Below are 72,089 nucleotides of genomic sequence, written 5' to 3'. Positions count from 1 at the left end.
CCTACTCTGTACTCACAAAAATTAACAATAAAAAAAATTAAAGAAGAAACAACTTCAACATACCACAAGTAGGGTAACTTCAAAGATATCTTTGTGGAGACACATTACAGTGAAGGTGTTGAAAGCTAAATACAAAGAAAGAAAAAAAAGGAGCAAGAGAGAAGTGACTTGTCATGCAAAGGGATTCTCAATAAGATTAATGGCTAATTTCTTATCAGAAACCATGGTGACCCAAAGGCAGTGGAATGACATATTCAAAGTTATGAAAGAAAAAAACTGTCAACCAAAAATTCTATAATCCTGAAGAAATGGAAGAAGTAGAAAGAGCCCAGTGTCCGTAAACTGATGAATGGATTTAACAAATGAGGTATATCCATACAGTGGAACATTATTCAGCCATAAAAAGGAATGAAGTACTGATAACATGCTACAATGAAGATGAACTTTGAAAACATTATGCCAAATGAAATATACTAGATGAAAAGTCCCACATATTGTATAATTACATTTATATGAAATATCAAGATAGGCAAATACATGGTGACAGAAATCAGACAGTACTTATCAGGGCCTGGGGTGAGGGGAGAGGAAATGGAAAGCAACTGCATAAAGGGTATGATATTTTTTTCTGGAGTGATGAAAATGTTCTAGAATTAGATAGCAGTGATGATTGTACAACATTGTGAATGTGATCCACCCGCTGTGGCCTTCCAAAGTGCTGGGATTGTAGGCTTGAGCCATTGCGCCCAGCGAGAATATTATTTTTAAAAGCAGAAAATAATATATCTTTCATGGTAGCTTTTTAAGACACTGTATTACTTTGAATTAACTCTAGCAACAGGGTTTTTCTAATCTCAATTCTTACCACATGGCTGCCTTTCCCATATAAAGTTAAGGGCTTGTACTTTAAAATGATTAAAATGGTACATTTTGTGTTATGTGAATTTTACCTTGTTCAGTAAAATAAATAATGATAATACTGGATTATAACTAAAAGAATAAAATAAATATCTCTGGGTCTATATAGGAGAAATCCTACTAAAAGCATTGCAATTCATAAATGCAGAAGAAATGAGAACATAGAAATCACCACAGTAGGCTATGCGTGATGACTTACACCTGTAATCCCAGCACTTTGGGAGGCTGAGGCGGGTGAATTTCTTGAGCCCAGGAGTTCGAGACCAGGCTCTGCAACATGACGAAACCCCATCTCTAAAAAAAAGGCAAAAAATTTGCCATCCGTGGTGGTGCATACCTTTAGTCTCAGCTACCCAGGAGGCTGAGGTGGGAGGATCGCTTGAGTCTGGGAGGCTGAGGTTGCAGTGAGCCATCATGGCACCACTGCACTCCAGTCTGGGTGACAGAGTGAGACTTTGTCTCAAACAACAACAATATACAAAGAAAAAACCCACCATAATAATAATTGTTGCACGTGAAGCCCATCTTTTCATATGCTTATTTTTGTTAACTGTGTATCTTTGCTGAAGATCTGTTCAGACTTTTTGCTTGTTTTTTTTTCCCCCCCAACTGGGTTGCTCATATTTTTATTAGAGTTACAAGGTTTTTTTTTTTTTTTCTTTCTGAGATGGAGTCTCGCTCTGTTGCCAGGCTGGAGTGCAGTGGCACGATCTCAGCTCACTGCAACTTCCACCTCCTGAGTTCAAGCAATTCTCCTGCCTCAGCATCCCGAGCAGCTGGGACTACAGGAGCGCGCCACCACACCCAGCTAATTTTTCTATTTTTTTAGTTGAGGTGGATTTCACCATGTTGGCCGGGATGGTCTCGATCTCTTGACCTTGTGATCCGCCCTCCTCAGCCTCCAAAAGTGCTGGGATTACGGGCGTGAGCCACCTCACCTGGCCAGAGTTACAAGTTTTTAATTGGATATATGATTTGCAAATATTTTCTTCAAAGCTTGTCTTTTCATGTTTTTTTTTAACAATGTCTTTCACAGAACAAAGTTTTAAATTTTTGATAAAGTTAAGTTTCAGATTTTTCTTTCATGGATCATGCTTTTGGTGTCATTTCTCAAAACTCATATTTAAATGGAAAACATATAGAGATTTTCTTATACTTTTTTCTCCTAGAAACATAGTTTAATATTTTGTATTTAGGTCTATATTTTATATTTAGATCTTTCCTTATTTTGAGTTAATTTTTGTATGAGGTGTTATATATGTGTCAAGAATATTATTATTTCTTTTTTTGGATAAGAATGTGCAATTTTTCCAGCACTGTTTGATGAAGTGATACTTTTTCTTTTGAATTCCCTTTGAACTTTCATCAAAAATCAGTTAAATCTACTTCTGTGGATCTATTTCTGGGCTTTATTCTCTTTCACTGATCTATGTGTCTATTCTCTTGCAAATACCATATTATCTTGACTACTGTAGTTTTATAGGAAGCCTTGAAGTCAGCTAGTGTAAATCCTTCAACTCTGTTCTTCTTTTTCAGATTTGTTGTTGTTGTCATTCTAGTCTTTTGAATTTCTGTATAAATCAGAATTGTCCTCTGACATTCTATCGAAAAACCTGCTAGAGTTTTGATTGGGATTTTGTCAAATTTACGGATTAATTTTGGCACAATTACTGTCTTAACATTATTGATTCTGTGGTAGAATTGTCCAGAAAAAAAATCATTAAGTCTTCTGATTCATAGACATGATATATTTTTCCATTAATTTACATATTTAATTAATCTCAGCAGTGTTTTGTCTTCTTTAGTGTGTAATTTTTAAACACTTGTCATATTATCCCAAAACATTTCATATTTTTGAGGTTATTATAAATGTTATTTTAAAAAAGAAATCAGTTTCCAGTTGTATACTTGGATATAGAAATAAAATGGAGTAACTTTTCTGGAGATTGCTGTTATATATTCAACCTCGGTAAACTCATATTAGTTTTAGTAGTTTTTTTTGGAATCAGTTGGATTTTTTTTTTTTTTTTTACATAGGTTATCATGTAATCTGCAAACAAAGACAGTTTAACACTTCTTTCCAATCTGGATGGCTTTTTTATTTTTTATTTTTTATCTTATTACACCGCTAGAATCTCCAGTAGAATGCTGAATAAAGGGCGAAGTTTGTTTTGAATTACAGAATCTACCATTACTATAAATGAAAGTCTATACTGATGTTTTTAGAAATCTTCCAGGTGGTTTTTATCTTCAGCCATTATTGAGATCTATTAACTTACAAAAAATTTGATTATTTCTGAGATGTCCAACTCATCTACTTTCACTCTCTTCTTACACACTTGGCTTTAGTTCCTTGAATACACCACACTTATAACCATTTTAGAAAGAAGGGTAATGTTTGACTTGGGGAACCACAGATGAGCAGGAATCACTCTCCGTTTCTGCTTTTGTTTTTCTCATCATGTCGGTGTTGATCTCTCAGACTGACTTTCTCCATAAGGCAGGAACCTTGACTACTGATGTTTCCAGACTCACATATTCCCAGTCTGAGGAAAAGAGCATATGTCTCCCATTTCAGTTTAAAAACATCTGGTGAGGGTCTGTGGTTGCATTGGCTTAGGCCACGTGCTTGCCCTCTGAACTAATCTCTATGGTCAAGGTGTTAGAGTTCTATGACTAGCATGTCCAGAGATAGTTGTTTCCTCTAGCAAGGGAGTCAAGGTCCTAAAGCACCAACCAAGGCTGCGTGTTGGGGCTGGTGACTCCCACCTGTAATCCCAGCAGTGTTGGAGACCAAGGTGGGTGTATTTCCTGAGGCTAGGAATTCAAGATCAACCTGGCCAACATGGCAAAACCTGTCCCTACTAAAAATACAAATTAGCCAGGCATGGTGGTGTGTGCCTGTAGTCCCAGCTATTCAGGAGGCTGAGGCATGAGAATTGCTTGAACACAGGTGCTGAGGTTTTGTAGCAGGACGAGCCACAGACAAAACCTCTCAGACATCGACTTGTAGAAGGAAGGGCTTTATTCAGCTGGGAGCATCGGCAAGCTACTGCCTTAAAATCCGAGCTCTCCAAGTGCACAATTTCTGTCCCTTTTAAGGGCTCACAACACTAAAGATTTCACATGAAAGGGTCGTGATTGATTTGAGCAAGCAAGGAATACGTGACAGGGGTTGCATGCACCAGTGGTCAGAGAGAAACAAAACAGGGCTGGGAGTTTCACTATGTTGTTTTATACAGTGTCTGGAATCTATGAATAATATCGGTTTCTAAGTTACGAGTTGATTTTAACTACTGGGTTTAGACCAGGCAGGCCCAGGCCTGGTTTTGGGCCTGGCACTGGGCTGCCTGTCTTTGGTTTTACTTCCTTGTTTTTTTTCTTAAAACAGGTACCGAGTATAAAACAATATAAAACAATATGAGAGGGTCTCTCTCTCCCCTCAATTTAAGTAAGCTGAATCATGCCACTGCACTCCAGCCTGGGCGACAGAGTTAGACTCTATCTCAAAAAAACAATAACAACAAAAAGCTGCAGTTAGAGTTGGAAATGAAGCAAGGGAAGCAATTGTGACCCACAAGAAAGGTGGGAGGTGGCAAAGGGGTGAATTGCTGGGAGCTCAGGAATTGCCCTGGGTTGTGTCTTCTACAGCTTTACACCCACACAAGAACTTACTGCTTTCCAGCCTAGCCTAACAGTTGGTCCTGTTCTCTTATTCAGGGACTTTTTCATGATATGTTTCTAGCTCTTGATTTAAATATATGAAGTGAAGATCAGAAGAAGCATTATTCTGCTAAGCACTGCCATATTTCTTGGGGCTCAGCCACGCCCACCTCTTCACAGAGCCTTTCTCATTTCCTTAACCCACACTCATTGCCCTAGTGCAGTGATTCTGCAAGGCCTCTACTGAGGTTCCTGCTTTTAGCATCTTGTATACGTTTCCATTACTCCAGGGAAAACCCTCCCATGACTGCCGTCTCCCTGCCCTTCCCAGCCCACCACATCACACAGATGTGAACTGATCATTTTCTTTCCTTAGTCATTGAAGCTTGTGGTAAACCAAAAAGTATCTAAGACAGATCTCAATCAATTTAAAGGTTTATCTGGCCAAGCCTAAGGGCATGGCTGGAAGAAAAAAGCACAGAATCAAGGCAACAATCTGTGGTCTGTGCCTTTCTCCAGAGATAATTTTGAGGGCTTCAATATTCAGAAGGAAAAAGCTGACTGAAGGGGAAAGAGGGAGGGTCTGGTAACCTACATGATACAAGGGAAAACAGGCAGGTACTGGAATAGTCGATTATGTATTCATCTCACAGGCTGTAAATCAGCAGTTTACCTAACATAAGAAAACAGCACTTAACATCAGATAAGAGCAGCTCCCCATGGAGATATTTAACATTTTATCTGTAGCTATCTGCTTAGGAACAAATGGAAAGGCAGTTTCTTGCATGACTCAGCTTTCAGCTTAATTTTTTTTTTGTTTTGGTAGAGTGAATTGGGGTCCTGAGTTTTTACCAAATAGATATAGCTCATCCAAGGAGAATACTTCGATACGTTACGTTAAGTTTGTTCTCATAGACAAATATGAGATTGCTAAGAACTTTGTTTCCATGCAAGGAACATTTAAACATTATTTCTGAGGACATGCATACGATAGCCACTCAATACATATTTGCCTTATTGAATTAAATCTGAAGAAATGAATTTACTGATGGGAAGTACACATGGTAGAAGGAAAGAGGAAGTCTAAGTGTTATGCCCAGACCGTTTATTCCCCGAAGAAGACCACCAGAGTCCAGAGTCAAAGCTAAGCAGCAAGGATCTTTATTACAGGTTCGAACCTGGAACTCTCCCTCGCTCGCGAAACGAGACGGGCAGGAGAGCTCCCCCACTGAGCTCCGAGCAGTGTTATATAGTCTAAGAAAAGTGGGCATAGAGTTATTATACAAATCAGATATATGATTGGCTAGTGTTTGAACAAGGCGATTTGGCTAACTATGATTGGTTCCCGCCATTTCTGATATTTCGGTTCAACCTTTGAGGCGGGAGAGCAGGTTTATGGCAGCAAGAGTTTATCTTACTTAAACACGTCTTGTGACCTTGCCTCAGAACTTACAAAATCTCTGGTATGTGCAAAACAAAATCTCTGGTACGTGCAGAAAAACAGGTGCTCACAGAACTTACGAAATCTCTGGTATATGCAAAAATTAGAGAGCAGAACAAAGGTGTAGCGGGGGGCGGGTACACATCTATCTTTATGTCCTTTCATAAGGTAAGCCAGAAGGAAGTTTATACAAGCAGGTAAGCCTGAAAACAGTGTTTCAAAAATGCCTGCAAGTAAATGGCTGATTTACACCTGCATAAGCCTGAGAGAAATTTTCTATGACCATAGCCAAATGAAGGGTTTACTAATGGGTATAGTTTGGATATATGGCCCTGCCAAATCTCATAGGCCGTGATTGTCATCCCCAACGTTGTTGTGGGGGGGTGCCTGGTGGGAGGTGACTGGGTCATGTGGGTGGATCCCCCATGGCTTGATGCTGTCCTCACAATACTGAGTTCTCATGAGATCTGGTTATTAAACATATGTGGCACCTCCTTGCCCCCTTGCTTCCACTCCTGCCATGTGACATGCCTGCTCCCACTTCACTTTCTGCCATGATTGTAACCTTCCTGAGGCTTCCTAGAAGCAGATGTCAGTGCTATGCATCCTGTAAGGCCTGCAGAACTGAGAGCCAATTAAACCTCTCTTCTCATAAATTACCTAGTCTCAGATATTTCTTTGTAGCAACATAAGAATGGCTTAATATAGCAAGTTGGTCCCAAGGAGGTGGGTCTTGCTATAAAGATACCTGAAAATGTTAAAGGGATTTTGGAATGGGATACCGGGCAGAGGGTGGAAGAGTTTGGAGTGCTCAGATGAAGACAGGAAGACAAGGGAAACTTTGGAACTTCTTAGAGACTAGTTAAATGGTGGTTGACCAAAATGCTGATGGTGAGAGAGTCAGGGAAGTCCAGGCTGATGAAGTCTCAGATGAAAATGAGAAACTTACTGGGAACTGGAGCAAAGGTCACCCATATGAAGCCTTAGCAAAGAACTTAGTTGCATTGTGTTTATGCCCTGGGGATGTGTGGAAGTTTAAGCTTAATTGTTATGACTTAGGGTGTCCTAGTGGGAGAAATTTCTAACCAGCAAAACATTCAGGCTGTGGCCTGGCTGCTTCTAACAGCCTATGGTTAGATGGGAGAGCAAAGAAAGGGCTTAAAGTTGAAACCTAAAGTTTTTTTTTTTTTTTTTTTTTTTTTTTGAGACAGTCTTGCTGTGTTGCCCAGGCTGGAGTGCAGTGGCTTAATCTGGGCTCACTGCAACTTCTGCCTCCCGGGTTCAAGCAATTCTCCTGCCTTAGCCTCCCAAGTAGCTGGGACTAGAGGTGCCAAACAACATGCCTGGCTAATTTTTTTTTCTGTATTTTAGTAGAGACAGGGTTTCACCATGTTGCCCAGGCTGGTCTCAAACTCCTGAGGTCAGGCAATCTGCATGCCTCAGCCTCCCAAAGTGCTAGGATCACAGGTGTGAGACACCGCGCCTGGCCAAAACTTATATTTAAGAGGGAAGCAGAGCATGTAAGTTTGGAAAATTTGCAGCCTAGCCATGTGCTAGAAAAGAGAAGCCCATTTTCAGGGGAGGAATTCAAGCAGGCTGTGAAGCATCCACTTGCTAGAGAAATTTGCATAACTAAAAAGGAGCCAAGTGCTAATAGCCAAGACAATGGGAAAAAGGCCTGGAAGACATTTCAGAGATATCTGAGGGAGCCTCTCCCATCACAGGCCCAGGGGTCCAAAAGAACTGAATGGTTTCAGGGGACAGACCAGGGATACCACTACCCTGTGCCACTCCAGGAGGCTGTACCTCACATCATGGCTGTTCCAACTGAGGCCATGGCTCAAAGGCACCCAGGTACAGCTTCGGCTACCACTACAAAGAGTGCAAACCATAATCCTTCACAGCTTCCATGTGGTTTTAAGGCTGTAGGTGCACAGAATGCAAGAGTGAAGGAAGCTTGGAGGCTTCCACCTAGAATTCAAAGAATGTATGAGAAAGCCTGGGTGCTCAGCCAGAAATCTGCTGCATAAGCCTGAGAGACATTTTCTATGACCTGTCATTTTCTATGAGAGGTCATAGAAAGTTTTCTATGACAATTTTCTCTGAGAGGTCCTCACAGAGAAGCTATACTAGGGCAGTACAGAGGGGAAATGTGGGCTCGAAGGCTCCACATAGTGTCCCCACTCTGTAACTGCCCAATGGCTTCACCTTGACTGCTGCCTGGACAGAACCAATTCATCAAGGCAAGTGAATTGCAATCAAGAAAGAGTAATTCAGGCAAAGCTGGCTGTGTAGGAGTCCGGAGTTTTATTATTACTCAAGTCAGTCTCCCCAAGCATTTGGGGGGCAGAGCTTTTTAGGACAACTTGGTGGATGGGTGAAAGCCAGTGAGCCAGCAATGCTGATTGGTCACAGAAGAAATAATATGGAGTTTAAGCTATCTTCTTGCACTGAATCAGCTCCTGGGTGGGGTCCACGAGATTAGATGAGCCTGTATCAATCCGGGTGGTACCAGCTGATCCATCAAATGCAGGGTCTGCAAAATAGGTCAAGTACATGGTCTCAGGGGCAGTTTAGGTAGGTCAGAATCTTGTGTCCTCCAGCTGCATGACTACTAAACCGTAATTTCTAATCTTGTGGCTAATGTTGGTCCTACAAAGGCAATCTAGTCCCCAGGCAGGATGGAGGTCTGCTTTGTGAAAGGACTGTTATCGTGTTTGTTTTAACCTATAAACTGTAAACTAATTTTCTCCCAAAGTTAGTTCAGCCTACACCCAAGAATGAACAAGAACAGCTTGGAGGTTAGAAGCATGATGGAGTTGATTAAATTAGATCTCTTTCAGTGTCTCAGTCATAATTTTGCAAAGGCAGTTTCAATCAAAGCATTGCCTAGTGGAGCTGTGGAAAGGGGACCACTACCTTGTAGACCCTAGAATGGTACAGCCACCAGCAACTTACATCCTGAGCCTGGAAAAGCCACAAAGCAAAGCTGCCCAAAGCCTTGGTAGCCCACCTCTACCAGCAGTGTGTCTTGCATAAGGGACATGGAGTCAAAGGAGATTATTTTGGAACTTTAAGATTTAATGACTGCCCTGCTGGGTTTCACACTTGTGTGAGGCTTGTAGCCCCTTTTGTTTGGCCAGTTAGTCCCTTTAGGAACAGGAATGTTTCTCCAATACTTGTATCCCCATTGTATCATGGAAGTAAATAACTTGTTTTGATTTTACAGGCTCATAGGTAGAAGGAATTCATTTCCAGACGAGACTTTGGACTTGGACTTGGAACTTTTGAATTAATTCTGGAATGAGTTAGGTCTTTGGGGGACTATTGGGAAAGCATGATTGTAGTTTGCAGTGTGAGAAGGACATGAGCTTTGGGGAGACAGGAGTGAAATGATATAGTTTGGATATACATCCCTGCCAAATCTCATGTTGAAATGTAATCCCCAGAGTTGGAGGTGGAGCCTGGTGGGAGCTGATTGAGTCATGGGGGCAGATCCTGCATGGCTTGGTGCTGTGTTCATGGTAGTGAGTGAGTTCTCATGAGATCTGGTGAAAGTGTGTGGCACTTCCCTGCCTTCTTGCTCCCACTCCTGCCATGTGATATGCCTACTCCCCACTGCCTTCTCTCATGATTGTAAGCTTCCTGAGGTCTCCCAAGAAGTAGACGTTGGTGTTATGCTTCCTGTACAGCCTGCAGAACTGTGAGCCAATTGAACCTCTTTTCTTATAAATTACTCAGTCCCAGCTATTTCTTTATAGCAATGCAAGAATGGCCTAACACATTATAATTTCCTTTTTATTGGGTTACATTCTATTTGCCAAGAATGCAACCTTATAGTGAACTACAGTAATGAACCATTTACCATTCAGACTTTGGAAATGTGAATATTGCTATAACAAAATAGTCATCAACAGACATTCACCCCTTTCTGAAAACCAAGAAGGATAAAAACTACATATGAACAATAGAACACAAATGACAGATGGGGCTGAGGCAGGATTAGGATGTCACTGAGATGTGTAAATGGGCCAATTTCCCAAAACAAATTAAAGCAAATACACCTAACTTTTGCATTCCCTGTACCTAGCACTGCATTGACAGAGTTAAAAGTCAGCTCAATTCGTAGTGAAACCTTCTTCCTTCCTCTTACAATCAATTGCAATTAATTAATCTTTCTTCTCCTCAATTCAAGATTATACATTCTTTGAGGGCAGGAATCACATTTGCCTCATGTACCCTCATGGCTCAGGACCTAGTGCACATAGTAGATACTCAGCAAATGTTGTTGATATGGAAATTAAACGATAGGAAGTCAGGAAAGAATGAAGGAATGATTGAACTCTTACTATTGAGCTGCCAGGTATTTTGATAGATGCTTGTACATTACAGTAGCTACTTCACATTATTCTGCATGGCAACTCTGAAAAAAAGTATTATCATAATTTTACAGTTAGGAAGACTGGGAAGGATAACTTATGCTTTTATTTACTATTTGCTCAGTCATATGCTAGGAAATTATATATGTTATCTATATGTTGACCCTTGAAATACCATGAAATGAGTGTTTTTTTCCTTACTTTACAAATTTAAAGAAAAAGCTGGCATACAGTTAATAAGCATTGCTTGTAAGATTTAAATACATGCCTTCTGATTACACATTGAATGCAAATAATGAAATTTTCACTGAATGAATTCATGGATCAATGATTATCAATTCATTTATTGATACATATTTATTTTTCTATAAAACTATTACAAAAAGCAACTTTGCCAGTAGCACTTATCCAAACAACTTTAAATCTTCACCTGAAAAATTAAAATTTATACTTGAAAAATTAAAAACACCCTCATTTTAGCTTCCACTTATAACTTGATTCACATTTAAATCATATCAGATTTAATTTTTCAATCACAATCTCAGAAAATTTTTCATATGATCTCTAAGTAATACATTCTGGTATTTAAGAGGCTTCATTCTCATACATACATCCTCATTAAAACCCATTTTCTCTCTTAATTGAGAATAAATGCAATGATAATAAATTTTAAAAATCTTATTCTTTATTTTGCAGAATATAATCTTACCTCTATGTTCAATGCCATTTGTAAATAAAACTGAACTTTAAAAAACTTATTTTAATAGCAACAATACTATTTGTAAATTTTGTTTGTTTCATGCTCTTAGGAAAACATTCTAATAATTCCACATTCTCATTTCCTGGTCCCAAGCTCCAAAGCCTTCCTCATTTTTTATTTGTCACACCAGTCTGTCACTTCACTGACATTTACTGACACCTCGTTCCTTTTCCTACCTCTGTTCGAGGTCTTTCTTTTCACAGTTCTCTGTTAGAAGGTCTTCCTTTTCAATGGAGTTCACGGTGTTAGAAAGTGTGGGCACAAAAATGCTTGCATGGTCCTTTGGATGAGCTAAATCAAAAGGGCAAAGTGACACATTTGAGTCAGATTGCTCTCTAATCCGTACTTTATTTTCTAAGTTAAAGAAAATGAATAATTACATTTTTGATCACAGAATGTATTCTGTGTATATGTAAACACTTGAAGCTTTTCTAATAATTATGTATACAAGATCTAATTTAATCTCAAGAATTAATGTCAGATTCAGAACAGAATTTTAAAATGTTGCTGATCCATTTTAAAGTCTGAATGAATTAGTCATTAGCAGAATGCAAATTAGAATCACAAGATGCCGCTACACATTCATTAAGAAACCTCAGTAAAATGGACAATTCTCTAGGCAAATACAAATTATCAAAATGGAACCAGTCATTGGAAACCTGAATAGATTGAGGATTAACTTTTGCTCAACCAATCAATAAAAAAGATGAATACTTCACTTAAAAGATGAATCAAACATAAATGGTCATTCATATAAACAAAAACAGCCAATAAACATATGGAAAACCACACATTCATTAGTAAGTAAAGAAGTTAAAATAAAAAGAGCAATGAAATATCATATTTTAAATTATTGAGTGACACAAATTTTAAAAGGACAGTAGTATCCACATTTGCTGAAGAAATTTAGGAGGCAAATACTGGCACATACAGTTGATAATAAGATGAATTGTTAAAACTTTCTTGTTAATAAGCTGTCAATATGAATTTAAAAACTTGAATAAAGTTTTTTGCTATAAGAATGTTCATCATAGAGAACACTATTTTAAAAGAGTAAAGAATTGATGTGAATCTAAATTTCCTTATATAAATTTTGTTATATATATGTGTATTAAAATGAATTTATATTTTAATATGTTAATGAGTATTGAACTTTAAAAGTTGTACACTACTGTAATGAGAATCAACAAAATGCCACTACACACAGCAATGTGGATGAATCTCATATACATATTTGAGTAAACAAAGCCAATCACCAATGAATATGTACTACATGATTCCACCTCTCTGAAGTGTGTAAACAGGCAAAAACAATCTCTGCTGTTAAGAACCAAGATAACTTGACTTTTAACTTGCCATTATCTCTTATGGGAGATGATAATTGGAAGAGAGTAGAAAGGCAGCATCTGGGATTCTGGTAATGTTCTTTTCTTGAGATCAACTTTGGTTACATGATTGTGTTTGGTTTCTGAAAATTCACCTAGCAAATGACAGAAGCCAAGGTTTGCATGTATGAAGCTCTAGAGAAAAGATAGAAAGTGATATAAACAAGTTAGTATATAACAAATAGTTTAAATAACTCTCCTTGGCCTGATTCTATGCCTCCATATAAGACAGCATGGATAAAATATTTAGTTTATTCTTCCATTATCTTTTCATTTATTCAACAGTTATTAACTGCAAATTTATTATAGCCTGATCTAGTTCTAGTTCATGAAGTGAGCAAAACTAACAGGTCACTGCTCTTATGGAACGCATATTCCAGTGGGAAAGATAAACAATACACATTCTAACATTCCATTAAAACTTAAAATATCAGCTAGTGTTAAATGCTCTACAGAGAATTTGATTTTTAAAAATATGGTGGTGACTGAGTTGTTGCTTAAGATTAGGTTGACAGAGAAGGTCTCTCTGAAGAAATAAATGAATATCTGACAAAAGAGTGTCAGCAATTAATAATCAAGTGGAGGGAACATCAATTTCAAAGAAAAAATGACTTCTGGGTTTGAATGCAGGCACCTGGTAGATCAGTGCTGATGTTTAGGTAGCAGTATAGGAAGAGTGACTGGCTGATGTAGCCCAATAGGAAAAGGCTGCATTTCTCAAGTGTGAACTAAGTTTTTAAGTGCATTTGAATGAGTCTGGCCATGATATCTTTGAAACTGATTTGAAAGGCTAATGTCCTTGGCAGATATAATCAAAGTCATTGGAGGAATTGGTGTTGAAGGAACCTATTAGGCAGAAGAAAATTCATGTAAAATTTGAATTGACCTAAATAGGGGCTGAAAGCTGATTGGGAGATTAAGAGGAAATGTGAAACCAAAGTTTGTTATTGCAGTAACAATGAGGATATAGTTCAGGATACTTTTGCCTTAATTTAAGTGGAACGACCCAGCATTCCTGTCTATAGGTATAATGTTTTCCTGCTTAAGCTCATACAGTAAAGTTGTTAGTGGTTCCTTTTTGTGGTCCTTTTGTCAGCTCTGTGATTGATTCATTAAAACTGATGCTTGGGAAAACACAGATTCCATGTTTTAATTTGACAAGCATTTATTGAGCTTGGTGATGGGCACTGGCGAGATGATGATGAGTAAGAGCTTGTCTCCTGCCCTCAAGCATCTCACCCTCTGGAGGGAAATAATGACAAGTAAGTGGGCAGTTACATGACACAGAGTTAACGTGAAACTCAGGGGTGAGAATTAGGGAAGGGAAGAGGAGCTTAACCCTCTGGGGCAAGAGGTTGGAGGAATTAGGGGATGCTTCACAGAAGGAATGACTCCAAAGACCTGAGAATGAGTATGAGTTATTCAGTGACTGCTGGATGTGGAAGTGGAGGGATAGTGGAGAAGAGGGCATTCATAGAGAATGAAAAGCACCTCATAGCCTTGGAATGAGAGATCCTATAATGTATTCAAAGAACTAGAAGTGGTCCACGGTGGATGGAGCCCAGTATGTAATGTGAGAAGTTGTGAGACATGAAACTGGAGAAGTAAGCTGGATGTGGAAGACGAAAAGCATCATTAATCATACCACAGGGGTTGGACCTCACTGGAATCAAGCAATGGTTTTGTGGCCTGATGCTCACAGAAGCTAATACTGTGTCACTGGCTTTTGAGAAAAGTAAAGAAAAAAGCCTTATTGAGAATCAACTGGTAAGGAGACAGGAGGCAAGTTCAAATCCATCTCCCTAAGTCGGGGTCTGGGGGCAGGTTTTATAGCCTGAGACTAACAATGGGAAGGGTAGGAAAATGCACTGAGGAGTGAGCTGGCTGGGTCATGCAAAGGGTAGTGATGGACCTTTGGCTTTTAAGTCTGCAATGCAACAAAAGAGGGTACTAATAACTTCTTAATTACATCCCTGTTCCTTGATTCAAGTACTTAGGTTGGCTTTTTTATTCCACTGGCTCTGGGGTCTCGAATCAGACATACTTGGTTCATCTGGACCTCTTCACGTTACATGATATGCAACCTGCGGGTCCATTGCACTGCAAAGCAACTCGTCCTTTTGTTACTAACAAAGTGAAACCACACCGAATTGGGGTCTGTGGTTACATCACCTTGAGTGCAAAGGAAAGTCATTACAAGGTTTTAAATAGGAGTGCGAGAGGATCATATTTGTACTTTAGAAAGACTTCGGCTGCAAAGTGAATACTGGTTGGAAACAGGCTTGCATTACTAGCATATATGTCTTGTGTGAATTAGAAAAACAACTTATAAATTAGAAAAACATGCCACCTCTGGGCAGACTAATGATCCAGTAGTGCCCCCTGCAGCCCTGATTCTGGGAGCTGAGGCTGGACTATATTTCAGGCCTCACTCACTCCTGCCCTGCATGGCTGAGTGTCTTCAGGCAGGGCTCAACCTTCACGATGGTTCACAATGACTGTTTGGAAGAGGGTTTTGTAGGGAATATAGGTTAGAGATGCTGGGGGCATGAACTAGGGATAGAGACAGGTGGAACACTTTTTGAGACATTAAGAATTGACAAGACTTGGTGACTGACTGGATATAGAGAGTAAAGAAGCAAGAATAGGGATGTCTTGTATTTGTGTGTGTGTATTAGAATATGCAGCACTCCATCCTTCCTCTTCTCTCTTTTTTACTCTGTGTCCCCAGAATGTAGTCCCATTTTCCAAAGTGTTCACTGTAAAATTGAGAGGGATTAGGAGTTAGGGCTCGTGTCAGATAGTGAACAAATAACTGCATTTGGGTGTCAGAATTCTGTATGAAGAAAGGGACACAAATGGGGGAGTGTTCTATTCTGTCTGAGTGTGAGGGAGGGAAGCAGGAGAGGCAGTAGAAATGGGATTTTGAAAAAGGGGAATGTGATTAGGGGGCAGAAAGGGAGGCTGAAGAAGGTGGGGTTAGAAGTAAAGAAGGAATGGTAAAGTATGGCATTTCTGACAAAGGCCCAGAAATATAAAACTGTGTGCACTTCTGGGGAAACTGAAAGTCTTTGACTGATTACAGCTGGGAGATTAGTGGGGATGGTGTAATAAGAGATGTGGAAGTCGAAGCTAGGGCCAAATGATGATGAGCCTTGCAGTCATTCATTTGACAAATATTTGCCATCATGCAAGGTGCCTGGCAAGAAGTGATGAATAAAGCAGGCAAAGTCTCTGCCTTTGTGACATTTATACCTTATCTTGAAAGCAGTGTGGGAACTATTGTGATTTTGTTCAAGTTAATCTGTGGGGAACATGGATTGGGAAGGATTGACGGAAAAGAAAGACCTATTGGGACCATCTTTTTCAGAAGAAGATGATGGAGGCTGACTGAGGCAGTCACTGAAGAGGAATGGAGAAGAGATAAGGGTTAAGGAGATTTCACAGACAAGACTCATTCACTGATTTGACATAAACGGTGGAGAAATTGGAGAGTCAAGAGATGGCCTCCTGGTCTCTGGTTTGAATAACTGGATGGTGAGATACTTTTCTTTCACTGAGATAGGACATTTTGGAAGAAGGTATAGGTGAAGAGAATGAATTTAGTTTTATAGAATTATACTGTTTCCCGACCCAAATTGACAAACCTATACCCAAACAGTGCTATGAACCACCTACATTTCCCTACTTGGCTCAAACTGTGTGTGTGTGTGTGTGTGTGTGAGAGAGAGAGAGAGAAAGAGAGAGAGAGAAAGAGAAGGTTCATGGTGGTGGAGCCCAAGTTGAAGGAGCAACAGATAATAGTGGGCTTTCTTCCTCTCCTCAAATAGCATTGTCTCCTGACACTGAGCTCTCTGGGATCTGGAGAGTCCTGGTTTGCTCAATGAAGGAAGCCTAATTAAGGTTCTAAACACATTTGAGAGGTTGTACATAGATGCATGTTTGCAGAAAAGCAAAAGGTTTTGATTGTTTTTAGTTCCAAGCCCAGACAGAACTTCAAATGATTAAGTAAGTGATGGTTCTACGTTCATGTCACCAAACTCCTACTGTTCAGTCTTTTCCATATGCCTCTAAAACAACTTCCTATTTCCTAAACACCACATGATGACAGACAGCAGGACATAAAATATGTAGCACTTTGCTTACATTCCTCACAGGGTCAAATGCATCAGGAACTAATTTGCTGATCATCACATAGATTATTAAAGAAAACAGGGTATTGGGGTCATAAATCAAATAATTAATTAGCAACAAATATGATCTGAACAGGTATATTTACTAAAATGCTATTACGGATGCTAAGGCTTTAAAATAACTTCCTGTTTCATGGAACAATATAGAATCATTTATGAAAAATACTTATTTTTTCATGTGTCAGCTCTAAGAGTAGAACTACCACATGAGGATGCAGACGCTGTGCTTTGTGAAACTCCAGGGGTACCACTCATAGAAGGTATGATTTGCACGGATCCCTTTAAAGTTCTGTAATATGGTAGCCCTAGATAATATTCATGGTTATGTGAAGGAAAAAGACAGAACTATAGGGAAATCAGGCTTATCTAAGGCATCAGTGATCAAGTAATGCTGGGCACCAGAAAAGTAGAAGGTGATGGTAAGAGGAACAGGATTGGAGAGAAAGACAAGGACTTGCCAAAAAGTTCAGCATAGGAAATGACTAGACATTTGCTGGAAGGAGGGAGAAAGAATGATGGTATGGTGAGCAAAAGTGTTCTCTGTAAGAGGGAAGGAAGTGGAAAGACAAATTAGGAATTTGGTGCCTAGAGAGTAGATCTGTATAGCAGTGGATTTGTCATTGTTTGTTATTTTTCAAAACTTACGAAGTTTTGGCAGTGATGACATTGAGTATAATTGCTGTGAAAGCAGCTTATTGAACAGTCTCAATTCACTAGGATATAAACATGAAAAAACAATTTTTGAGCTGTTGTAACAAACTGTGTTCTATTGAATTCCTCTATTTCACTGGGTAGCAATTACTAATATCAGAGCCCAATTCTATTAGTATTGTCACTGTCAATTTGTAAAAATCACAGTATCTGTGAAACACAATAAAGTGAAATCCAGTAAAACATGGTATGTCTGTATATGTATACACTGTGGAATGGATAAATCAAGCTATTTAATTAATGCATTAGCGCATACAATTTTTTTTTGGTTAGATCAGTTAAAATCTATTCTTGTTGTGAGTTTCAATTATGGAGTACATTGTTATTAACTATAATCACCATGACGTACAGTAGATCTCTTAAACTTATTTTTTTCCTCCCACCCCAGCCTCTGGTAACCACCATTCTACTCTGCTTCTATGTGTACAATGTTTTTAGATTTCACATACAAATGAGAACATATGGTATTTGTCTTTTTGTGTCTGGCTTATTTCACTTAATATAATAGTGGCTTTGCTGAGGCAAGTTGGATAAATTGGAACTACATCTCTCAGAAACCATATGATTCTGGATTAAAGTTGGTCAAAAATAATTTGCATGAAATGTGGAAGGCAGAAGTAAAACAGCAGCCATAACTGCCTGCAGGAGAAGTGATAAGAAGTGGTGGGAAACAGGTGCAGATGGGCCGGCATCCTTGCTCCTCTCTACTCCATTTCTGACTCTTCTTTCTGAATGCTGACATTGCTGACTGACAGTGATCCTAGGTCCACCACAAGACTCTTGGCAACAAACCCACAGAGGTTTTTTTATGCACAGGTAACAGTCTTCCACAGACTTCCACAGTAGCCCCCTTCACGATCCCATTCCAGTTCCTGGACATGCCTGGATACCAACATGAAACACCCAACACAAACTTCAGCACTTCAGATAGGCTTGTTAGATTTTTTTCTGATCTCCCATTTCCTTTCTTTAGTACTTTACTTCCTCATCCTAATTCTTATAATAAATAATTTCTCTACTCTGTAATACTCATGGTGGTCTGTTTCCCTGACTGAACACTGACCAATACAGTTATTGGTTATCTAGGTAATCTAGCACTGTGGACCAAACCATCCCAAAACTTAGTGGCTCAAAACATCAATCATCTTCTTTTTTCCATGATTCTATTGGTTGTCTGGGCTTAAATGTGAGGTTCTTTTGCTGGTTAGGCTTAGAGTCTGGTGACTGTAAATGGAATCATCTAGAGGCTGGGAAACAGGGAGAGTTAATTAGTCCTCTTTTTATTCTCCATGTATTCTTGGAACCTCTCCAGTGGTCTCTCCATTAGCATAGCTGTATTTTAACATGGTAGGTCAGGGTTCCCAAGAACACTAAAATGGAAACAGCTATCATTTTTGCTATATTATGTTAATTAAGGCACATCATTCACCCAGCTCAGATCCAATGTGAGAAAGAACTACATAAGGCTACAAATAATTGGAATTGTGGATCATTGGAAACTTTTCTGGGGATTAGCTACCATACTTTTCTGTTTGGCTTCAATGGGCCTGGATCACTTCAGTGTTGCTTTGAGTTGAACTCCTCTTAGTCCTATTTTATGCTGGTGTGAATGTTCATCAGGCACTGTGGTTTGGGCCCCTACACTTACACATGCTCTACTGGGGCACTCTGGCCTGTGACAGCAGCCATCTCAGTGGCATGAATGGAAGCATGGAAAGGTAGTTCTCTCAGTCCTAGCTGAGCAGCTGCGACTATGAATGCATACCATCTCTCTGTGCTAGAGCTTGGGCAGCCCCTGGGGTAGGTGTTTAGCTTGTGACACTGTAGACTTCCCACCCCAAGGAGTAACACTGACTTGGATAGCTAGTGATACAGGTTTTTTTCTATTCAGGAACCCTGTAGACATTCGAGTCTCTGAGGTCCATAGAGGGTTCATCCTCTCCCATACAGGGCTCCCTCTCTTCTTTAATGGAATATCTTAGATGTATTTTCTGTTGCCAGATTCCCTGCAAGAGGAGATGAGCCTAAACTTAGCTTCCCAAATGTGGTACTTTTTCATGATTAACTAAATCAACTACTAGACCGTGAATGCTGCTAGGTAGTTGTAATGGACAGCGCACACAGAGGCTTCATACTGTAGGTACCATCGCTAGTTTATCCTGGAGTGCAGTCAGGGCTGGTTTTGTGGACATACCATCTATGCTGTTGCTTGGAGCTCTGCTTAGAAGGGCCCTGAACTTGGTTTAACATTTAGCTGTTGGTGTCTTGAAATTCTTACTAATTTTAAGGCAAAGGCATCTTATTTTCATTTTGCAGTGAGCAGCATAAATTATGTAGCCTGTACTGACTACAACAATGGTAACGATTTAGTTATCTTTCTGATTCTTAAGAATTCACAAATAACTACTTGATGCAGAGCTGGGAATAGAATGAAATTAGAGCTTGACCTGGGAGGGGACAGCCCACCACTGGGATCCACCTGAGCCTAGTTGTTGCACTAGAACCTCAGAGAGGGAAGTAACCAGACTGGTAGGCTTTGCCTCCAGAGTAATGGGGTGAATGGGTGGAAGGGATATACAGAAAATCTGACTGTTACATGATATTTCTGGTGCCAACATAGAATTTCAGGCCTTCATTCCCCTCTTGGTAAAGGGCAGGTGCTCTACCCTTAATGCTTTTCGTGCATATGCTCCTGTACATCCCTAGCCATTAGCACTGGCCAAACAGATGCCAGTCTGCTAGAGGAGCTAACAGTGCCAATAGACCTTTTACCTCAACAACTTAGTCTCCAAATGCCCTAGTGTGCCGCTCATTTTCCTCTGCACATTTTCTTCTGCATGCTTTCAGAGGAAGTCAAACCATTCTTGAGTCAGGAGTCTCCCACTTACTTCCTCTTCCTTTGCTCCTTTACTACTTCCAACTTAAACTACAAGGCCCTTTTTGTCAGCCCTTCTAATCACACCAAATTCTTTATGCCAGGTCAAGATCTATGTTTGAAGATTGTTAAAAGTGACCCCTGGACTCAGCTTATATGGCTTTTGTTTTCATTTACTTCCAAAGAGCAAAGAATTCCCGCCAATGCTACATGAGATAAGAATGCAAATGAGTGGATGCTGTTCTGCAGGTCCTCTTTAGTTCCTCAGGATGCTGAGTTATAGTAATAAAAATTCCTGTGCAAAATGAGAAAACCACCCGTTGGTAGAACAAGGAAACTGTATGCTTGTAAACTTGGACTCCAAGTCTACCTACTCCTATGAGGGGAAGTTCTTTCTGCACCATCTTACACCATTGTTACATGCTCTGTGTTCCATTTTGTTTCCATCATTAGGGTCTCTGGCTGACCTGGCTATGGTCTGCCATATAAAACTGTTCCTTTCAACCTACATTTTCTCCTTAAGTGATCTCATTAGTCAATATGGTTGTGACCCTGAGAGATGAATGAAAATATTATGTTTAAAAAATATTTAGTTTTCTTTATCTGAAAACAAGGGCAATAGATAGTTGCTTCAGTAATTCGTTCCTATGATAAAACAAAAAGTACGCAGATGAGTATGGCTTTTTAAATGAAAAGAGATAGATATATGTTTATATCAAAATAAAATCAGGAAAAATTATAGTTTGACAGGTGGTAATTGATTTTTTTTTTTCTGGTATCCTCCATATCCATGAATTGTAGTAAACATAACCTTGGCAATTGTAGGGTATAGTTGGAGGCTTTGGAGGAATACGACATCATCAATTTATACTTAATAGTACCAACACCAAATTCATTTTTTTCAAATGTTGTTTATTTGCTCTCCTTGTATTTTGACTACTCAAATAGATAATTTTAATTTCTTGATGAAATTTGAAATATCATTTCAGAAAAATGTTGTATCAAATAATAAACAACCAGGTAACAATATGAAAAAGGATCTCTGTTCATCACTATGTCTTACAAATAAAATAACAAAAAATAAAACTATTAAATTTTAATCTTGACAGTTTTTACATCTCCATGAGTGTTTTTATTTAATCAAAGTATCCTTTTCAGACATCTTAAAATTATTTTTATGAGTTTATGATCACACATAGGGTGAATTTTAAGATCCAGAAATATCCTTTACTTACATTGTTTTGTTTTCTAAAACTCTCTTCTAGGTCTACTTGAAGATTATTTTCTTCATTAAGGTTCAAATGGTGGTACTTAAAATAATGTTAACAATTACAACAGACCCAATCACAGACAATACCAGAGTAGAAATATTAACTCCAGAATTATGACTTTTATCAGGAGTAGGAGTAGGAGTAGGAATAGGAGTAGGAGTAGGGGTAGGAGTAGGAGAAATGTCATCAGGATTTGCTTGAGGGATAAACAAAGCTACTTGTGCAATGTTGGATACTTTTGATATCAAATTGCTTTTATCTATGCTTTTAATGGCAATAAATATGTGAGTTGCATTTTCTTCTGAGATATTCCCTGGTTTAAATGCAAAGATTTCCTTGGAGTTGGCCTCCTTTGGTGACAGATCAGTAGTATTTACTTGAAGAGCATCATCAAAACTGTCTCTTAGATCAAGAATACTTCCACTTATTTTTATGATATAATGTTGAGCTGAGGAAAAAAGTTACATGTAGTTTAGAGGCTGGAGCATAGCATATTCATTCCTTTTTTTAATTCTCAAAAATGTCTAGTTATACAAAGTAGATACTCAGATCAAAAACCTTACTCATTTTTTAATAAAAGCTGAATTCTGATCTTAAGCTCTGCAAACTGCTACCTTCTTTGTATGAAAAGTAGGACCACGTTAAAATGTGTCATTTGATTGGTTAAAAAATAACAGATTATGAAATTAATACTTTGCTAGGCTGTCAATATAAAACCATTCTCCCCTCGCCCGCCCTTACACCCTTGTTTTTGCAATTAGCACCTTTCACTTAAGCCAAAATCATGTGACACTTCGTCCTTACCTTTCCCAACATCAAAATTATCTCCTGGTGCTGTCCATGTAAGAATAATCTCATCGTCCTGAAGTGTGGCATCAAGGTCTGTGATTTGACTTGGTGGATGTAGGTCATCCAAGAGATATTCTGGATGTGGGACTTGTGACACCACAAATGCACCTCCAGACACTGTTCGGCTGAAATCCTCCAAGGTGGTCTGAGTATCCTCATCAATTTCAGGTCTTGGTGGGTTTGCTTCAATTTCCCCTGCATTAAACATTTCCTGGTTTATAATGGGCAAAACTGCTGGTACTTTTTATAATTCAGGGAATCACCTTCTTCACCCCACTTGTCTTTTCCTTTTAATAAATATATATACAGTCACATTTTTACTAAGTTTTGTGACAATCATAAGCATCCAATTGGTGAGAGAATTCTTTCTTTGGTAGGATATTGTAGGACAGAGTCAGATAACACATTGCTTTAGAATTAAGCCTACACTGGATGAGAGAAATATTATATAATTCAATATGTGCCTTTTTAAAAAAGGAATTGCTTTACCTCTTGAATTATCAGCACTCTGGGAATATATCTGGGGAAATCATTGCCAGTTCTCCTCCACCCACTTGTGCTAGGTCCCTCCCTCCATGCTGCAAGTGCTAAGGAATAATTCTTCTGTTGTATCCCAATTGCTAGTAGAAAGCCCCTAAAAGTCACAAGGGACCAGATAAAAGAAAGCTAGCAAAGAATGCATTCTTAATTCTTACATCACTTTACTATACACATTGTTTTTTTTTTCTTTTTGACTTATTAAAATTCCAAATGAATGTTTACTCTTACAGCATATGTAATCTGAAGGATAAATTCTGCACTGGCTTGTGCTTAGGTTCATAAACTGACCTGTTTCCTTCATCTTGAGCTGAAAGTTGGGCATATTATTGCTGATATACATAAGATGTTCCAAACTAACACAGTAATAACTGATGTTTTTGAGTGAGATCATGTCTTTTGCAGGAACATGGATGGAGCTGGAGGCCATTATTCTCAGCAAACTAATGCAGGAACAGAAAACCAAAATACTGCATGTTCTCACTTATAAGTGGGAGCTAAATGATGAGAATTCATGGACACAAAGAGGGTAACAACAGACACTGAGTCCTACTTGAGGGTGGAGGTTGGGAGGAGGGAGAGGAGCAGAAAAAATAACTATTGGATACTAGGTTAGTACCCGGGTGACAAAATAATCTGTACAACAAACCCTCATGACACGAGTTTACCTATATAACAAACCTGCACATGTACCCCCAAACCTAAATTGAAAGTTTAAAAAACAATAATAACTGACCTTTTTTGAGTGCTTGAGTGCTTACTAGGTGCCAGACATTGTACCAAAGCTTAATTTACAGGCAAATCCTAGTATGACTGAGAACTTTATTCCGTAAATGGAAAAAGCTATATTTTGAGTTGTGATCAAGCTGTTTGAAGTCTCAATTATATAAAATCACCAATATTATTCAAACTATCACTGGATTATAAATATCATGAGTTACTCACCGTTCACTACCCAGCCTGGTATATACGCGGCTCTATTCAGTGGAGGCTGTAAGCTTAGCCTGGCAGTGTTTGCTCCTCCATGAGCCCTTACTTTTAAGCTGTAGCTGCCATTTTCTGTATATGCTGTAAAATACCTGGAGTAGACCCCATCATTCTTGAAAGAATCAGCGCCTTGTTATAGAAATGAAGGAATAAAGTATTGTAAAGAGAAACGTATGCATTTTCAAAGACAAACAATTGGCTTCTACAAGGATATCCTCTAGATTGGGCTTAATATTTTGAGATTGACCCTTTGGAGAATATTTTCATTATATTCTGCCAAAACAATATATTGTAGAATTGATACCTTTGAGTTATTTTGATATCTACTAGGTCTATATAACATACATACGCACACATTGATATTTATGTATGCATAATAAATGCCTAAATACTTCACCTTCCCATCCTTATTAATTCATATACAGAATATTACACATAGTACTCTTACAATTTCTCCACCACTGTTTGCTTTCAGCTTGCTTTCTCTAACTCTAAACACATTAATTATGTCATTTCTCTTTTTAAATCAAAAGGGTCTCTACTAAGGAAAAATCCTATCTTTGTGTAGGATTTAATTCTCACAAGAGTCAACTAAAATTACTAAATTTGGTGATTTTTAGAGATACACATTTCCCAGATTTCCTAGGGAAAAGGTCCCAGCATTCTGTGTTCTTACAAGCCCTCGAGATAACTCCTTTGCACACTAAAGTTTGTCTGCAAACTAAAGACATTTGCAGACTAAAGAATGTCTGCTCTATGTCATTGTTAATCACCAATACCATCTCAGGTAAAGGCACTCCAAATTAGCAAATTTCCCCAATTACCTAAATGGTCATCTAGCAAAATGTTGAGAAGGGAAACATGGTGCATATAAGTTTTAATGTAGTATAGATTTGTAGAAAGGGGAAAAAGAGGCAAGGAATAGTTGTGGAAATATTGATATATCTGAAGAAGACATTGAGGTACACAAAAGAACAATTTCAGCTTCTCAGTTTTTCTCAGGGGCAACTCTAGTTGAAGATATGATTATAAAATGATTGAATAAGTTACATTGCAAAATACACTGATGGAAAATTTTGTTAATTCGAGTGCCTATCAATATAGTTATTTCCTTGCTTATTAACCTCTTAACAGAAGCTTCTGTTCCTAGAACAATCCAGAATCTAGGGAAAGGGTCTTTAGGTATCACCCATCTGTGCAGACCATGGAGATAGAGAATGGCCAACATTGCATCTTGATTCCTACCAGCCAGACCTGGTATCTGATGCCCCAGTGATGAATCTTCCTCTCTCGTGGCAGTGCTAGCTGCCCCTGGGTCCCAGTTCTCAGGACTATATTTATACTGTGTTCCAGCTGTTGAGGATTACTCCTACTTTATTTTCCTGCCAGAGACCCAAGTTCTGCCACTTAATCGCATCTAGTTTGCTTGTGCTTCATCCTCTCTAGCCAGACTTTCTTGATGCTGTCCTCAGTCTCCTGAATGAGACCTTTCTAATTGGTGACAGACATTGGTTGCCTGGATGATAAACAATAATGATGACAAAAAATTACATGTATGACCAGGCATGGTGGCTCGCTTCTGTAATCCCAGCACTTTGGGAGGCTGGGGTGGGAGGATACCTTAAGCCTAGGAGTTTGAGACCAGCTGAGGCAAGATAGTGAGACCTTTTCTCTTTTGCAGACCTTTTCTTTACAAAAAAAATGTAAAGATTAGCTGAGCATGGTGGCACACACCTATATCCCAGCTACTTGGGATGCTGAGATGGGAGGACTGCTGGAGCCTAGGAGGCAGAGGCTTCAGTGAGCTGAAATGGTGCTACTGAACTCCATCCAGCCTATGTGACAGAGTGAGACCTCATCTCAAAAAAACAAAAAGCAAACAAAAAAATCCAACAAGCAAAAACTTTTTTATTTTTATTTATTTATCGGGTATTTTTGTTGTTACTGAGACAGAGTCTCTCTCTGTTGCCCAGGCTAGAATGCAGTGTTATGATCTTGGTTCACTGCAACCTCCACCTCACAGGTTCAAGTGATCCTCCGGCCTCAGCCTCCCAAGTAGCTGGGTTTACAAGTGTGTGCCACCACACCTGGCTAATTTTTTGTACTTTTAGTAGAAAAGAGGTTTCACCATGTTTGCCAGACTGGTCTCGAACTTCTGACCTCAAGTGATCTGCCAACTTTGGCCTCCCAAAGTGCTAGGATTACATACCTGAGCCACTGTGCTCAGCCCCAAAACATTGATTGAGTGTTTACCACATGCAAGACATTTGCTAGGCACTCTGTAGGTTTTACCTATATAAAATTTCCTGCTGGTCCTGCTGTTCCTCCTTAATCTGCATCAATTCTGTTGTCTGTCGTACTGCCCCACAATGCCACAGGGACTCACAACATGCTGAATTAGGAAAATATTGGCTTATTCATAAAAACCTGTGAATTACCTGCACCATTATCCAAAAGTTCCAAAACTTCTGTATGTCCACTCTGTGATTCAATGACAGCAGTCACATTGGCTCCAAGAACAGGTAAAAACCCTTGTAGAATTTCTGCATAAACAATCACTGGGCTGGGGAAACTGTTTATGTCCTTATTCATTTTAGCATTCAATGTGATTGGAGGCACAGAAGAATTTGCTGCTCGAGAGGTTACTGTAATAGTTAATGTTTCTGGGTTTGCTTTGGCTTGAAGACTGTATGCCCAAGTGCCCACCTAAAAATTTCAACCAAAATATAGTAAGTATCCAAAGTCAAGCTGCTTTCTATATTTCCATTATGTAATTCTAAATAAATTATATAATGGGGAGTAGAATAAAGAGGTTTTTAAGGATGTTGAGGATAAACGGGCAAGGGCTGAGGCAGTTCAGACAGGGCATGCCAAGTGGTATCATTGATGATGTGTACACCTTGCTACATCTCAACTGGAAAAAAATAAATTTTAGAGGGTTTGCCTTGGTTTTGACCTTAGAGTCCACAGATTCATCAATCCTGGTAGGGTGAAAAAGGAAGGACCCTGTAGCTCTCTACCCACCAATTTGCATAGACTCTTCCTACATTTCCTTCTTAAAATTCTTCTCAGACTGTCTTGACTACCTTTTCTTCCTTCTTCTTGATACGTAAGTTCTTTTTTCCTTTTTCCTACCATCATAATTTTAAGGACACAGGCATAGAAATTACATACTATTTTATCTTAATTTTAAAGTTGATACAACCTTTGGTACTCACATTTATGACATTAAACAATTTATGTTCAGTTTTTTAAAAATATTGACAGGAAGTCTAAAAGCTGATTGCTTACCTTTGCAGTTCCTGGAATACTGAGATAGGCCATTTTGGAAGTTTCATCCACTGTGAAATTTTCCATGATTGTTCCACTGGGATCCCAGAGAGAAATACTGGGAGGCAGTCTGTTCCATGTGATGAGAAAGAATGTGTCCTTTCCCACTGTACTGTCAATGATGACAGTGTCGTTCATCCAGGGATTACTGTTCAGTGTTAATCCCTTACTTTCAAGCTGTTTAAATAGATTTCAAAATTAATTGAAAAGACAGTAATTTTATGCTTTTTAAAGACGGTTTTTAATTTCTGGCCTGAGAACAAGCTTATAAATGGCAAACCACCTTAGACTTGTGATCTCTCTGCAAGCTGGTGATGATATGACAGTTATCAATTAAAAAGTGAGGAAGTAAGAGACTTAGAGCAGAAGCATGGGTTTTACAGTCATGAATATGACCTTACTGTTTTTTTCCCGGTTGTCTTGGCAAGCATTCATGGATATTTTCCTGATACGGAATTTTGAAATAATTTTTTCACACAGATAGAGGGAGTAGCACTGGACAGTAAATATATTCAACAGAGTGCAAACTGATACAAAAAGGTTGGAATCCTGAGAAGAGAGGAAATTGAAGATAGAACCTTTTTTTGAGAGGAGCTTTAAAGAAAGCTTTTCAACTTTTTGTTGATAGCTCTTAGTCCAGGAGAGCCAACCATTTTTATTTAGTTACTTATTTTTTAAAGTGACAAAGAAATATACATATATTGTGGAATGGCTAAATCAAGTGGATTAACATATGCATTACCTCACATACTCATTTCTTTTTTTGTGGTGAGAATGCAGAAAATGCACTTAGTGATTTTCAAATATACAATATATTGTCGTTAACTACAGTTGCTATACTGTATAGCGGGTTTCTTGGTGTTCCTACCATCCATTTAAAATAAACAGAACACAAAATAGTATCTTCAGAATCAGTTCTCTCTCCTTGTCAATTTCAGTCACTGTAATCATCATTTTCTCAGTCAACGACCATGGCAACCTCAGAAATGACCTTTATTATCCTTCAGCTTATTCTCTACACAGTAGCAGGCTATATCTCACACCAATTTTTAACTTGTTTGCAGGATATATCTGTAGACCAGATGTGCAAACCAATCTGCACATACTCTAAGCTCACATCCTATAACTTCTGTTCCTTTCATTGTTGAGAAGTAGAGGAAAATAGGTTTGTTTAGGGATCATGGCAAGTTTTAATATAGAGTTGATGAGCTGGAAAACACAAGACAGAAATCTTGATATAAAGTGGCGTGACATAGACATGTAGGAATGAAGACAAAAATTTTTGTAAAATGTATTTTGAGAGAAACTGGCTATGTTCACATGGGACATGAAGAAAGAAGAATCAAAGTTTACTCACAGTTTTTGAATCTAAGTAACAGAAAATGGTGGTGCTATTAAGACCCAGATGAGCAAAAGTGTTAAGTTCAGAAGACAGGTGAATAAAACAAAAAGCCACTGAAAAAAGTGGTTGAAGAGGTGACAGAAGCCCTATGTTTGTAGCTAGACAATGACTATTCACGCCTTCTTTCTCCTGCTTAATTTATTTCCAAGATACACTCCTTCCATTTCCCAACCAGGTTCTTGAGTTCATGTGTCTAAATCTATTTCATAGAAGTTTAGTATGGGGAAAGCTTCAAGCACGAGCTTTTAAAATGCATTCATTGAAAAATGGGTGCTTTATTTTGGAAAAGGTCCATTTTTGGTGAAATATTTGACATTATTACATTGTAATGTCATTTCTTAACCAGGACTGTGGCAATAGGAAAAGAAACAGTATGTCTGCTATTTCACCATTTATTTTACTTTTGTTTTACCAATTAATTTGGCTATAGCTAAAGGGTAATTTCTATTTAAGATTAAAGTTTAGATTTTAATTAAAAATTTACTTTGAGAAAAATATGGAACTCAAAACTTATAACCACCAAATTGTTTTTTCTTTGTTATGGCAAAGGTGAACATGAAAACCCAAGGAATGAGAACTCTGACCTGAAGGGACTTCTGGGAGAGTTCAGTATTTCCTGATGTAAGGTCCCCAAAAGCATCAATGAGGCCATTGTTCTGGGCTTTATCTGAAGCATAAAAATGATGTCCTCCTAAAATGTAAATACATTAATTAGACTGCTTTCTAGAAAATAAATATGTATGTTTTAGTGATTATTAAGGTAATAGTTAAAACAAAATCATAGTTTCAGTATGTGTTATTAAAATAGACCAAAAGCACATAGTTGTACAGATTAATTCTGAAATGCTCATTTTAAAATGTCATAATAGGGAATGAAAGCTACCATAATACCTCATTATCAAAATCTTAGCTAGCTAAAATGCATGATAATTATAGAATATGAAAGATGTTACAATTCCATGTATTAAAGCTCACAAACTTTACACAGCCCTTTTAGAGAATCTTTTATTTCTAACAAAATTGACTTTCAGATATTTCAGCCAGTGTAGGTTTGTGAAATCTTTTGTTAAAAGATTGTTAATCTTTTATTTTAGTTCTAACAAAGTTAACTTTCAGATATTTCAGCCAGCGTAGACCAAAATCAGAAAATTAGAAAGATGAAAGAGCTGCTATATTTAGGTATCCTCACAATAATTGGCAATGAGCAGATAGAAAAATGGAAAGCAAGAGTGATAAATCCAAAAAAGTACTACTTTTAAGGAGCTACTTGGAATAGAAATAAATTTTACAATGGCCATGAAAGGACTTTGAAATGATGTGATTTTGCATAACTAAGCATTAAAAAGCAAGCATATATTTAGTACCGTTAGAAGTCAATTCAACAGAATTTATACTCATGTCATAAATCATATATTCTCTACTAAGTTTAAGAAGGTATTGGAAACACGTAATCCATTTTCATCACGTCTGTGTGTCTGAAATAACAGCTACCATAGTTAATGTTTACATAAAAACTTTGTTATTTAGATCTTTTCAGCCTGAGTTTCTGTTAATCACATACACCCACCCCACAGCTTATGCTCTGGTCTCACGGAGTTTTCACCATTCCCTCCATGTGCCTTGCACTGTCACCCCAACATGATGTTTTTTGCTCACGACTTGATCAACTTTTCTTAGCCCCTTTTTCTTCCCAGAGAAATTCAACACCTTGTTCAAAGCCCAGCTCAGAATTCAGCTAGTTTCTCATGCTTCCTTTCCCTGGCTCTATACAACTCTAATAAAGCTAATGGCTTCCTCTGCTCACATAGAACTTTTTATTTTTCTATATTCCTCCTGTTATGAAGGAATGTTATCTGATTATGTTATTTCATTAGCAGTTTTATTTGTCTCTCCAGCCAACTGAACTCCAAGTGCCATGAGAACAGAGATTGGGTCTGGTCCCCAGCTTCAGTACCTTCAGGGCAGAAACTCAAGAGAAGTTGTTGAACTGTCAGCCTTTACATGTATGCATTGCTATTGAAGGGCTGGAATAAATGGAACATGTTTTACCTGTTATCTTGCTCATCTCTATTACTGCTTTATCAGCAGCTGTTCCCAAAGCAATAAAATGAACAATGGCTCCACTTCGTTTCACTTCATCAATACAAGAACTTGCAGTGTAGTCCTCCCCATCAGTCAGCAGCACTACTTCAGATCCATCGAGGTGGGGGCTTAGCTCTCCAATGACCTGAAAACATAATTCAGAGCACAGTTACCAACAGGCGTTCCTAGATCAAATAGACAAATGGGAAATCAGAAAAAAATTACAGAGAGAATAAACGCAAGTTATGCAGAATAGAAGAGATAGCCTCTATTTTAAAATAAAGAATTTTCAATCAACAATCCTTGGGGGATGTTAAACATGAAAATTTTTTTAAACTCCCAGCTGCAGGGAGTATTTATTCAAATGAATTCAGTGGGACCAGGCTTTGGAAAATCATCTAGACTAAATGACAATAATATCTCAACCTGGGAAACTCAGGTCAACCAGATACCAAAGGTATAATCACAGTATATGACATTAAATAGTGTTCTGGTTTCTTTGACTGGACTACCTTCTGACAGACAAGCCTTCAGTTTATGAGGTCTCTTGCACTTAAAGCTAGATGCATTAAGAATCCACTTCAACATTTTAAAAAGTCAGTGATTACAAATTAGTAAACCCTCAGTATGCTTATAAAGAAAAAATATAGAAAGTTCTAAGCATGCGGCCTTGTTATGCAACTTTCATTTACTTCTGATAATAACTGGCACAGAACTAAGCATATTGGTGATGCTCAAAGAATATATTAAAATTATATTTATTACGTTCAATTTGTAGCTTGAATCCTTTTCCTAAATGCCAAACAGTTTGAAACTAGATGCCTGTAAAAGAGGATAAAGAGAACTTAGCCCAGGATGACAACTATATTTCATTTTCTTTGACAGTTTTAATTGGTGGTGGCATCTTGGAGCACCATTTTGAGACCTTGAGTCCAGGCCAAGAGGTGAAAAATAACAGATTATGAGTGGTTTTCTTTGGCAGGGAGTGGAGGTGTGTGTGCAGATTTGCAGAAGAGGGTTCGGAATGTAGAAATCCCTTGAAAGTTGGTATCAGGGAACAAATTGACCACCCTTATTTCAATTTTGCATGTTTTGAAGCAAAGAGTGACTAATACACATATTGCAATATATGGGAAATATTCTCTGACATGCATTGAAACCAAACGGAAAGATAGGAAAATGCTTTTATACATTTATGGCATTGGTAGCATCTCTATCACACTTCTCCCATGCATTTAAGTATAAAATGAAGATCCAAAGATGAAACAGAGTTCTCTCTTTCACCTCTTCTTTTCTTGCATGAGATTATTTACCAAGTATTTACAATGTGCCAGTCACTGTGCGGGGGATTCAGTAGCAACTACATTCCTACATTCATATATTAATAAATAATTGGGTTCAATGTAACAATGTTTATGAAGCTCTGTGTCAGAGACTGAGGAGATCTAGAGATGAACAACAAAGACAAAACTAATATGTATTTACCACAGAATATTCTATAGTTCAAGAGAAATAACAATGTACTGTTACAGTTTACTGAACATTTGCTATGTATTAACCATGTTTTATACATTGTATAATTTGATCCAACTCCAGGCTCCCAAAATGTCTTCCTATTACCACTTTTACTGCCTACAATTTATTTTATTCAGGGCAATTGTAATCATCTTCCTGGAACATAAATTGATTATCAAATTCTGATACTTTAAACTCTTCAAGAGCTTTTTGTTGTGCTTAAAACAAAATACAAGCCTCATATTTTTTGAAGTTTTCTAAGATCTGTCATTGTCTACCTCTCCAACCACATTTCATACCCCCTCATTTGCCAAACTCCAGTGCCACTAGCTTCTATAATTTCTTAGAATAATCTAGTTTTTTCTCACCTTTTTCTAAGGAACTTTTGCACTTTCTTTTCTATCTGAACCACTGGCTTCTTCTCATCCTTCAAATCAGAGCTTAAATGTTACTTTTTAGAGAAGGCTCATTGGCCTCCCACCCAAAGTAATTCTCCTTTCCCTGTTACTCTGTCCCATTGCCCTGTTTCATTTATTCACAACACTGTCTACATAATCTGCAATTCTTGTTTTTATCTATTTATTATCTGTTCCCCACTTATATATACGTACCACAAGAGTCAAAAAGCTTTGCTTGGTGAGTAAATTAAAGCATGTTCATATTTTGAATAAATTAAAACAAGAGCAACCCTATGTATCCTATTTTACTGATGAGGTAATTGAGGACTAGAGGGGATAAGAATCATGTTTAGGGTCACAGAGCTGATAAGTGACAATTGTGATTTGAATGTAGGACTTCATGTTACAAACCTAAACTAAAATGTCATGCAATCCATGGAAGAGACACATTCAGTTGGGTTGGGAGTAAAAGGGAAGTTACATGAAGGAGAAAGGATTTTGGAGGATTGGTAGAATTTTAACATGCAGAGATGGGAGAACAGGAAGCATTTTAAGTAGAGGAACTTGCATGGTGCAAAGGTTTTGAGGCTGTTAGTATACAGGCGACTTGGAGAACAATGTGTGTAGTAAGTTGGTTGGAGGATAGAGCATCGAGAGGGGAGAATGGAGTAAATAAGGCAGGAAAGATAAATGATGGCAATTTTACTGGGTGGGGGAGACTTTTTAGTAATATCAGACTGAGAAATTGAAACAATTTTGTAGACTGTGAAGAGACAGTGAAGATTTCTAAACAGTAAAATGACATAATTTATATTAATTGTGAGCTCAAGATGACCATTTGACTAAAAATAATGTTCATAATAATTATACATATATTTACTAATCATTATAAATATATACTTATAATAAATTATATATTTAGTATATATATGAAGTAGATATTTGCTACATAATATAGTAAATATTGTTCTAAGTATGTAAATGTATCATTTCATGTAATCCTTATACTCTATGAGGTAGGCATTCCTATTTCCCATATTGTATAGATAAGACACTGAGAGTCCAAAGGGACTGAAAGGTTAGCCTAAAATTATGTGGTTAGTAAGTAGCACATACAGTACTCTGATGTCAAAGTTCATGCTCTAACTCATATGGCTTACCCTAAATATGACTCTCAGTCTTGCTACATCTGCTGTAAGAGGTATAATAAATAGTTTGCCCTAGCTGAATGTTACAGAAACTCAAATGAGGACTAGCTTAAAGTGGAATAATACTATACCACCTGTGTCATTGCCCCAAAAGTTGATGACTTTTGCATCCAAGCACACTTATTTAACTAACATTTACTGAGCACTGACTACTGCATGGTAACAAGACAGCAAAGTCCATGACTTCCTTGGGCTTGTAAGTGAGTGGCAAATTGATAGTCATTTATTCACCCATGGGTTGTTCATTCACTGATCCATTAAAACATCAAGAGAACTTTTTTCTATTTGTTTAGTCCTGTGCTTCTTAGGATTAATTATGTTAAAATAAGACAGCAAGTATGTGCATAGCACTTAACATGAAAATGTCCTGAAAAGAAACAAAAACCAAAATATATTTGCAGTACAATTTTCACCTGAAATGCGGATTTAATTCCAGAGCAGATGGAAGTTCCTCCCCAAGCGTATGTAGGTAACGTTGCCAAGAGTGTGTTTCTTTCATCACTGCTTATTATTTGGATTGGCTTATTTACAATAGTGGCAGTACTATCAAAGTGAACCATCCCCACCCAGGATCCATTTTCAACAATCTGCAGCAGGAAATATTTTGCTGCTTGATTCATTTGATTTAGGCGGTCATAACTCTAGATCAAAAAGACAAGAAAAACAAACAAGTGATTTTTACTGGAAAATAATAGACAATCACATAAAATGAATGGACAGAATTTATTGGTAACACTTTCTATGAATAGTAATCCATGTTGTTAAAAGAAGCAATTATCAAATTTTTAATTGATAAAATTTAAAAAATGGTAGTATGTATTATGGGACACATATTGTGTAGTAAGGAGCACAGGTTTTTATTTTCAGTTGATTCTTGACTGCTAAGTATCCAAGTGAGGGGTGGAAGGTAGGGTGGGGATTGAGTTGAAATTGGGGTGAGGATACACATCTGAGAGACTGTCTAATTACTCTTGGGAGCTCCTGTGCTTGTTGTCTTCAGATAAAACCATACCCCCAAGCCTATAAATCAAACCAGACTATTGTAGACTCCAACCAGAGACTGGAATCACTCCATCCACTGGAAACTAGACTGCCCAAACGGTAATACTTACTCAAGCTTCATTTTAAGTTTGGAGAGGCCAAGGCCCTATCTTCCCATTTTCTCCTTCTGTTCCTAACCTCTCGCTGCCGCCTTTCCACCAATGGGTTAATTGAATTGGCTCTTTGGTAACCCTCAGGACCCAGCCATTTTTCCGAGGTGATTGTCTAGGATATAAGCTTCTTCATGCATTTGTCTTCTCCAGTCCTTATCACTATACTGATCGGTATTACTCCCCGCCAACTTATGCCCAAATTTCCTTCTGAACTCCCTGAACCAAATCACAATGAGAAACTTCTACATCTTCATTTTACGTGCTCTCTCCACTACCTGCATTGTTGTGGCTCAGTTCCTTCCACTCTATCATTATCTGCCCTTTTTAATACCTCCCTCATTTGCTGAAGACCTTATTCCTGTTCTTCAGCAGGCTTTGCTCTGCCTTAAATGTGCCATTCTTCTGGTTTCTTATCACATTGCACCCACTTGTTTGCTGTCCATTCATTTCAACAATTATTTATTGATTACCCCTATGTGATTAACTTTATTCTAGGAAATGGGGATAAAGATGAATACGACATGGTTCTAAGTCCTAGAGGATCTCCTAGGCTAGTGGAAGAGAAATGTGTAACGTAAATATAATATGCAGTAATAGAGGTATGCACAGAGCATTGTTGGGAAACAGTAAAAGGGCTTTAACCAGCCTAGAAGTCCAGCCCATTTTCTGGAGGAATCCAAGGAGGAAGTGACCCTTGGATTAGGTATTTTTAATTATATTTGCATCTTTCTTTTACTATGGTATTTTGCTGCAGTATCTTGAAGTCATGATCATGGGCAATGATGGTACTTTATGCCACCATGCAATTTAGAACAATCTAGGTGCAGACAGAGTTCAGTGTGTTCTCAGATCTTCAAATATCCCACATCCCTATATCCAGAAAGAGTGAACCTACCGCCATGCTTTCAGACTTATCAAGAACTAAGCACACAATTCTTTGATTGATCTTCAGCAATGAGAAGACAGGTGGAGGAGGTGGTGTCACCATGGGTATGGTGTTATTAAAATCCTCAGAACTGCTAATCACCTCCCATGTACTTCTAAAATTGCACTTTTTGTTTTGTAGGCTTGGAGCTTCTTGATTATGGGTTTTTTCATTACAGAATTCAACAACCTAAACGGTTAATAAAATAAAAAATAATTTTAATATACCATGCATTTAAAAATCAAACTACAAACCTGAAAAAATTTTAAATGCCTTCTGCAGATATGTTGTTTGTTGAATGAAATATCATTTACTGAGCATCAATATTACAATAAGGTAGATTTACCATAATAAGAATAATGGTAACAGTAATAATAGATAACACTAGATAGCACTAGTTCAGCACATACTATGTGTCGGCCAGTGTTCAAAGAACTCTATATCAATATATGTAATCCTCAGGTCACCTGAACAGATACTTTAAAAACATGATAATATGTCATTTGATTATAAATTCTGGAAGCAATTATCAGCATACTTACAGAATCAATACTTTGCGTAAACATTATGGATGCTTTCTCTGTTTGCACCTTATCAGGAAAGAATTGACAATCTTTTTCATACAGTTTTGTTTTAGAATCAATTCTGCATGTTTTAGTAATACAGCTGCCTCCTTGACACTTATAAACTCTATTTATACCAGAGATACCTGTGGAACACCTGAAAATACATGACAGTTAATCTCTGAGGCAACCGAATCATTAACACTTACAGAAATCTTAAGTGGTTGTATTCATGATGACCTTTATATCAAGATGTTTATTCTATGTGTACCATGTACTTCCTATCCTGGCTGTAGAGTTTAAGGGTTCCAATCAAAGTAATTATCTATTTTTTAAGAAATTCTAGAGGGAAATTTTAAGTGGGGCCTCCAGATAAACATAATGGTTGAGTTCTCTCCTTGTATTAAAGCTGCTGATCTCTTGCTCAGACATCTCTCCTGCTGGTCTTTTGGTGGTAAATATGCTATAGGGACCTGGATAAGAGAACTTTTGAGACAATTTACTCTGAGTACCACTTTAGCTTGAAGTTCTTTGTAGATTTCTTCCCAAAGAAGATATTCCCAAAAGAAAGGTACATGGGATAGACACAAGTCTTATTACTCAAAGAGCATTTTTATCCAAAGGGAAATGTGATTGGAAGCAAAGATGAGGTACTGCCAAGAATCCCATGATAGAATAAAAAATGTTGGAGACATTTTAGACATATGTTTTGTGGCATGTAATTGACCACAGGTGGCAATGATTACAACAAATACGCTGAGATGTGAACATATTTTGCCTTTTCATTAGGCTTTCAGTTCAAATTCAGGAAATGATGAATAGTTTTTATTCTGTTATTTAGGGAGTCTCATAAATATGTCAATGCTTCTATTGCTCCCAAACTAGGTCAACATGATGAAACTATCTATGTGGAAAATCATGATGAATATTCTGCAGCAGCTGTTATACATCTAAGGGGAATATGACATAAAAAAATACAATAAATGTAATACTCTCTAAAAGGTGTGCCTGAAAATTGGTGCAATGGGGCAGAGGAAGGATCTTGACCGAACTCATATACCTTTCAGTTCTCACATTAGTGTCAAGTCCCGAGCCCCAGCAGGACATCTACACTGATGAGGCGATAGCACCAATTTTAATTTTAAACCGATTCTTCCCAACCATTTGATCATAGAATCAAAAGGAGATTCTATTATTAACTGTGATGCTAGATGGTATTATAAAATAACCTTTATAAATCTCCAAGAAGTTCCTGCTTGGCTCCTTGAAGCTGCCTCATTTCTTACTCAGTCCACATTTAGCACTACTTAACCATGTTTGTGCATTCTCGTGTAATGTGAATAACTTTGATCTTATCCCAGCATATTGTAAATCCATTTACATGCCCAACTTCAATGCAAGTGAGTTCTGGAAGCTATGGTAGAGAAGTATAAAATATGTCAAATTGTCAACCGAATGCTTGCCATTTAAATTATGTATGTTTTAAATAGCAATTGACTACTTAAAGATACACTTTCTAAAAAAAACAAAACAAAAGCATTGTTTCATGACATCTTGTCGGCATTAAGAATGATTTTGAAAGATATCAAAGTGAGGAAAATAAGAACGGATAAAAGTCTGAAGTCAGTTTAGAAAATTTAAGTAGCCATGCCTTGTTGCTTCGATTTTTTTTGACTTAGCACGGTAGAAAGGCTGATCTTCATTGTACTCGTCAAACACTCCCCACCGGAGGTGAGCCCACTCATGGACAAACAGTCTGCCTGTGGGAAAGCATTTCAAATACATGATCATAATTCAAGTGACACATTTTGTATCAAAATATTTTAATAAGCTTCTGTTTCAATTATAAAATATATTTAGATTTCAGTTTTCAACAACTATCAACATTTATATTTCAGTGTATAAAAAAGCCTATTGCATTAAATCACATTATATTATGCTATATTATGTAATATATTATATTCTTATTCCACAACATGTTAAATCAATGAAACAATAAGGGAGGATATGCTATGAACCGAGTGGACTGGGATTTGTGTTTTGGTTCTTGGGGGTAAAAAGTCTTAGTACAATGGTTTATGGTTCTCCAAATTATAACCAACATAATCAGATATACAGTACATCTCTTGCACCAAAATACCATGTGAATACAATTAGAAAAAAAAGTCTAAAAATGCTCCCTATCATGATTTAAAAAAAAATTGGGAAACACTATTATGGGCCAAATACAATTCTGGGGATGTTAAAATGAAGGAATTCATTTATGGTACTTAAGACATGTTAGCATTAATTATATGAAACAATTACTAATTATATATACATTCAATGCAATACTAGGTATTAAAAAAATAAAGATGTGTGAGATTTAGTACTTCACTTGGGGAAGTTTTGAGAGAGGGAGTTCAAATAAAAATTTTTTAAATAAGAATTTTGCAATAAATGAAGGAATAAAAGTAAATTCACAGCTTGAGATGCTGAAAGAAGGAAAGTGGAACTTTCATTTTAGCAATGTTGAGAAAAACTTCAGAGGAAACAGAGATGGAGAAGGAGAGATTGGAAGTAAAGTCTCTTCTGCTACAATGTGTGTTTCTGTAGCTCAAACGACCTCATGAATCTGAAAATAGGAGGAAAATACACCATAGTACCATAGTATGAAGAAGTCATCTTTCTTTCTTTCTTTCTTTCTTTCTTTCTTTCTTTCTTTCTTTCTTTCTTTCTTTCTTTCTTTCTTTCTTTCTTTCTTTCTTTCTTTCTTTCTCTTTCTTTCTTTCTTTCTTTCTTTCTTTCTTTCTTTCTTTCTCTTTCTTTCTTTCTTTCTTTCTTCCTTCTTCCTTTCTTTCCTTTCTCTTTCTCTTTCTCTCTTTCTTTCTTTCTTTCCTTCCTCCCTCCCTCTCTCCCTCCCTTCCTTCCTTCTTTTTCTTCTTTCTTCCTTTCTTTCTTTCTCTTCTCTCTCTCTCTCTCTCTTCTTTTTATGAGACGGAGTCTTGCACTGTCGCCTGGACTGGAGTGCAATGGCGCCATCTCGGCTCACTGCAACCTCTGCCTCCTGGGTTCAAGTGATTCTCTTGCCTCAGCCTCCCGAATAGCTGAGATTACAGGCACCCGCCACCACGCTCAGCTGATTTTTTGTATTTTTAGTAGAGATGGGCTTTCATCACGTTGGCCAGGCTGGTCTTGAACTCCTGACCTCGTGATCCACCCACCTCGGTCTCCCGCAAGTGCTGGGATTACAGGCGTGAGTCACCGTGCCCAGCCGTCATGTTTCTTTTTTAAGTCTTTGCTATTCAAACTGTGGTTCTGGACCACATCCATCAGCATCACCTGGGAGCTTTTTAGAAATGCAGAATCTTCAGCCCACCCTTTGCTTACAGAATCAGAAGCTGCATATTAACAAGGTCCCTAAGTTACTCTTCTACATAATGCACTTTAAAAACACTGGTTTCAGGTTTCCTAGGCAAGTGGAACCAGGTTCGTGGGAGCAGAATTAGAACTTTCAGTAGGAAAGGAAAAAGCCCTCATATCAGCTACTGTAATAGGAATCTGGTGCATGTTAAGAAAAATTTAAAACTCCCTATACCTGGCTGTCTTCTCAGAGAGTTCACTCAGACTCGATTCCTTCTCAGGTTTCCCTGCCTCCCATGCCCACCTTAAAAGCAACCCTTTTGACTTAGAATTCCATTCCTGTCTACATCATTGTCTCATTTCCAGCTATCTCTGTTCCTGTTTCTGGTAACATTTCTCTCTCCCCCTCCTCACACTGTGTGTGTGTGTGTGTCGTGTGTCGTGTGTTGTGTATCGTGTGTGTGTGTGTGTGTGTGTACTTTTAATATGCGCTAGGGCAGCCTCTAGCCTTACTGCATTGCTTGCCTGGGTGATCTAAATGATCTATTGTGATTGTTGGTGTTGTTATCATATTTATTACAAAATTGCATAGATTTTGAGAGCTCTCTTACTAATCTTATTTGTCCAAAAACCTTATTGCTTTTTAGGACATTAAGGAATGTGAGTTTTTCACATAAATGCACATATCATATTATGCATTTGTGAAAAGGAAGAAAGATCTGTCTAAGAAGAAGGGGAGACCTGTCAGTAATAGAATAGGGTTTAGGTGTGGGATATGGGAAAAATCAATAACTGATATGGGGACACTGAACTTACAAATTGGAGGAGCCTTTCTGTTCTAAGAAAGGTGCAGGTAGAGAAGATGTAGGTGGTAATAAGTTTGGAAATAGAGAGGAAGAATGTAGAGACCTCTGTTTTATCAATCAGGACATTAATTGATGGGATTGAGAAGAGTACCTAGAGATCTTGAGAAAAATGGTAGAAGTTTTAGAACAGCTGCTATAGGAATTGAGAAAGAGAATGGAGAAGAGCTGCATAAAAATATTGTTGAGTAGTTTTGAGTGCTTCACTGAGCTTGGAAAGTGCATTTTTATAATCATGTCATAGTTTTATAATTTTCTTCAACATTCTTGAAAACATGACAGGATCCAAGAATAAAGTAGATGGATAATTCAGAAGATTTAGTAAATTGAATGAAACATAAGAGTGGTGAGAGAATTGAGCTATTTATACTTGTAGTCAAAATGACTCACTTTGCTGTACATGCCAGGTGGTAAGAAAGTATAACTAAAAGGGCACAAAGGATTAGAGGTGTCAAGGAAAACAAACATGGTCAGGATAATGTATAGGGAAGAAGTAAGATTGGGACATAAGGAGATGATGAAACTTTCAAGACTGGAGAGGGGAACTGGTCCAGGTAATGAATAGGACCAGATCTAGCTGAATGTTTGGCAGAGACCAGAGACTTAACGAGTGTTCAATGAACAGGAATAGAAGAGGGTAATTCTGGGGTATGGGGATTCAGTAAGGTTCCCATTTAATAGTGATACATGTGTAGAGCCCTCCTTTAATAATGATTTGCATTGTTGTCTGTAAAATGCACTTTTGTTGTTTTGACAAATTATTTTAACATTTAGATTGAACTAGATGACATAGCCATTTTTATAGGTCAAAATGATCAATTACAGACAATGTCATCTGTTTCAATGAAATAGATTGATATTATCAGCAACTGATAGCCTAGGAGTGTTTTCTCTTGACCAGTAACTGGCAACATGACTCTTTCCAGCTTACTATACATCTGGCTTTCATGTAGCTTACCTGTGATTTGTTAATAACCAGCTATGAGAGAACTGGAAAAATTAAAATGTAAAAAGCATGCCTTAAGAAAAACATTTATTATTGCTTTTCTCTGTTTATATTTTTGTACACACCGTACTGAGTACATTTATCTGGATTCTTTAGTTTAATGTAGAACAAATATTTTACAAGGTAGAAACTCTTTGCCATTTTATAGGGAATAAGCACAGAGACAGTAGGTCACTTGTTTAAGGTCACACACAGCTAGTAAGTAGGGGAGCCAGGATTTGATTCTATGGACTTTGGCCCCATGGCCTGCACACTTAACCTGCATAGAAAGTTGTATGCTGCAATCATTGCAAAATTATTTTTTAACCAAAATTTCTACCTGGTGGTCCGTATTCATTCTGGTTTTTTCCAAGTAGAAAGTCAGGGGTGAAGTGAATGTATTCGCCTTTCTCTCCACATTCTGTGAACTGCTTGGTGTATGGTTCATCTCTACCTGGGAGCGTAGGTGGTGCAACTATAACATCAGCCTGAGAGTGTTGAAAAAGATTGTTAAACATGAACAATAAAAAAGATAATATTCAGTTAGAAAGACTCTTAAATAATTTGTGGCAAAAATGGGTAATATCAGAAAATATAATTTTTTAAGAGAAGATTTTGACACTTACGTGTTCATAGTTTTCATGTTTTGGCCTTTTGTACCGATGATTTTCCTTCCAATTCTCAGGAATTAATATAGATACATTTTTGAAAAAAAATCTTCTTTCTGTGGCTTCAAACAGGTAAGTAGAAGCTGTAGTGACCATATCCTGTCATTAGAGGAAAAAACATGTGAGGATGGTGAAGTTAGAGTGAACTAAATTAGCAGGGTTTTGTGACAGGCATTTCCGAACTTAAGAGTGGACAGAAAAGCAATAGACTGATGAGCAGGTTCTCTGCCTCATTATTCTAACTCTGCCACCTGTCAACCAAAAACCATCACTTAATCCTGCACGTTGAAAGCCTCCTCAGTCTTCTGTAATCCTGCCTTAAAAGGCAAATGCTTGTATTTGGCATTAAGATAAATTGATTAATATGAATATGTACATGAACTTTGGAGTCATTTATGTGATTCCAATACTAATATTAGTATCTTCTGGGTGACAGATCTTGGTTGATTTATGCAATACTCCGAATCTCAGTTTCCTCATCTTTCAATGGACTATTACTATCTATCAGTATGGTTGGCATAGAAATGGAACTCTACAAATAGGCAATCTTCAAACTGTTTGATATCATTACTATTTATAAGAAATCTTAGTAGAAAACAGCCTTGGTTGATGCAAACTGAGGAGGACACTCTATAGAAATGGGTCATTGAAGAGGTTTCCCATCCCAACCTTAGGAGAAGCAGCTGGGTTGGGAGCCTGTGTGGGTGGGAGGTGTGATGAAAAAGAAAAACCCATAGTAGAGGCAAAACTTTGATTACAGAACTGTTGCTCTACCACCAATCTGAAAATAATATCATCTTATATTCAGAACTATGAACTCACATACAAGGACAAATAAGAAAAATAGTCCCTCACAGGAGAAAGCAAACTACTTGGAAAACATATTTCAGCATATCATCTGTGAAAACTTCCCCAACCTTGCTAGGAGGCCAACAGTCAAATTTAGAAAACACAGAGAACTCCTGCAAGACTTTACACAAGAAGATCATCCCCAAGACACAATCATCAGATTTTCCAAGGTTGAAATGAAAAAAAGAGTGTTAAAGGCAGCTAGAGAGGAAAGGGCAGATCACCTACAAAGGGAACTCCATCAGGCTAACAGTGGACCTCTCAGCTGAAACCCTACAAGCCAGAAGAGATTGGGAGCTGATATGGTTTTGCTGTGTCCCCATCCAAATCTCATCTTGAATTGTAGTTCCCATAATCCCCACGTGTTGTGGAAGGGACCAGGTGGAGGTAATTGAATCGTGGGGTGGTTTTCCCCATCCTGTTCTTGTGATGTAAGTTCTCACGCGATCTGATGGTTTCATAAGGGGCTTCCCCCTTCCCTCAGCTCTTATACATCTCCTTCCTGCTGCCATGTGAAGAAGGACATGTTTGCTTCCTCTTCTACCATGATTGTAAGTTTCCTGAGGCCTCCTCACCATACTGAACTGTTAATTAAATCTTTTCCTTTATAAATTACCCAGTCTCAGGCATGTCTTTATTAGCAGCATAAGAATGGACTAATACTGGGGCCTTCATTCAGCATTCTTAAGTAAAATAATCTTCAACCAAGAATTTCATATCCAGTCAAACTAAGTTTCCTAAGTGAAGGAGAATTAAGTTCCTTTTCAGATAAGCAAATGTCAAAGGAATTCATTACCACCAGACCTACCTTACAAGAGATCTCGAAAGAAGCACTAAATATAGAAATGAAAGACTGTTACCAGCTAATACAAAAACAGACTTAGACACACAGACCAATGTCACTATAAAGCCAGACACGCAGACCAGTGTCACTCAAACAAGTCAACATAATAACTAGCCAACAAAACAATGACAAAATCAAATCCACACATATGAATACTAACTTTCAATGTAAATGGGATAAATGCCCCACTTAAAAGGCACAGAGTGGCAAGCTGAATAAAAAAGCAAGACCCAATGGTATGTTATCTTCAAGAGAATCATCTCATAAAGGCATAATGACACCCATAGGCTCAAAATTAAAAAATGGAGAAAACCTCCCAAGCAAATGCAAAACAGAAAAAAGCAGACGTTGTAATCCTAATTTCAGACAAAACAGATTTCAAACCAACAAAGATAAAAAAAGACAAAGAAGGGCATTGCACAATGGTAATGGGTTCATTTTAACAAGAAGATCTAACTATTCTACATATATATGTATGCCCAACACAGGAGCACCCAAATTCATAAAGCAAGTTCTTAGAGACCTACAAAGAGACATAGACTCCCACTCAATAATAGTGGGAAACTTCATTGAGGCAGAAAATTAACAAAGATATTCAGGACCTGAACTCAACATTGGATCAAATGGATCCGATAGACCTATACAGAACTCCCCACCCCATAACAACAGAATATACATTCTTCTCATCACCACATGGCACATACTCTAAATTCAACCACGTAATTGGACATAAAACAATCCTCAGCAAATGCAAAAGAACCAAAATCATACTAAACACATTCACAAACCACAGCACAATAAAAATAGAATTCAAGAGTAAGAACATCACTAAAAACCATGCAATTACATGGAAATTAAACAACATGCTCCCGAATGACTTTTTTTTTTTGGTAAATAATGGCTCAAGCCTGTAATCCCAGCACTTTGGGAGGCCGAGACGGGCGGATCACGAGGTCAGGAGATCGAGACCATCCTGGCTAACATGGTGAAACCCCGTCTCTACTAAAAAATACAAAAAACTAGCCGGGCAAGGTGGCGGGCGCCTGTAGTCCCAGCTACTCAGGAGGCTGAGGCAGGAGAATGGCGTAAACCCGGGAGGCGGAGCTTGCAGTGAGCTGAGATCCAGCCACTGCACTCCAGCCTGGGCGACAGAGCGAGACTCCGTCTCAAAAAAAAAAAAAAAAAAATAATAATAATAATAAAATTAAAGCAGAAATCAAGATGTTCTTCAAAACTAATGAGAACAAACATACAACATACCAGAATCCCTGGGACACAGCTAAGGCAGGTTTAAGAGGGAAATTTATAGCATTAAATACCCAAATCAAAAAGTTAGAAAGATCTGAAATTAACAACCTAACATCACAACTGAAGGAATTAGAGGAGCAAGAACAAATCAACCCCAAAGCTAGCAGAAGAAAAGAAATAATCAAAATTAGAGCTGAACTGAAGGAAATTGAGACACAAAAAACCATTCAAAAGATCAACAGATCCAGGATCTAATTTTTTGAAAAAATTTATAAGCTATATATGCCACCAGCTACCAGCTAAACTAATAAATAAGAGAGAAGGTCCAAATAAACAGAATTGGAAATAAAGAAGGGAATGTTAATGCTAACCCCTCAGAAATAAAAATAGCCATCAGAAACTACTATGAACATCTCTATGCACACAAACTATAAAATCTAGAAGAGATGGATAAATTACTGGACACATACATCTCCCAAGACTGAATGAGAAAGAAATTGATTTCCTGAACAGACCAATAACAAGTTCCTAAATTGAATTAGTAATAAACAGCCTACGAACAACAAACAAACAAAGCCCAGGATCTTATGGATTCACAACCAAATTCTACCAGATGTACAAAGAATTGCTGGTACCATTCCTACTGAAACTATTCCAAAAATTTGAGGAGAAGGGATCTTCTCCAACTCATTCTGAGGCCAGCATCATCCTGGTATGAAAACCTGACAGAAACTCAACAACAACAAAAAAATTTCAGGCAAATATCCTTTATGAACATTGATGCAAAAATTCTCAACAAAATACTGGCAAACCAAATCCAGTAGCACATCAAAAAGCAAATCCACTGTGATCAAGTAAGCATCATCCCCAGGACGCAAGATTGGTTCAACATACACAAATCAATAAATGTGATTTATCACATAAACAGCACTAAAGACAAAAACTACATGATTATCTCAGGAGATGGAGAAAAGGTTTTCAACATAATTCAACACCACAATAAAGTAGGTATTGAAGGAAAATACCTCAAAATAATGAGAGCCATCTATGACAAACCCACAGCCAACATTATACTGAATGGGCAAAAGCTGGAAGCATTCTTTTTGAAAACTGGCACAAGACAAGGATACTGTCTCTTACCATTCCTATTCAACTTAATGTTGGAAGTCCTGACCAGAGCAATCAGGCAAGAGAAATAAATAAAGGGCATCCAAATAGGAAGAGAGGGAGTCAAAGTATCCCGGTTTGATTATGACATAATTCTGTATCTAGAAAACCCCATAGTCTTGGCTCAAAAGCTCCCTCAGCTGATAAATAGCTTCAGCAAAGTTTCAGGCTACAACCTCAATGTACAAAAATCACTAGTCTTCCTATACACCAACAACAGCCAATCCAGAGCTGAATCAAATAGGCAATCAAATGCCATTCACAATTGCCACAAAAAGAATAAAATACCTAGGAATACAGCTAACCAGGGTGGTGAAACTTTTCTACAATGAGAATTACAAAACACTGCTCAAATAAATTGTGTCAGAGAAGACACAAACTAATGGAAAACATCCCATGCTCATGGATAGGAAGAATCAATATCACTAAAATGGTCATATTGCCCAAAGCAATTTATAGATTCAATGCTATTCCTATCAAACTACCAACAACATCTTCCACAGCACTAGAAAAAAACTATTTTAAAATTCACATGGAACAAAAAAGAGCCTGAACAGCCAAGGCAATCTTAAGCAAAAAGGACAAAACTGGAGGCATCATGTTATCTGACTTCAAACTATACCACAGGGATGCAGTAACCCAAAGAGCATGGTACTGGTATAAAAACAGGCCTAGACCAACAGAACAGAATAGAGAGCCCAGAAATAAGGCTGCACATCCACTACCATCTAATCTTCAACAAAACTGACAAAAACAAGCAATGGGGAAAAGATTCCCTATTAAATCAATGGTGCTGGGATAACTGGCTAGCCATATGCAGAAGATTGAAGCTGGATCCCTTCCTTACACTATATAGAAAAATCAACTCAAGATAGATTTAAAGACTTAAATGTAAAACTGAAAACTATAAAAACCCTAGAAGACAGCCTAGGCAATACCATCCTAGACACAGGCAAAGATTTTATGACAAAGATGCCTAAAACAATTGCAACAAAAGCAAAAATTGACAAGTGGAATCTAATTAAACTTAAGAGCTTGTGCACAGCAAAAGAAACTATCAACAGAGTAAACAGACAACCTACAGAATAGAAGAAAATATTTGCAAATAATGCATCTGACACAGGTCTAATATCCAGCATTTATAAGGAATGTAAACAAATTTTCAAGAGAAAAACAAACAATGTATTAAAAAGTGGGCAAAGAACAGGAACAGATGCATTTCAAAAGAAGATAGACATGTGGCCAACAAGCATGTGAAGAAAAGTTCAATATCAATGATCATTAAAGAAACGCCAAAAAAACCCACCATGAGATATCATATCATACCTGTTAGAATGGGTATTATTAAAGAGTTAAAAAAAAAAAAAAGATGCTTGCGAGGTTGAGGAGAAAAGGGTACACTTACACATTGTTGGTGGGAGTGTAAATTAGTTCAACCACTGTGGAAAGCAGTATGGTGATTCCTCAAAGAGCTAAAAGCAGAACTGCCATTCAACCCAGCAATTCCATTGCTGGATATATACTCAGAGGAATGTAAATCATTCTACCAGAAAGACACACATGCATGTGAATGTTTGTTGCAGCACTATTCACAATAGCAAAGACATGGAATCAACCTAAATGCCCATCAATAACAGATTGGATTAAAAAGTGTGGTCCAGGGCCAGGCATGGTGGCTCATACCTGTAATTCCAGCACCTAGGGAAGCCGAGGTGGGCAGATCACTTTGGGTCAGGAGTTTGAGACCAGCCTGTGCAACATGGTGAAACCCCATCTCTACTAAAAATACAAAAATTAGCTGGGCATGGTGACAGATGGAGACTCTGTCTCAAAAACAAACAAACAAAAACAAAAACCAAACAACAACAACAAAAAACTGTGGTACATATACACCATGGAATACTACACAGTCATAAAAAAGAATGAGATCATGTATTTTGCCGGAACATGGGTGGAGCTGCAGGCTATTATCCTTAGCAAACTAACACAGGAATAGAAACCCAAATACCACATGTTCTCACTTATAAATGGGAGGTAAATGATGGGAACTCATGAACACAAAGAAGAGAACAACAGACACTGGAGTCTACTTGAGAGTTGGGGTGGAGGTTGGGAGGAAAGAGAGGAACAGAAAGATAATATTGGGTGCTAGGCTTAATACCTGGGTGAGGAAGTAATCTGTACAACAAACCCCCATGACACGAGTTTACCTATGCAGCAAACCTTCACATGTGACCCTGAACCCAAAATAAAAGTTAAAAAAAGAAAACAAAAGAAGACACTGTGGGTCATATATAGACACACAAACTTCTTCTTTTTTTTTTTTTTTGACGGAGTCTTGCTCTGTTTCCCAGGCTGGAGTTCAATGGCTCAATCTAGGCTTACTGCAACCCCCGCCTTCCGGGTTCAAGCGATTCTCCTGCCTCAGCCTCTCGAGTATCTGGAATTACAGGCGCCCGCCACTGGGCCCAGCTAATTTTTGTATTTTTTAGTGAAGACAGGGTTTCGCCATATTAGCCAGGCTGGTCTCGAACTCCTGACCTCAGGTGATCCACCCGCCTTAGCCTCCCAAAGTGCTGGGATTACAGACATGAGTCACCACGCCCGGCCGACACACCAACTTTTTATGGGAAGTAAAACTATGGCGAGTTTCCTAAGCAGAGTTGATTGTTTTAAAAGGGTAAAGAAGGCCCCGCGCTGGCGGGCGCTCCTCCCTCCGCGGCGGGAAGTGGGCGGCAGCGGCGGTGGCTGAGCAGAGAACCCAGAGAGCGGCCTCGCGGGTCAGACAGGATCGTCGTGACAAAGGCTTCGACAGCTTGCTGGAATAGAGGATCTCTGCTGCCTCTCCTCTTCTGTGGCTTTCTTGTGGGCTGCACGAGACGGCAGGACCCAGATAACCGTTCTCTCAAAGACACAATGTTTGTACGAGGACTGAAGGGGAAATGTGTTGGCCACGAGGAAGACGTGGAGGGAGCCCTGGCCGGCTTGAAGACAGTGTCCTCATACAGCCTGCAGCGGCAGTCCCTCCTGGACATGTCCCTGGTGAAGCTGCAGCTTTGCCACATGGAGCCCAACCTGTGCCGCTCAATCTTCACTGCCAGCATGGTCCGGCAGATCCAAGAGGAGATGGGACGTGGCGCTCAGTGGCACCCCAGGCTGCAGGGCGGGCGCCGCTCGACCGCTTGGGCTTCATGGAGGTCCTGTGCCGCGCGGCGTGGGAGCAGGAGGGGGCACGTCCTGCCTCTAGCTTGGGAGACGGCACGCACAGGGCCCAGTTTCTGACCTTTGCCCAGTCAGCTCAGCACAGATGCTGAGGCCCCCGTAGAGGAGCGTCTGGGAGATGGATGGCCCTCAAGAAAACAGAGGAAGCTTTCACAAATCACTCGGATCAGGTATTTGAAACGCTGGAGACTTAAAACCCCGGCTGCATGGAAGAGCTGTTTTCAGGCGTGGACAGCCCCTACTACGACCTGGACACGTTACTGACAGGCATGATGGGGGGCGCCGGGCCGGGCCGGGCCCCTGTGAAGGGCTCGAGGGTTTGGCTCCGGCCACCCCGGGCCCCAGCTCCAGCTGCAAGTCCGATCTGGGCGAGCTGGACCACGTGGTGGAGATCCTGGTGGAGAACCTGAGCCGGAGCCCTAAGCGCTCGCAGCTGTGTCTGACGCGTGGACAGGTGAGCACTGGCTCCTGCAGAGGGTGCGCCTGCAGCCAGCGGCCCAGCCTTAATGCCTTGTCTGCTGATTCTGAGAAATCCCAGAACAGACCATCACCAGCGGGGTCTGCAACCCAGGCCCGTCCCACTCACTTTTCCCGCTGCGGAGGGCCAGGCGGAGACAGCAGTTCTGCTGAAAGACTTCTCATCTCTGGGCTGGTCCTGACGTCCTTACAGCCCTGGGCCCCTCGTCTCTCTTTGTATCCCCCACTGTAGAGGACGGCGAGCCACAGCTGCATCAACCTCCTTTATATTTAGACAGGTGAGTTTTTTACAATTCAGTTTCAAGTGTTTGGAGCAATATTTTGTTTTAAGATATATATTTTTAAACGTTTCACACCTTATGTCTTTAGATTGTTTCAGCTATTTTCTTAGAAGTATATTTTTTCTATAGATATCCTTTGCTGCGACATTAGAACTTTTATAGCCTAAATAATTGTAGTTGATGTGTTTCATTTATTTCAGGTTTAAATAAGAGATTTTTTTTTGCAGTGAGCATCACTACGGTACTTGTAAACAGTGTGAATGTATCATGTTTTACTTTAAACGTGTGTGCAATACTTCTCCATTATGTTCTGTACTACTGTGAGACCCGGGTGAAAATCAAGAACCGCACACAGCTACTACACTTTTTTTGTCATTAGAAAATCTACGGTGAGAGCCACACCTTCCTAGACTTGAGCATAAATTATGGAGATTTTATTTACGTCTATTTACATGCAAATGTCATTGAAGACAAAGGTCAAATATCTGTCTGTCTGGAGATCACGGGCACCAGTTGGTCTTCAGGGACCTCAGAGACCTTCGGTGGTGCCTTCTGATAGGCGGTATTCCTGAAGGTCTCCCATCAGCCCAGACACCTGCCCTGGGTGAGGAAATAACACTGCTACTGGATTAGAAATGCCTGTGCTGCTCTGTTAGTTTGGTGCTGGAACAAAAGGTCAAGGTTAGGCTAAAGTCTAGAAAGAAAGAAATCTGAATCCCTGTCATTCATGGCCCCTTGATCTGTAGGGTCATAGGTGCTGCCGCAGGGAGTGAGCTGGGGGTGCCTGCAAACTTCCTCTCCTGCCCCACCTCACCCCACTTGTGTTTCCACTTTCTCATGCTTTTTCTAACTTCCTCACCCCTTAGCCAAAAAGGTTTGTTTTCTTTTGTGGATATAGCCATTCTTAAATATCAGTGATGTAAACCTCACTTTATTAAAAAATTATCCAGCAAAACAAAACAAAACAAAAGGTAAAGAAAAGAGACAAGGCATAAGGATTTTTAAAGTTTTGGGTTTTTCAAAAGCAAGAATTGAAATAAAAATAACATAATGAATGAATATAACAATGATTAGCTAAACTATTAATATTTGGTACACGAACTCATTTTGGATAAAAACTGAATTTTCTTAAACATTAATAAAAGAGGCTGGGTGCGGTGGCTCACACCTGTAATCTAAGCACTTCCGGAGGCTGAGGCGGGTGGATCATGAGGTCAGGAGATCAAGACCGTCCTGGCTCACACGGTGAAACCCCGTCTCTACTAAAAATACAAAAAATTAGCCAGGCGTGGTGGCGGGCGCCTGTAATCCCAGCTACTCAGGAGGCTGAGGCAGGAGAATGGCATGAACCCAGGAGGCAGAGGTTGCAGTGAGCCAAGATCGCACTACTGCACTCCAGCCTGGGGGAGAGAGCGAGACTCTGTCTCTAAAGAAAAAAAGAAAAAGAAATAGTCCCTCCCTAGACCTTATTATCTCATGAGGAAGTACAAAGATGAAAGGCACTTCTTTTTTTTTTTTTTTTTTTGAGACAGAGTCTTGCTCTGTCACCCAGGCTGGAATACAGTTGTGTAATCTCGGCTCACTGCAACTTCTGCCTCCTGGGTTGAAGCGATTCTTACTCCTGACTGTGATACTTAATATGATCTTAGAAAAATCATTTATTTTTTCGGATCCCTGGTTTTCTCTTCTGTCAAATGTGGGTTATAGTATTTCACAGCGTTTCTTCAAGATATTAAATGCGAAGATTTTGTGGAGGGCTGGGAGAAATGTCAGGAAACATTGTAAAATCTGGGCACGTCTGTAAACAACTGAATTTCTGCTTGTACTTATAGAGGACCATGTGTACAAAATTTTTGCCCATCCAAGTAATTCTTTCAAATAGTGATTTCTGAGTAAAGAAAAGTTTGATACTGATTTACTGTCCTCTGGACACTGAAAACCTATCATTCAGAATCAGCTGCATTAATTACTCTTGAAACATCTTTAGTAAAATGAATTTTTATCTTCTCATGAAATTTAAAAGGTACCTTTAAGCAAATATCTCCATGATGTAACAGAGTTTATAGAGAGTGAGTGACAAATGGCAGCCACAAAATCACTTGATTAAAACTTAGGTCATGCCTATCACCTTCTGCCGGGTAATTAAAACATGCAGAAGGATCCAACCACGAGCAGCAGAACACAATAGTGGAGAAATTAAATATAAGGAATTAATATATGCTGATATCAGGGACAGGGAAAAATAATTTACATGGCTGCACCACCAAACTCTTTATTACATAGAATGTTATATTTGAAAGAAACAGAAATCAGTGTCCTTGGTTTAGTCCTGGAGACTTTCTCTTCTCCATCTGTAGATAACCTGGTTATCTACACCCAAATTTTCATTCCTTCATCATGAATTCAGATCTACATGGATGTTTCAGAAGTAATATAAATTCCAAAAGCCCCAACCAATTAACTCTTGATTTTCCAAATGCCAAATTTTCTCCACTTGCAGTCTTCCCCTTCTCAACTGATGACAATTTCATCCTTCCAAGTGTTCAAGTAAAACTCTTGAATTCTTCCTTGACTCTTCTTATATTTCCTTCCTACCCTCACCTATCCCCTATACATCTTAACCATCATATCACTTTAACAATCTTTACCACAACCTCCCTATTCCTAGTCACCATCACTGCCCACCTGCAAGAGTTTCCTACCTGGGGTCCTTCTATGCCAGTAAGATGCCACAGAGTTTATAGAGGATAGGGGACAAGTGGAAATTCTTTACATTCCTCAATATTGCAGTCAGAGTGATTCTAGAATATGCATGAGAATACACCCTTCTCTGCTCAGCATCCTCCTATGGATTTTCATCACAGAGTCAAAGTCTTTCCAGTGGTCTAGGCCCTGCCACCTCTCTAACTTCAGCTCACCCTATGCTTCCTCCTGCTCATTCATAGCTGTTTCCTTGGTTATATCAAACGAATTCTCACCTCCATGCTGTTTTTCTCCCCTAGTTCTCAATGGGCTCTTCTCTCACTCATCTCAGGTCTCTGCTGACACATCATCAGTGAGGCCTTCCCTGACTTCCCTACATGAAACAGCAACCCACATTCTTCCCCAACCCAGCCCCACCTAACACTCCATATCCCCCTTCCCGATTTGTTTTACTCCACAGCAACCTACTACCTTCTGACCTGTGATCCATTTACTTATGAACTATGTCTCTGAAAAGAAGATACACTGCATGGTTCCAGAGGCTTTTAAAAAATTTTAGTGCTCTTCAGCATGTCATAAACATTCAATAAAGAGTATTTTAAAGAACAAATGAGTCCAACTGCGAACTTACAGATCAAGAAACTCAGCGTCAGGGAGCCCTGTGCTTTGTCTTCTGTCTTGTGGGGTGAGACAGTGTAGAACCCTGTCTAAAACCTTCACCTCCCTCTGCCCATTACCGTATTGTCCTCACTGCACCACACTGCTTTTAACTTCCTGAAGGACTCAGAAGTTTCCATAGTAATTATTAACTATTAACTTTGTTTTCTTCTCCATAATTCAAACAGAAGACATCCCAATTCTTTTTTTTTTTTTTTCTTCCAGAGACTGAGTCTTGCTCTGTTGCCCAGGCTGGAGTGCAATGGTGTGATCTCAGCTCACTGCAAACTCTGCTTCCCGGGTTCAAGCAATTCTCCTGCCTCAGCCTCCCGAGTAGCTGGGATTACAGGCATGTGCCACCACATCCAGCTAATTTTTTGTATTTTTAGTAAAGATGGAGTTTCACCATGTTGGCCAGCCTGGTCTCAAAATCCTATCCTCATGATCTGACCGCCTCGGTCTCCCAAAGTGTTAGGATTATAGGTGTGAGAGCCACCGTGCCTGGCCGACATTCCAATTCTTGGGAAAAATATTTGCTAATTATGCATCCAACAATGGATTATTATCCAGAATACACAAGAAACTCAAAAACCTCAAAGACAAAGTGATAATAATAATAATATTTTAAAATGGGCAAATGATCTGAATAGACATTTCTCAAAAGAAGACAAACAAATGTTCAACAAGTATATGAAAAAGTGCTCAGCAATACTAATCATCAGGGAAATGCGAATCAAAACCAGAATGAGACACCATCTCAGCCCAGTTGGAATGATTATTATCAAAAAGACAAAAAAAAGTGCTGGCAAGGATGTGGAGAAAGAGACCTATCATATACCGTTGGTGGAAATGTAAATTAATACAGTCTTTATGGAAAACAGTATGGAGGTTCTTCAAAAATCTAAAAGTAGAATGACCACATGATTCAGCAATTCCACTAGTGGGTATATATCCAAGGGAAAAGACATCAATCTGCACTTCCATGTTTATTGTAGCACTATTCATGATGGCCAAGATGTGAAGTCAACTCAAGTGTCCATCAACAGATGAATGGATAAAGTGTGGTATATAAACACAAATGAATACTATTTAGTCACTGAAAAAAAACGAAATTGCTTCATTTGTGGCAGCATGGATGAGTATGAAGGACATTATGTTAAGTGAAATAAGCCAGGCACAGAGAGATAAATACCACATGTTCTTATGCATATGTAGGAACTAAACCAGGGTATCTTCCAGAGATAGAGAGTAGAATGATACTTATCAGAGGCTGCAAAGGATAGGGGAGGGAGGGGAAATAAAGAGAAGTTGGTTAATGTGTACAAAAGCACAGTTATATAGACGGAATAAGTTCTAGTATTTGATAGTAGAATAGGAAAATTAAAGTTACTGATAATCTGTTGCGTATTTCAAAATAGCTGGAAGAGAAATATTATAATGTTCCCAACACAATGCAAAGATAAATGTTTGAGTTGCTAAATATGCTGATTACCCTGATTTGATCTTTACAAATTGTATACATGTATGGAAATATTACTTTGTGCCATAAATATGTACAAGTATATGTCAATTAAAAATAATAGTAAAAACCTAAAAATTAATGAAAGATATTCCATTTTGTTCTTACCTGTATTTGTTCAATTATTTTTTCATCTTCTGGCACACTAGGATCTATTACAATGATAATATCTTCAAAACCATTATTATTCAGCCTAATGAAGGAACTATTTGACTGGTGCAGCAGGCACAGAACTAAGAGGAAAACAAAACTTCTGAATAACCACATTGTTCTTCTTTAGTTATTCCCGGCCCAAATGTTGGTTTGTTCAAGAGGCTTTTCTTCTCTTTCTCTTTATATATGTTTCTAAAACTTATCAATATTGGCTGACTATGGGATGTTGACTATATAAAGGTATATTACGTGAGGAAATACATGACTAATTCACATAATTGTTTAATTATATGTTATCATAAAAGTGACTAAGAGTCAAATCAGATCATTTTATAAAATGCATTGCACATTTTCCTCTTGGAACACATTGTCTTTGTTGCTGTCATTGTTGATATTCTACGGGCTCCTTGACAGCAGGGATTTTTTTTTTTTCAATAGGTTTTTGGGTAACAGGTGGGGTTTGTTTACATGAATAAGTTCTTTAATTATAATTTCTGAGATTTTAGCGCACCCAACCACCTGAGCAGTGTACACTGTACCCAATGTGTAGTCTTTTATCCCTCAGCCCCCACTCTTTACCCCAAGCCCCCAAAGTCCATTGTGTCATTCTTATGCCTTTACATCCTCATAGCTTAGCTCCCATTCATGAGTGAGAACATACGATGTTTGGTTTTCCATTCATGAGTTACTTCACTTAGAATAGTGGTCTCCAATTCCATCCAGGCTGCTGCAAATGTCATTATTTTATTTCTTTTTATGGCTAAGTAGTATTCCATGGTGTGTGTGTATGTACGTAGGTATGTGTGTGTGTATATATATATATATCTCTCTCTCACATTTTCTTTATCCACTGGTTGATTGATGGGCATTTGGGCTAGTTTCATATTTTGCAATTGCAAATTGTGCTGCTATAAACATGTATGTGTAAGTATCTTTTTCATATAATGACTTATTTTCCTCTGGATAGATATCCAGGAGTGGTATTGCTGGGATTGCTGGGTCAAATGGTAGCTCCACTTTTAGTTCTTTTTTTTTTTTAAGATGGAGTCTCACTCTGTCGTTCAGACTGGAGTGCAGTGGTGCGATCTCGGCTCACTGCAACCTCTGCCTCTAGGGTTCAAGCAATTCTTCTGCCTCAGCCTCCTGAGCAGCCGGGATTACAGGTGCATGCCACCATGCCCGGCTAATTTTTGTATGTTTTTTTTTTTTTTTTTTTTAGTAGAGATAGGGTTTCACCATGTTGATCAGGCTGGTCTTGAACTCCAACCTCGTGATCTGCCAACCTCAGCCTCCCAAAGTGCTGGGATTACAGGTGTGAGCCACCGCACCCGGCCCACTTTTAGTTCTTTAAGAAATCTCCACACTGTTTTCCATAGTGGTTGTACTAGTTTACATTCCCAGCAGCAGTGTAAAAGTGTTCCCTTTTCACCACATCCATGCCAACATCTATTTTTTTTTTTTTTTGATTATGGCCATTCTTGCAAGAGTAGGGAGGTATTGCATTGTAGTTTTGATGTGCATTTTTCTGATCATTAGTGATGTTGAGCATTTTTTCATATGTTTGTTGGCCATTTGCATATCTTCTTTTGAGAATTGTCTGTTCATTTCCTTAGCCCACTTTTTGATGGGACTGTTTTTTTTTCTTGCTGATTTGTTTGAGTTTGTTGTAGATTCTGGATATTAGTCCGTTGTCAGATGTATAGATTGCAAAGATTTTCTCCCACTCTGTGGGTTGTCTGTTTACTCTGCTGATTATTTCTTTGCTGCACAGAAGTTTTTAGTTTAATTAAGTCCCAACAATTTATTTTTGTATTTGTTGCATTTGCTTTTGGGTTTTTGGTCATGAAGTCTTTGCCTAAGTCAATGTCTAGAAGGGTTCTTCTGCAGTTATCTTCTAGAATTTTTATGGTTTCAGGTTCAAAGATTTAAGTCTTTGATCTATCTTGAATTGATTTTTGTATAAGGTAAAAGATGAGAACCCAGTTTCATTCTTCAACATGTGGCTTGCCAATTATGCCAGCACCATTTGTTGAATAGGGTGTCCTTTCCCCACTTTTTTTGTTTGCTTTGTTGATCATCAGTTGACTTTAAGTATTTTGGTTTATTTCTAAGTTCTATATTCTGTTCCATTGGTCTATATGCCTGCTTTTATACTAGTACCAGGCTGTGGTGGTAACTATGGCCTTATAGTATAGTTTGAAGTCAGGTAATGTAATGCCTCTCGGTTTTTTCTTTTTGCCTAGTCTTGCTTTGGCTATGCAGGCTTCTTTTGGGTTCCATATGAATTTTAGGATTGCTTTCCTAGTTCTGTGAAGACTGATGGTGGTATTTTGATGGGAATTGCATTGGATTTGTAGATTGTGTTTGGCAGTATGATCATTTTCATAATATTGATTCTACCCATCCATGAGCATAGGATGTGTTTTCATTTGTTTGTGTCATGTATGATTTATTCAGCAGTGTTTTGTAGTTTTCCTTGCAGAAGTCTGTCACCTCCTTGGTTAAGTATATTCCTAACTATTTTAATTTTTTTGCACTATTGTAAAATGGGTTGAGTTCTTGATTTGATTCTCAGCTTGGTCACTGTCGTTATATGGGAGAGCTACTGATTTGTGTACATTAATTTTGTGTCCCAAAACTCTGATGAATTCTTTGACCAGTTCTAGCTTTTTAGATGAGTCTTTAGGGTTTTCTAGATATACGATCATGTCATCAGCAAACAGTGACAGTTTGACTTCCTCTTTACCAATTTGGATGCCCTTTATTTTTCTTGTCTTGTTGCTCTGGCTAGGACTTCCAGTATTGTGTTGAATAGAAGTGGTGAAAGTGGGCATCCTTGTCTTGTTCTAGTTCTCAAGGGGAATGCTTTCAACATTTCCCTGTTCAGTATAATGTTGGCTGTGGGTTTGTCACAGATGGCTTTTATTACCTTAAGTATGTTGGGGACACATTTTCTATACTTTCTAATTTTGATGAATTTCCTAAACATAGACATATACTTTATATTTTCTGTAGAGTAGAATGTGAAAATTAATAAAAATCCATAATAAAATGAACAGATACAGTAATACTAATGTCTTTTATTTTTACAAAGCAATGTATCATCATTACAATGGTATAAATAATGCAAGAGATGATAAGATAGTTAAATGTAAATAACAGCAAATTAGTTAAGATAGGTTGGAGGTCCAAATAAAAGATTTTAAAGACTTTGATAAATTTAGAAATCAAATTATTTACCTAAAAAAATACTGTCCAGTAAAGAAATAATAAAATTTCTTTCCATACAAGCATATCAAAAACTTTATCTGGTAGTTTGCTGGTTATTATTGAGGCAGAGTGAATCACGTTAATAGTTTGCATTTATTCAGTTCTTACCAGAGCACAGATTGGCTCACTTAACCCTCACTGCAACTCTGTAAGGCCAGTATGCATATTACCTTCATTTTATGTGTGGAGGAACTGAGGCACACAGATTTAAGTAACTTGCGAATATCACACGGCTAGTAACTGGTAAAGTCAGGATCTGAACCCAGCATTCTTATCCCAGAGCCCATGGATGTAATCACTCCATCACAAGGCAATGCTGTTTTACTAGGCAAGTAATGTAATAAGTTTCTATAAAAAGGAGAAAGAAGATTAGGTTAGGAGATGTTATTGAATTAAGAATGTCTTATCTTAAAGCAAAAGATGCCAGGACTCATCAGAAACCCTCAAAAAGGACTGAACAATAGCAGAAAATGTCTTTAAGAGTTCAGACAAAAGGATATGATGTTGAATTCTTGGCAACATCCTCAAGATAGAGGCTTTATCATATGTGCTCAGACACTGTTCTCTTGGACAGCGCACCACACCTTCCTTCCATTTTCTCAGGAATATTACAGGATAATTGTACATTGATAGAATTAGGAAAGGAGCTCTTACACACTGGCAGCTCTGGGAAGCTGTGATTATCTGGAGTGAATAGACTGGGTATTAACAAATACATCCTATGCAGTCTTGCCCTCACTGACCCTCCCTTCCTCTTGCTCCCTGCTTCTCCCTGAACTCCAGCTTTGGTGGCTCCAAGAAAACCAAGTATGCTCCCATCCCACAGAACTTGGGCTCAGGAAATTGTTTTTGACTGGTTGACTAAACGAATAAAGAATGATTATCATTTTAACCAAAATAACAGCTTTTCACAATGCCTAAACAGAAGCTTGTCCAAGGCCTTTGAAATGTTGAAGAAGCCTGGTGGACTTAGATCCCCTGTATTGTTTGGGGAAGTGTTTATTTTGAGGAGGTGCTATTATAACCTTAAAAAACTCAGGAAACTCTCAGTTATACATTTGGAAGGGAGAGAATTCCTCTTTGCCAAAGCAGTTAGAAAAAACTCCCTTCAGGCAATGGGCACATGTGGCCTGGTGAAAAAAGGTGAATATTTATAACGGTCTCTCCCTAATTTTTCCTGGTGTCGCAGGAACCTCAAAATTGGAGATAAATGTATATCCTTGTCTTGTTTTCCATCTATCCCCCTGGTTGAGTTTCTAATACTCTTCTAAAAGAGGAAAGTGAGAAGCTGCTCTGGTGGCCTCAAAGACACCCCCTTCCATAACTAGTCTACATATTACAGTTTCCAGGTCAGCTGGTCCAGCTACAAGGGCCACTGCCTCCATCAACCTCAGGTAGACATTCCAGCAGAAGCAGGCTTGTCACAAATCAGAAAAGACTGTGCTAAGTGAGTCAAACCTAGATTTAATTCAACTCAGGCAAACAGGCTCACTTGAGTCACTCAAAAGGAATGAGTTTCCTTGTCTGTTACCGGGTCAAAAAAGAACTATAAAAAAATCAGTTGTTACGTATTTGTTTAGTGTGTAATAGAAAAATGTATCCAACATAACAAACTTGTGTTTGCACGATACTACTGTCAGAATAACACCATATTTGTTTTTCTCTCTTTTTTATTGTGAAATAGTAATTGTACATATTTATGAGCTTCATGTGATATTCTGGTACATGCATAACGATGATCACATCAGGGTAATTAGAATATCCATCACCTCAAATATTTATCATTTTTTGTGTGTGTGTGTTGGAAACATTTTAAATCTTTTTTTTTTTTTTTTTGTAGCCTCAGCCTCCCAAGTAGCTGGGATTACAGGTATGCACCATGCCAGCTAATTTTGTATTTAGTAAAGACAGGGTTTCACTGTGTTGGCCATGCTGGTTCGAACTCCTGACCTCAGATGATCCATCTGCCTTGGCTTCCCACAGTGCTGGGATTACAAGTGTGAGCCATTGTGCCCGGCCTCTAGCTCTTTTGAAATATACAATAAATTACTGTTAACTGTAGTAATCCTACTATGCTGCTACTGAACATTAGAACTTATTCCTTCTACCTAACTGTGTGTTTGTACCCATTAACCAACCTCTCTTCATCCTCCCATGTTCCCACCCTCTGGTAATCATCATTCTACTCTCTAGCTCCATTAACACTGAATTCTCCCAAGAGAGTCAGGACTTCTGATTGCCATGGTAACAGAGAGGTCTCCTGTCACTGGACTTTTAAATCATGAGTCAGTTACATGCTAAGAGAGTAATAGTCATTTTCTTTATGAGAAAATTTGAATTCTTACTGAGGTAGATATGTGGTCTATGATTTCATTTTTTATTTCCAGAATAAATAATATTTGTAAACGTTTTATTTAAAAAAATGAAAACAGCCTCTTTTTGAACTCAAAAACTGAGTTACTTATCCTTATACAATTTTCGGAAGGCAACATTGGATTTTAATTATTATAAACTATTCACTGTTAACACAGAACCTGAGATATAAATAAGTTGGAATTTATTATGTGAGGCTTAGTTTCTTCCTCTTTCCTTTCGGATCTCTCTATCTGTAGTGTGTGTATTCCTTGTGCTCTGGATTCCTTGTGCTAAGCACATGTGGTTCAGGATCATGTCTTGCCTTCTAGAGGCAGATCCAGAAACCAGTCTCTCTTCCCTATTCCTAGTGCCAACTTATGTGAGGCTGGGATTCCCTTTGTACCTAGTGAGATGCAGGTATCTGTGAAACAGGGAGTGTCTCTATGAGCTCTACACTTGGTAAGAAGCATTAGAAATCCCATTTGTGACTTGAGGTCAAGCCATACTTATTAATTTAGCTTCAGCATATATGGTGCTGAATATTTTTATAATCTGTCTGACTCCTATGATTATTTCCAAATCAGTTCCAAACTCTGAAAAGGAAAATGGCAGGGTTTGATGTGTTTCAGTTTTGTTTTTGCCATTTTATTTATTCATTTATTTATTTATTTTGAGACAGAGTCTTGCTCTGTTGTCTAGGCTGGAGTGCACTGGCAAGATCTCAGCTCACAGCAACCTATGCCTCCTGGGTTCAAGCGATCCTCCTACCCCAGCCTCCCAAGTAGCTGGAATTACAAGAGTGTGCCACCACACCTGGCTAATTTTTGTATTTTTAGTAAAGATATGATTTCACCATGTTGGCCTGGCTGATCTCAAACTCCTGACCTCAAGTGATCCACCTGCCTTGGCCTTCCAAAGTGCTGGGATTACAGGGATGAGCGACTATGCCTGGCCCTGTTTTTGCCATTTTAATATACTAAGTACACTAAACAGGAAACAATGTGAAGTCACCTATTTTTGTACATTCTTGGGAATCCCACCATTAAGAATTTCTCACTGGCCTGCCTTTCTTCCTACTTAGTGTCCAGTTTTCCTCTCACCTTTCCTCATTCTCTGCTTTTTACCCCTTCCTTCTAGGATTATTAAATTTCTGGAACTCCAAATACTTTCTGTCTATTCTACAAAGTAGTGCTTCAGCTCTTTCCTGCTCCTACTCCTAAATTTGCACATTCAAACCTATCAGGGGGAGGTGATGATATGTATAAAGGGCAATACAGTCTTACATGAACAAAGGGAAATTTACAGATTCTCTATGTATAGATAAACTGTTGGAGATTATTCCAGTCCACAGAGGACTGTGCTCTGTTTAACCTCTCTACAGATTAACAAAATGGTAAAAACCCTCATTTCATCTCATAACTGGACAATTTGGCAGCCTTCTTAAAGATTTCTTAGCACTATCTTCCAGTCCAGTCTTGCACAACATCAAATTACCTAATGTATAATACTAACTTTTCTTTCTCAAGTTCTTCAAGAGTTCATCATTACCTTTAGGTTGGCACAATCCTTTACTTGCTATTCAGAATTCATCATAATGTAGTTCCAAATTATCATTTCCAGTTTTATCTCCCAATATTACCTATGATAAATCTTTTTCTCTAGTCAAAATTTGTGGAAAATTACTTTTACTTTCCACTACTGTCCCCTTGACCATACTCATTTTTCTAATTCTATCCAGCTTACATTCTACTTCTTTATGAAGACTCCCCTGAGCAATCTAGCCTGTTGTTTCCCGTCTCTGAACTTTTATACCCTTTTTACCATAACAGGAAATCTTCTAGATCCAGGATTTAAGAGCTGAGATTTTGAATATCCATATGAGAGAATTTTCATGCTGGAAAATACCTTAGAGACCATCTAATTCAACCACTGATGTTACAGATGAGAATACTGATGTCCAAGGAAGGTAACTGACTTACTGGCAAAACTTAAACTGGAGACATTTGACTTTTAGCCCCATGTGATCTCTTCTCATGGCTTTCTGCTCACCAGCACTGCACCAACCTCTCCTTACTCTCTCTAGCCGCTGCTTCTGTTGCTGCTATTTGTACACCAGCTATACCCTGAGCTTAAGGCACCTCTTTCTTCTTAGAAGCTGTAAGTTTAGCGGATGCCTCAGAAATATTCTAACATATGGTTCTTAAATTTAAATATTTATCTTTGTATAATCAGAAGAATTGAAAAAGTCACAAGGAGAAATAGCCTTTGAACAAAATTGCTTTGAAGAGAGTTTGTCCAAAGAATGTTATGCCAGGAGAAAGTACTTACAGATTCCTCAATTCGTAGTCTACAATCCATTCTTTTTTATATATAAGAAATCCTATAAAGATTAGGGAGAACTAATATTTACAGAGCATATTTGAGTATGTCTAATATTCTGATAACTATATAACTATGTCTGATATTCTGATAACTATATTCTGAGAGTTGCCTGATAACTCTCAGATATTTTGATAGTTACTTTACATGAACTTATTTAATTTTCATAATCACTCTTTGAGATAGGTATTATCCCCTTTCTACAAAAGGTGAAATAGATACCCAGAGATATTAAGTAAATTGTCAAAGTTTGTATAGCTAGGAAAAGGGAGGAGATGGGATTTGAACCTGTGTGTATTTGTCATTATGCCATGCAATGGGTAGTTATGTTTTGCCTGGTTGATTATACCTTGGAGTATGGTGCACTGCCCAAATCCCCTCATATCTCTTTGAGTGTTCCTGTGTATTCCATCTTTCTGCATAACGTGCCTTTGCTTGCAAAGGCCCATACCTGCAACTTTTCTTTGGAGGACAGTCTTCAGACTACTAGAGCTATTTTACCCACTTACACAGAGAGCCAGAAGGTACTTTACATCCTCTGAAGTGGTACATAGCCGATGACTGACAGTGCAGCAATATGAAATTTGAATTCCTTCACTTTGGGTTGGGACCAGTTCTGAGGTGTAATGTACACACTGGAGACCCCTGTGGACCAACTTGATGCTGCCCCCGTGGGACTTTGCCTGTACTCATATCCCTGCTTAGATTCTTCTGTTGTCCACCTTCCTCCCGTAACTTTTTTTTCTTTCTTTCTTGAGAACTTATTTGATGAATTACTTGTACATAAATCCTTGTCCCAGGACCTGCTTCAGGAAAACCAGCCTAAGATAGGGTGTCATGTCTTAACAAATAATATTTATTAAGCACTTATTGTATGTATGCTAAGCACTATGTTACATTGTTTATATGTATTAACTTATTTAATCCTCACAACAACCCCACGAGCAGACACTATTTCTCATTTTACAAATGAGAAAACTCAGCTTTTATAACTTGCTGAAAGTCACACAGCCAATGGGTGTTAGAACTAAACCGAAACTCTGGTCCATCTCCAAGTCACACTCATAATCCTTATGCCGCATTCCTTGAAGATACACCATTTTCCCTGGTAAGGAGACCAACTTATGGTCAGTCAACCCCTCTATTTGAGGAAGAATATTAAAAGCAAATGATTAAAATGCCAGTGCAAAAACCAGATTCTGACAAATTTTACAATTTTCTTTTTTCTAATGCAGAAGCCTTTAATTTTTGTTACTGGGAAGCAATAGAAATCTTGTCTGGGAGAAACAAATTTAGCAGGTCATATAGTGATGAGACTAATTCCTTAAATGTTTATGGTATATTTCCTTTGTTATAAGCTGAGAAAATAAAAAGTTGTTGCCCTTAAGGAATCCATAATCTCGTGAAGGCAATGTCCCAGTGAAGACCTATGATACAATCTCATAAGTGCCATAATAAAATTATATGATAGTAGGAGGAAAGAACAAGGAATCATGACCCTGGAGATTCCCTGGGTGAGTCAGGGCTAGTGATGGAGTTAGAAAATGATATTTCAACTAGGTCTTAAAGAATTGGTAGAATTTTAATATTTTATTTTACTCTATTATTTTTATTTTATTTTACTATTCTATTCTATATTTTATTAAGAAAGAACACATACCAGAATTGTGTTTGAAAGAGAGGTCAAAATCACAGAGATAGAAAGTGGCCTATATTTCTACTTCTAATTAAAATTCTAACACGAAGAATTTAAAAATATGTATTTTTATATAGATATATACATATACATATATATATATGACACTTAGAACACTGCGTGACACATAGTAAGTGCTCAACAAATAGAGGCTGTTATTATTATATATGTGAATTGGGGAAGTAGATTCCTGACATTCTTTTGACATTAAAAAAATACTACATTATTTATGAAAAAGCTGGGGATCAACTTCTCATTTCCCATTTCACAGGTAAGGAGCTTTGAAGTTTCTACTCCATTCTAACAAGTAAAATGTTGAACACACTAAAAAATCAACAACTCTTCTTGGATATCTAAGAGAGGTGAAGACACAGGGCAAACTGCTGCCCCCAAAATAGGAGCACACAGGTAAATACAGGAAGTCTTAGCTTACTGGTGTGTAGACTTAGGAGTGGAAACCACCATGAGAACCAGTGCCAAGGTAGGAAATCTGAACTGTAATTGACTACTTGCTGGAAGCTCAGTGTGGACAAGTCTGAGAGTTAAAAACTCCAGGGTGAGCCAGCCACAGGTGCAGGGCAGATCAGGTGCAACATTTATGTAAGTTTTACCTCCAGAAGCCTGACCAGATTCTCATAGTAAATACTAGAAAAAAACAAAACAAACAAAAACTTGATGGTTCCAGTAGCAGGAGAGGGAAAAACTATTTAAAGATATGTCAGAGCACTCTGTTCTTAACAAGGCCTGCTCTCAGGAAAAACTATTTAACCAGAGCCTAACCTGCTGGGGTTTCTTCAGAGCCTAACTGACTTGAAGGAAGGGAACTACCCAGCTCCAGCCAAGTGTAGCCATCCTGTTCCATCTAAGGAGGGAGAAACACCTGAGACACATTTGTAACACTTTCCAGTCCAGAGGTATATAGGCTCACTGAAAGACTAATCATAGGATGATAGGACATTTTCCCTCTTCCTCCACCCCCAACCTTACCACCACATTTTTACAGGTCTACTTGTGGCAGTTCCTTTCACTCAGTACATCATGTTCAACTACCAAGAAAAAAATACAAGGCATACTAAAAAGCAAAATAACAACAATGTGAAGAGAGACAGGAGAGATCAGAACCAGACATGGCAGGGATATTGGAATCACCAGACGTGGCAAGGATATTGGAATCAGACCAGAAATTTTAAACAAGAGTGATTAATATACTAATGGATAAAGGAACTAGCATGCAAAACCAGATGGGCAATGTAAGCAGAGAGATGGAAATCCTAAGAAAGAATGAAAAAAAATGCTAGAGATAAAAAAATATTGTAATAGAAATGAAGAATACTTTGGTGTGCCTACTAGTAGACTGGACACAACTTACGAAGCAATCTCTAAGGTTGTGGGTATATCAACACCAACCTCCAAAACTGAAAAGCAAAGAGAACAAACACTGAAAAAAAAAATAGAAAAGAATGTCCAAGAATTGTAGGACAACTGCAATAGGTGTAATATGGGCATGATGGGAATACCAGAAGGAAAAGAAAGAGAGAAAGGAATAGAAGTCATATTTAACATAATAAAGACTGAGAATTTTACCAAATTAATGTACCGATCCAGGAAGCTCAGAGAACACCAAGTGGGATGAATGTCAAAAAATTACACTTAGGCTTATCATTTTTAAACTACAAAAAATTAAAGATTAGAAACAATTCTCAACGAGGATTTCGCCTGTAGAGAAACAATGAATTACATTTGACTTTCCTCAGAAGCCACGTAATCAAGAAGAGAGTGAAATAAAATATTTAAAGTGTTGAGAGGAAAAAAAAGAAAACCATCAACCCAGAGTTCTGTACCTCCCAAAATTGAGGGAGTAATAAAGAGTTTCTCAAACAAAAATTAAGGAAATTTATTGCCAGCAGTCCTGCCTTGCAAAATATGTTTTAAAAAGTTCTTTAGAGAAGAGGAAAATAATATAGGTCAAAAACTCAGATCTTCATAAAGAAAAGAAAAGCACTGAAGGAGGAATAAGTGCAGATAAAAGCTTCTATTTATCTTATTTTCAATTGTTCAAAAGTAATAGTAACAATATATTAGATTATGTATGCCTATGGGTATATATTATATATCTCATTTATAGATAGATGTATGCTATATATATCTACATATGTAGATATAACATCTGTCTTTCTTTTATATATATGTGCTTATATTTTGGTGAAATGAATGACAGCAATGATACAAAAAATGGGGCAGATGAATTAGAATTATTTTGTATTATAAGGTACTCACACTACCTGTGAAGTGATGTAGTGTTATTTGAAAATGGAGTTGGGTTAGTTGTAAGTGTATATTGCAAATTCTAGGGCAACCACTAAAAAAAGTAAAAAGAATAATAATGAATAATGCTAAGAAAGAAGAGAAAATAGATGATATAAAATCCTTAGTTAAAACCACCAAAGGCAGGAAAAGAGAGGAAGACAAAAATAGTAACAAAGGAAAACAAATAAAAAACTAGCAAGGAAAACAAATGGAAAAATAGTAACAAATATGGTAGACAGTAATCCAACTCATCAATAATCACTTTGAACATCAATAGTCTAAATGAACCAATTAAAAGTCACAGATTGTCAGAGTGAATCAAAAAACAAGATCCATCTACAAAAACAAGATCCATCTTCTTGTTTATAAGAAACTCACTCTAAATATAAAGACACATAAGATTAAAAGTAAAAGGATAGAAAAAACCTTAGGAAACTAAAAAAAAAAAAAAAAAGGGAAAATTTAAACTGTGCAGAAGAAAAGAAATAAGTGAACAAAAAACAATAACATTTAAAACAGGACATTAATAGAGAAAATCAATGAAACCAAAATCCGGTTCTTTGAAAAGAACAGTAAAACTGATAAGTCTCTAGCCAGGCTAAGAAAAAAGAGAGAGGACATAAATTGTTGATAGAAGAAATGAAATAAAGGATATTACTACAAATCCCATGGACATTAGAAGGTTAATAAGGAAATACTAGGAAGAGCTTTATGCCCACAATTTGATAACTAGATGAAATGGACCTTGAAAGTCACAATCGGCCAAGACTCACACAGGCACAAATAGACCATTGGAATAGGCCTGTATCTGTTAAAGACATTGACTCAATAATAATAACTTCCTACAGAAAGCAACAAGTCCAAATGGGTTCACTGGTGATTTATACCCAACATTTAAGAAATAAATTAAACCAATTCTTGACAATCTCTTTCAGAGGCTAGAAGCGGAGGGGTTCTTTTCCAACTCATTCTATAAGGCAAATGTTATTCTAAAACCAATACCAGACAAAGACATTATAAGACAACTACAGACCAATATCTCTCATGCAAAAGTCCTCAACAAAATATTAGTAAAGTGGATCAAAAAATGTATAAAAAGAATTACTACCATGACCAAATAGGATATACCCTAGGTTTTTATCCCTTTATTCAAGGTTGATTCAACTTTGGAAAATGAATTAATCTAATTCATCACATCAATAGGGTAAAATGGGAAAATCATATGATCATATCGATAGATTCAAAAAAAGCATTTGACAAACCAAACACCCATTCATGATAAAAATTCTCAGTAAACCAGGGATAGAGAAGCATTTCCTAAACTTGACGAAGAATATCTACAAAAAAACCTACAGCTAACATTTTCCTTAATGGTGAGAAATCAGAGCTTTTCCTCCAAGATCAGACCAAGGCAAAAGTGTCCCTCTCACCACTCCTCAACAACATACTGATAATTCTAGTTAATGCAATAAGAAAAAAATGTGGGGGTGGGGGAAGGGTGCGGGAGGGAGAAATAAAAGATATACAGATTGGGAACCAAGAAATAAAATTGCCATTGTTCACAGATGACTTGAGTGTCTATGTAGAAAATTTGCAAAAGTTGACAAAAAAAATCCTGGAACTAATAAATAATTATAGTAAAGTTGCAGGATCCAAAGTTAATATACAAAGGTTAGTCACTTTCCTATACACCAAATGATCAAAAAGAATTTGAAATGAAAAACACAATATCATTTACATTAGAACTGAAAAGAAGAAATAAATATAGTCTAACAAAATATTTTTATGATCTGTATATGGAAAGCTACAAAACTCTGATGAAAGATATCAAAGAACTACAATGGAAAGATATTTCATGTTCATGGATAAGAAGATTCAATATTGTCAAGATGTCAGTTCTTCCCAACTTGATCTATAGATTCAATACAACCCCAATCTAAATCCAAGCAAGTTATTCTGTGGATATCAACAAACTAATTTTCATGTTTATATGGAGAGCCAATACCCAGAATAGTTAATATAATATTGAAGGAGAAGAACAGAATTGGATGATTGACACTACCTGACTTCAGGACTTACTACAAAGCTATAGTAATTCAGACAGTGTGGTACTGGCAAAAGAATAGGTAAATAGATCAACGACACAGAATAGACAGCCCAGAAATAGACCAACAAATATGCTCAACTGATCATAACTTACGACAAGGGAGCAAAGGAAATACAATGAAGTAAAGATAGTTTGGTGGTAGAACAACTGGACATCCACATGCAAAACAAAAAGGAATTTAGTCACAAACCTTACACCCTTCACAAAAAAGTTAACCCAAAATGGATCATAGACCTAAATGTGAAATGCAAAACTATAAAAGTCCTTGAAGATAACATAGGAGAAAACTTAAATGACCTGTATGTGGTGATGACTTATTAAATACAGTACAAAGGCACAATTCATGAAGGAAATCATTGATAGGCTGGATTTTATCAACATTTAAAACTTCTGCTCTGCAAAATACAATGTCAAGTGAATAAGAGGATAAGCCAGAGATTGGGAGAAAATATTTGCAGAAGACACATCTGAGAAAGGACAGTTATTCAAAACATACAAAGGATTCTGAAAATTCAACAATAAGAAAACCAACCTAATTAAAAAATGGGCCAAGGACCTTAACAGACACCTCACCAAAGAAGATATGCAGATGGAAAATAAGCATATGAAAACATGCTCCACATCATAGGTCATCAGGGAAATGCAAATTAAAACCACAATGAAATACCACTGCTCACCAATTTGAATGGCCAAAATTCTGAATACCGACAAGATCAAATGATAGCAATACCGGAGCGACAAGAACTCTCATTGGCAGGAATACAAAATGGCGTAGCCACTTTGGGAGACAGTTTCTTACAAAGCTAAACATACTCTTACTATATGATTCAGCAATTCTATTCCTTGTTATCTATCCAAAAAGTTGAAGACATGTCTACACAAAAACCTGCACATGGATTATTATAGCAGCTTTATTCATAATTGCCAAAACTTGGAAGCAGTCAAGATATCCTTCAGTAGATGAGTGGATAATTAAACTGTGGTACATCCAGACAATGAAATATTATTTACCACTGAAAAGAAATGAGTTACAAAGCCATGAAAAGACATGGAGGAATCTTAAATAAATATTACTAAATGAAAGAAGCCAATTTGAAAAGGCTGCATACTGTAGAATTCCAACTATTTGACATTCTGGCATAATTTGGAGGCACAAATTTGGAGATAGTAAAAAGGTGAGTGATTGCTAGAGATTGAATGGGGGAGGGTGAGGATAAAAAGTCAAAGCACAGATTTATACTTTGTATGATACTATAATGGTGGACACATCATTATACATTTGTGAAAACACATAGAATGTACAACACCAAGAGTGAACCCTAATGTAAACTATATGTAGTGTCAATATAGGTTTATCAATTATAACAAATATATCACTATATTTGGTAGGGATGTTGATAACAGGGGAGGCTATGCATGTGTAGGAAACTGGGATATATGGGAAATCTCTGTACCTTTTTCTCAATTTTGCTGTGAACCTAAAATTGCTTCAAAAAAAATGAAGTCTATAAAAAGCTGGGGATTTCTAGTCCATGGTGGATTCTTGCTTATTCACAGTAGCTTATCTCAGTTTGGATTACCCAGGTCTTTTTTTTTTTTTGAGACGGAGTCTTGCTGTGTTGCCCAGGCTGGAGTGCAGTGGCATGATCTCAGCTCACTGCCACCTCTGCCTCCTGGGTTCAAGCAATTCCCCTGCCTCAGGCTCATGAGTAGCTGGGACTACAGGCCTGTCCACCACACCTGAATAATTTTTGTATTTTTAGTAGAGACGGAGTTTCACCACGTTGGCCAGGATGGTCTTGATCTCTTGACCTCATGATCTACCTGCCTTGGCCTCCCAAAATGCTGGGATTACAGGCGTGAGCCTCTGCGCCCAGCCAGATTACCCAGGTCTTTCACTGCTTCTTTCTCTCCCTGTACTGCTAGCTTGTTTGTCCACACTTGACACATTAGTACTTCTAGCCTATATCTATTTATTAGGAGTGTTTTCAGTTGTAACACCTGATTAATAGTGGCTGAACCAAATATGGATTGATTTTCTTTATAAGGCAGCCTAGGGCTAGTATAGTAGCTTAATGATGGCAATAAGGACACAGGTTCCTTTTATATTTCTTCACCAGCCTTGGATTGGTGGCTTTTTACTCATCATAAGATGGCTGCTGCAGCTATAGAGGATTGTGGTGGCCCCAACAATGCCTGCTCTTTTATCAGAATGCATGTTTTTTTTTTTTTTTTTTTGAGAGGAGTCTTGCTCTGTTGCCCAGGCTGGATTGCAGTGGCACGATCTCGGCTCACTGCAATCTCTGCCTCCCAGGTTCAAGCGATTCTCCTGCCTCAGGCTCCTGAATAGCTGGGATTACAGGCACACACCACCAAGAGCCTCAGAAAATTTCAATTTCTATCTGATTCACTGTATCTCCTGATTCTGTATGTCATGCTATTAAAAGTGTG

The 72,089-nt window shown here is 38.1% G+C and overlaps 1 protein-coding gene and 1 pseudogene across 2 annotated transcripts; one reads left to right on the top strand and one right to left on the bottom strand.

Moving 5' to 3' along the window:
• Positions 1 to 21,227: 21,227 nt before the first annotated feature.
• CLCA4 (chloride channel accessory 4) lies at positions 21,228 to 55,743 on the bottom strand. Of its 2 annotated transcripts, XM_025389478.1 has the most exons (14): positions 55,480 to 55,743; positions 42,363 to 42,503; positions 42,077 to 42,224; positions 38,198 to 38,306; positions 36,526 to 36,703; positions 35,954 to 36,172; positions 34,318 to 34,545; positions 30,751 to 30,928; positions 29,286 to 29,392; positions 27,261 to 27,476; positions 26,408 to 26,675; positions 23,928 to 24,098; positions 22,401 to 22,640; positions 21,228 to 22,044 (listed from the first exon to the last, which is right to left on the bottom strand). In XM_025389478.1, the coding sequence occupies exons 1-14, from the start codon at positions 55,636 to 55,638 to the stop codon at positions 21,623 to 21,625; spliced, it is 2,784 nt and encodes a 927-aa protein (XP_025245263.1). In that variant the 5' UTR covers positions 55,639 to 55,743; the 3' UTR covers positions 21,228 to 21,622. The 2 variants fall into 2 exon arrangements, with proteins under 2 accessions (XP_025245263.1, XP_025245264.1); XM_025389479.1 differs by lacking the exons at positions 38,198 to 38,306; positions 42,077 to 42,224 and having other exon boundaries at positions 55,480 to 55,568.
• LOC112632716 lies at positions 49,429 to 51,064 on the top strand (annotated as a pseudogene).
• Positions 55,744 to 72,089: the final 16,346 nt, after the last annotated feature.

Source organism: Theropithecus gelada, chromosome 1, assembly GCF_003255815.1.
Source record: "Theropithecus gelada isolate Dixy chromosome 1, Tgel_1.0, whole genome shotgun sequence".
Lineage (NCBI taxonomy): Eukaryota > Metazoa > Chordata > Mammalia > Primates > Cercopithecidae > Theropithecus > Theropithecus gelada.
Note: the sequence above shows the minus strand (reverse complement) of the source record. Positions and strands in the feature narration are given on the sequence as shown.

Excerpts from the sequence above, each read along its gene's own strand:
- CLCA4 (XM_025389478.1), bottom strand. The coding sequence starts at position 55,638 with ATGTGGTTATTCAGAAGTTTTGTTTTCCTCTTAGTTCTGTGCCTGCTG. Across the intron at positions 42,504-55,479 it reads AAATAATTGAACAAATACAG|GATATGGTCACTACAGCTTC; the intron begins GTAAGAACAAAA and ends CTCTAATGACAG. Across the intron at positions 27,477-29,285 it reads TCTCCCAGAAGTCCCTTCAG|CTTGAAAGTAAGGGATTAAC; the intron begins GTCAGAGTTCTC and ends CTATTTAAACAG.